Source organism: Gossypium hirsutum, chromosome D12 (genome assembly GCF_007990345.1).
Source record: "Gossypium hirsutum isolate 1008001.06 chromosome D12, Gossypium_hirsutum_v2.1, whole genome shotgun sequence".
In the NCBI taxonomy this organism is placed as follows: Eukaryota; Viridiplantae; Streptophyta; class Magnoliopsida; order Malvales; family Malvaceae; genus Gossypium; species Gossypium hirsutum.
The window spans coordinates 8,819,140-8,891,228 of record NC_053448.1 but is presented as its reverse complement, the minus strand read 5'-3'; the positions used below and the strand labels follow the sequence as shown (position 1 = coordinate 8,891,228).

Below are 72,089 nucleotides of genomic sequence, written 5' to 3'. Positions count from 1 at the left end.
AGGTAAGGTTTACTTTGAAAACAGAAGCTGATAGCAGCAGTGGTGTGGATTGGAAAAATCACAAGAATTCGTAGGAGTGGAATTAAATAGTGAATAAATTATGTAATCGAACCTTGATGAATCTACTTTCATATGGAAGTAACGAAACAATCATAGGAACAGTACAGTAAGAGATATTCGGGTTCTTGTGGAACAGGGCCAGAACAGTTTCTGGATTCCCTGTTCCGCCTTTGGAAATTCACTATAAATTGACCAGAGATAGTTAGGGGTCATACCATATATGTATGGATTCCTATCTGAGTCTAGTTTCTATAGAAACAAACGGCATCAGTATTGAAGCTCTGTGCAGAGAGATATCCAAGTCGTAATGGGAAAAGGTCAGTGTAGTCGACCCCTGTAACATGGGAGACTTTGACTAATAAACTGTACTAATTGGCCCGACCAAAAATTCTAGAAACAAATACATAGGTGGGGACATGAGTCTAGTTTCAGGGAAAAATCACAAAACTGATTTTTGAGTTGTGAAACTCAAGATATGATTTTTGAAGCGACTAGTACTCAGACTGGGCAGTGTCTGGAAAAATTTTTCAAAGTTTGTTAACATCTCGTGTCCGACTCCGGTGTCGGTCTCGGGTTCGGGGTGTTACATATAACATGTTGGACATACACGCATTTGATATTTTTTTTTAATTTTGCATGTGCATTAGGGTGGGATTATGGTTATGGAGGAAGTGTTGGTAGTTTAATTTATCTTCCTAATTTGGTGGCTTAGCCACATATATCTGTTTCTGACGGGTTACTGCGTATTGTTCTGGCAGCTAGACTGTAAATTTTCTGAAAGTGACACACGATCACTTAGCGGTGTGTGGGGCTAGATGGGTATTTAATACCCTAATTAGTATGTAGGGATGGTCGAAGATGGTGTGTAGCGGATGGGGGTAGGATTTGAATTTGTATCTAATATGCATCTGTTTCTATATCTGTTTATGAAATATATCTGATTGGTATCTGTGTGTATATTTGCTACATTATCTGATGTATCATGTGTGTCTGATTTATTATTTGAAATAAGTTACACACTAAGCTCATAAACTCACTTTCTGTTTGTTTGTTCTTAGGTAATCCACAGACATAGAACGGATCGGTGAAACGGGAGCTTGGCTATTTATATTTATATTACTTTTCTGTTAACTTTGTTCAGATTAAAATCATTTTGTTCGTTTGACTGTTTTTAGACTTTTGGGACTGTTTTTAATTCTGAATTTCATTTTTCGTTTTAAACTGTTTTACGTTTTTAAATTATATGAACACAATCTACAAAATGTTCCTGGTTTCCAAAACTTTGTTTAACTAAGAAATTCCGCTACAAAAGTAAGTGTTTTTTTATAAATATTTATTCGCAAAATTTAATGAATTAGTTAAGAGAAAGTATTTTCCAAATAAACTGGAATTTTATTTATTAAAAGTTGATGCTATTTATTTTACAAGTCTCAAAATGGTTTCAGGATTTTCAAATGAAAGTGATAACAGCTCCAGATTTGGTCATAACATTTAGGCCGAGTTTGGAATATTACATTTGATAGCTTAGTCTTTTATCTCGAAGAGAGCGAAACTTAAAAGGAACAAGCAAATCGTCTAGAGCTGAAAATTGGATTGGGGAAGGCAACTACCAAAATAATTTCAAAAGTAACTTCCTCGAGGTTAGGGCCTCTCACCTTGTGTAGCTTGCAGACCAGCCAGCAAGATGAATCTAGAGATGCTCCCACATCTCCTTCAAGCACGATTGCAGACGATTCAGTATCAGTGAGACTAAGCCGATGACACTCATCTACTATATACGCCGCCATAAACTTCAAGGAAATCTGAAAACACAACGGAAGAGCTACCAAAAATTTGAAGAAAAAACCGACCCTAAATGACTAAGAACTGACAGAAACTAATGGAAACTGACAAAAACTAGAAAACAAGACTCAAAAGGAAAACTTAAACCATCACAGACAGACGAAAGAAAAGAAAGAGAGAAAAACAGGGGTGGACTCGAAAGATGATTGAAGCTTTGAACAAGGATGCTTATGCAAATAAAAAAGCGTATAATTGAGCTAGAAAGGCTGTTGATATTAGATGTCTTGTAGTTCACCTTCACTGACTTGTTTTCTTTTCATGCTTTGTAAAAAACAAAAAAAAAAAAAAGAAAAGAAAGTTCTGCATCTCCCAATCCCGAGTTGCCCGTATAATTGTGAACATCTAGTAAAATGTTTCAAGATTTTTGTTTTTGCCATTTTTATTCAAGTGGAACATCAAAATAAGGATACACACAGGTCATAGATTAAATTCAACTTCATTTATTATCACCATCATCTTACAAGTTCCAATAAAATAACATTATTCATCGTATATATTAAAAATTTTAACATAAAAGCTAAAAATAACTTCAAATAATCAAATTGGGCTAATACATTATTTGTAGCTTGAATGTGGTAATTGTTCTCGCATTAAGGTTTGAATTTCTTTTGTTTTTGTGTAAATTTGTTCTTTAACTTGGTAACTATTCCCACTTTAGGCATAAACCCTTTTTTTATTCAAGTTAATCATTAAACTTATAAATTATTCATATATTGAAACTTGATTATTTTTTATCCAAATTAATACGAATCATTGTCAAGTTCAAGCCAAAAATTATTAACCAACCAAATTCATTAGTAACAATTAAATTATGACACAATCATAATGTAAGTGAAAAAAACTATGTACAAAATTATATTTAGTTAAAAGTTTATATAATAATAAAATAAATATTTGATTAAAATGGTAAGGTTAATAGTTTTAAAGCTGTAGTGTCAAGTAGACTTATTCATGGGCCGGGTTCGGTTCGGGCTCAACTAAAAATTTAAGCCCATTTATTAGGCCCGACCCGAAAAATGGACTTAAAATTTTGCCCAAGCCTGATCCGGCCCGTCCGTATTAATTTTTTATATAATTTTTAAATATTTCCCAACAAATTGAAAATAAATTTTAAAAAATATGTAAACTTAAATAACACTGAGATAAATGCAACTTAACAAGCAAATGCCTCTAAAATAATAACAAAATTAACAAATGCCTTTAAAATAATAACAAAATTAATAGTAAAATAAGTTTTATACAATATCTAAACAATAACAACAAAATAGTAACAACATAATAATAAAATGATAGCAAAATAGAGAGAAAACAACAAGAAAATAACATTCAAAAGAAAAAAGAAAAAAAAAGAGCAAATTTTTTTGTCCTTTAGTGAATTCGGGCCGGGTGGCCCGACCTATGATCAAGTCTAGTGTCAAGTAGACTTATTCATGAGTTGAGTTATCTATCTAGGCCCACCGAAATTTGGGAGGGTTTGGGTACAAATATAAGGCTCGAGAAATGGGTTTGAGCAAAAAAAAAAAAAATAGGTCCATTTAAAATATGGGCTGAATTCGGACTTGAACACTCAATACTCGAGCCTAACCCAGCCTGGCCCGATTTTGAATTTGTAATATTTTATATTATGTTATTTTTATATATATTATGTAATTTATAAAACATAAAAATTAAATCTATAGTAATATATAATACTACTTTAATGTAAACAATAAAGAATGTTAAGAAAATTATACATAAAAATTTAATAAATAAAAAATAAAAAAATTAAATTAAAATAATATAAATATGGTCGGGTCTAAAATGAGCTTGGGATAGCCTAGACTTGTCTATGGGTGGGGTTAGTTGACCTGCTCGAAAAGTGGGAAGGTTTGGATAAAAATATAGACTCGAAAAATGAGTTTAGACAAAAATAAAGCCCGTTTTCTAAATGGGCTGAGCCTCGAGTAAGCTTTTTTGGCCGGTGCTTAGTTCGACCTGAATTTGCAAAAAAAAAAAACAATTGCTGTTTTTTTACTATTTTACCATTGCTTTTCATTGTTTTGCTATCATTTCGCTATTATATTATTATTTTTTATTGTTTGGATATTGTATAACTCTTGTTTTTTTATTAATTTTGCTACTATTTTAGAGGTGTTTTGCCTATTAAGTTGCACTTATCTTAGTGCTAATTAATTTTTTTTTTTAAAAATTTCATTGTTGGTAAACATTTATTTTAATATTTTTAGTGTATTTGATATATTATATTTTTTAAACTTATTTTTTATAATAAATAATAAAAATGATTTTAATACGAGCAAGTCGGGTTAAACTTGGGTTTTTAGCATTTTTATTTAGGTCAGGCTAAGACAAAATTTTAAACTCATTTTTTGGGCTAGACCTGAGCCTAAAAAACAGGCCTAAACTTTTCACTTGAACTAGCCCAATCAATGGACAACTCTAGGATAACCATTTATAAATATAGACAAATTTAGATAATTTTAAGCCCATATTTCAGACATGATATTAATTCCCAAAGAACCTCTCGTATCAAGTTTTATTGATTTTATATAAAAACATAAAAAAAGAAAAAATTCTTTGAAAAAGTTGATTTAGCTATTTTTAAATAAATTAAAACTCAATTTAAAATCAACCATTCCAAGAATAATATAGATATTAAAATATATTCTGTACCATCATCAAGGATTGTAAAACGAATCCGCGCAACAGATTTGGATTACAAAATCTGTAATCCATGAAATTAATTCATCTTTGAATAATAAATATCCGAATCCATACCTCACTTAAAAATCAATGATAATCAAGAAATATATCATTAAACCATAGGTAATTTACAGAGCAATTTAAACTATGCAAAAAAAAAAATCAAATCACCAGCCGCAGGATCTATACAGATTTCTCCCATGGTGATCTCCCCAAAACAAATATATCAATCCATATTGACCCAAATCTTACATATATTTATATTACTAAACAAGCATTGCTGGATCCCTGCATGATCCCATGCTGTTAGACCCCAAACATATCCATATATACATTACTAAACAGAAATTCTCTCTTTCTTCCCCCCAAAATATATCCAAAACTTCCTTCTTAATCCTGGCTCTCTTTTTCCTTTTTCTGAAATGGTGCTGGCACTTAACTTCCTTCTATGTACACTTGGATTCTTAATTTAAGTTCTAAGGCGTAGCAGGGATGGAATTTTGGCGATCCCTGTTAAGACAATCAAATCCTTCCACTCTAACTGCGGCCGGTTTAAGGCCAAATTTCATCCTAACACACCCTCCTTTACGTGCCAATGACGACGGCGAAGATGGAGATGGAATCTCCAAAGTCGAAAGGGCTTGTGCAAGCCTTTCATCTCCGAACCGAGCATCTTGCACAAGTGGATTCGCAGCCCTACTTGGAGGCGACCCACAAAAAAACGGAGGTGATGATGCTATAGATTGTTCTTCTTCTGTCCCTAAATCCTCCTATAAAAACGACCAAAACATATATTAACAACCAACAGAGTAAAAACAATTCCATCTTTGAAAATAAACCATTAATATATGTGTTTGATACGAGTATGTAAAGAAAAATTAATTTAATCAGCAAGCAAGAAGAATCTTAAGATTGAATGATATTGATACCTTATTGAGGATGATATCAAGAAGGTCTGCACCAGCTTTCGAATCGCTTACCTCGGCTTGATGACTGCAATTGAAAGGACAAATCAATTAAACGAGAGTCCCTAAAAGCAGGTCAAATCAACCAGAGAACAAAATTAGACCTCATATGCAATCTCAATGGCTTGGTAGGGTTATTGGCGAGGACCTGAATTCGCCGAGGCTTGGTGCAAACAACGGCACCGCCCTTTTGATGATCAGTGATTGAGATAAACCCTCTCAACTCTTCGTAAGCCGAAACGGTGGCGTTCTGCTGAAGATTGCAATGATTCATCTTGAAAACCCAAAGCTTAAGAAAGAAGGCCTATTCAAACACACCCCCCACAGCAAATCAACACCAAGATTTCAGTTAAATCTTTAAAAAGAAAAGGAAACCCAAACTCAATAAGATTACAAATAAAGATCTTCAAAACTTGGGGTTAATTGCATTTTCAAAATAAATAAAAGAATGCCGGATTAATAAGAAATTGAAGGGATTAAATAAGAGATAAAAACTAAGAATGAGAAACCGATACTGGAAATCCAAACTGTTAGGGATTAAAACTTTTCAGATCTGTTATAGAAACGCTTTGAACTTTGACTAAGAAACAGAATAGTTTTTAACAGAATAAAACTAGGAAAGAAAAACAGAAACCCAGATCTGCACACCAAAAAATTGTGAACATATAAAAAATTAAGGATGGATATTTGAATTTTTTCACGTTACCTGATGGAACCCTTGGAAGAATAAAAGCACAGAAAGGGGGGGTGCCACGAGGAAGAAGAGAGCATGCTAAGGCGAGGATGAATTATATATTATTAAAGGTGGGAAGGGTACAAAAATTGTGATTTCATATTCGTTCTTTGAATTAGTAATTTCATTATTTGACTGCTTCAAACTTTTAAAAGCACAACTATGTGGCGAAAAGAAATAAAAACTAATATAAAAATATTTAAGCAATTTTTTTAAAAAATTTCTTATTGGGCTATGAATAATTTTATTAATTGGATTAACATCTTACACCCAAGTTTAAATCTCTAGGAGAGTATGCTTTAAAAATAAATTAAATTACATATATGATCCTTCTCATATTCCAATTCAATTCAAAATTTAAATAATAGTATTGTTGCATTTAGATATTTGTGTAGTGCTCATTTATGAATGAAGTTTGGATATTCCTCGAGCCAAATCGCTATTTTATATATTAAATAGTTTATGCAATTCAATTCTAGAAAAAAAATATGTTTTTTATACCATCTATTTAAGCTTATGTAAAAATTTTGACTAAGTTTAAAAAACCATAAAAACCATTTTTTTAAAAATAACAAATATTATTCTAAGAATATTTTTATATTAGGTAAACTATAAACTTAGCCACTTATGTATGGTTCAAATTATGTTTTGGTCACCAAATACTAAAAAAGTTACAATATGATCACTAATGTTATCGAAAGTTGTGATATGATCACTAACGTTATCAATTTGTTACATTTTGGTCATTAGCAGTCTAATAGTAAACTAATGTGGCACATTATATCAACATTTTCGATGAAAATTTTAGGTCAAATTGCACAAGTAGTTCTTTTTCTTTTTCTTTTTCAGCAATTTAATTTTTTTGTTTATTTTTTTAACTTTTCTTTTTCTTTTCCTTTTCCTTTTTTGTCCTTTTCGATCATTGTCCTACACCACCATTTTTTTTATTCCAATTGTCAAATGAAAGCTTCTATTACTTTTTTATTTTAGCCACACTAGACCGGTATATCCTTTTCCCGTTATCAACTATTGGAAATTGTAGATTGCAAATTTACTTATTGATGAGCACTTATTCAAATTTAGAAAGTGATGATTTATCATTCAATGGATACATTTCCATGGGACATATTTCTTCTAAGAATTATGTCCAACATGAAAGGCTATGACTCTTCAAAATAGGATCCATTGAGTGCGTATGAATAGAGGGTCTATAGTGCCCACAAAAATTATTACAATCAATCCTATTTTCAGAAATTAGAGTAAGAGTTAGGGAATTCCTCGATTTCGCTAATAAAAGGAAATTCAAAAGCTTCGTTGTATCCCGTGAGGACTTTTGTCTTAACTATCTAGCAACTTTGTGTGGGGGTAAATAGTTCTCTCTGGAAAGCGTCACCTGCGCCTCGAAGTCTATTGTTTAGTTCAATATCGCCTCTGGATCTATCTTCTCCGCTCAATATATTCAACATTCAAAGAGAACTAATTTGGAGATGGCGACGGAGACTACCACCGCATTCAAAGTGATGAACCAAGAGTTTGTGAAACTTGATCGATTTGATGGTTTAAACTTCAATCGCTGGAAGGACAAGATGTTGTTCCTTGTTACTGTCTTAAATGTGGCGTACATTCTGGATCCAAACCTACAACCCTTGGAGGATCCCACCCCTAATGCAAACCCCAAGAAAATTGTGAAAGTGGCCAAACTCAAAAAGAAACATGAAGAAGACAATTTCACATGTTGAGGACACATCCTCAACACCTTGTCTGATCGATTGTATGATCTCTACATGTCGATGCAATCCTCAGTGGAAATATGTAAAGCTCTTGAAGAGAAATAAAACATCAAGTGACAAGGTACTGATAAATTTTTAATGATGAAGTATTTTGAATTCAAAATGCTTGATAGTATCCCGATCATGGATCAAGTCCATGAATTACCAGTCCTTATAAGTAGGCTCCGTGACTTGAGAGTTGTTATTCCGAAATTGTTACAAGTCGGGGCTATCATCTCAAAGTTACTCTCGTCTTGGAACAATTATCGGAAGAAACTTCTACATACGGCATAGGACTTCACTATGGAGAAAATACTTAGTCATTTGCGTATTTAAGAGGAAACTCGAAAGCGTGATGCAGTGTATCTTCCTCAAAGTTCTAAAGTGAACCATGTGAACGAGTCTAAGAACTCTCGAAATGGTAAACGAAAGGCTATATCCAAGACCAAGGACGTGCAAGACAAGAAGAAAAAATCTCACAATTGTTATAATTGCAATAAGAAAAGACACTATATTAAAAATTGCAAACTTCTAAAAAAAAAGCAAGATGCCAAAACTTCTAAAGCCAATATGGTGGAGGACATGGACTTAGTGACCATGGTTACTGAAGGGATCGAGAGTTTGGAAATTGGTATGATTACTGAACTCAACATAGCCAGGACCGATAAGTCTTGTAACTGGTGGCTCGACTCTAGAGCTACTGTCCATGTGTGTAAAGACCAACAATAATTCAAGAGTTATGATCTAGTGGCAAACCGTAAAGTGCTTATGGGTAACTATCAATCGGTTAAGGCACTCGATTAAGGGACGGTGGAACTCAACTTCACATTTGGAAAGATATTAACTTTGACTAATGTGTTGCATGTTCCTGATGTGAGAAAGAATTTAGTTTCCGCGAGTATTCTGTGTAACAAAGGGTTCAAGATTATCTTGAAATTGGATAAGTTTGTCTTGTTAAGGGTGATATATATGTAGGAAAAAGATATTGTAACTAGAGTATGTTTAAGTTAAGCACTGATATGAATAAAGTAAATTCTCCTACTTATATTGTTGAGTCTTATACAGTGTGGCATGCGCGTTTAGCACATTTTAATTTTAAAACTTTACAATATATGCAAAAGAATGATTATATAAATCTAAGTAAAGATGAGTTTGTGGATAAATGTGAAAATTGTATTCAATAAAAAATCACCAAAAAGCCATCTCCTAATAAATGTGAAAGGAATTCGCAAGTGTTAGATTTAATTCATTCGGATGTTTATGAATTAAATGGAACTCTAACAAAAGGTGGAAATTGATATTTTATCACTTTTATAGACAACTTCTCTAGATTTACTTATGTGTATCTCATGAAAAGTAAAGACGAGGCTTTTGATATGTTTAAATGTTTTAAAAATGAGGCTGAGAATTTGTTTAGTAAGAAAATCAAAGTGTTTCATAGTGATAGAGGTGGTGAATATTTTTCAAATGAATTTAATATATTTTGTGAGGAATAAGGTGTGGTACATGAGTGTTTCGCGCCTTATACTCCGTAAAAAAATGGTTTGGCAAAAATAAAGAACCGTACTTTAGTGGATATGGTTAACTCAATGTTGTTAAATTCTAACTTCCATATAATCTATGGAGTGAAGCATTATTGACTACGTGTTATATCCTTAGCAGAATACCATCGAAAAAATTCAAAGTATCTTCATATGAGTTATGGAAGGGTCGGATGCCAAACTTAGATTATTTCAAAGTGTAGGGGTGTTTGGCTTACTATAGTGTTCTTGACCAACGGAGAACATAGTTAGGGACAAGATCCGTCAAAGGTGCATTCATCAGATATGCCTAACACTCTAAGGCTTATAGTGTTCTTAACTTAGTGTCAAATACGATAATTGAAACAAGAGATGTTGTATTCATTGAAAATAAGGTTTTCGATGATTCAACAGATTTAGAAAAAGAATATAAACCAATGATCTCAAGTGATCGAATGAAAAAGAAGTCTTTGTGACAATAAGGATATGGAGCCCGGAAAAAGTCAAAGAGTGAGAAAAGTAAATGACTTTGGTCCCGATTTCATTTCCTCGTAATCTCTAGCATTCATTGTTGAGGGAAATAAAGAATCCATAATTAGAAAGATCCCCATAATGTTTAATGTGGATGGTGATCCACAATCCTATGGTGAAGCCATGACTTCTAGGGATGCGACATTTTGGAAAGAGGCGATCAATGATTAAATGGATTCGATATTGTCCAACAATACTTGGATTCTAGTTGATCTTCCTCAAGGATCGAAGCCTATCGAGTGTAAATGGGTGTTTAAAAGGAAGAATACTCCAACAGGGGGTTCTCCAACCTTTAAAGCTAGGTTGGTGAGTGAAGGATTTAGGCAAAAAGAAGGCCTAGATTATTTTGACACCTATGCACCAATGGCTAGAATGACCTCCATTCAAATTCTTATAGCAGTTGCATCTATCCATAAGTTACATGTACATTAAATAGATGTTAAGATGACTTTTTTGAATGGTGATCTCGAAGCAGAAGTCTACATGGAGCAACTAGAAGGTTTTATGCTCCATGGGAATAAACATAAAGTGTGTAAGTTGATCAAGTCATTATATGGTTTCAAACAAGTGCCTAAATAGTGGCATGAGAAATTTGACTCGGTTATCTTGTCATATGGTTTTTTACAGAATGGTGCGGATAAATATATTTACAATAAATTCACCAATAGGTATGGTGTAATTATTTGTCTCTATGTAGACGATTTGTTAATTTTTGGGACGAACATGAAAGGTGTTCGTGAGACCAAAGAGTATCTAGCCTCAAATTTTAATATGAAGGATCTCAATTAGGTATATACAATTCTAGGTATAAAGGTGAAAAAGTATGAAAGGGACTTTGCACTAAGCCAATATCACTACATCGAGAAAGTAATGGAAAATTTTAAACACTTGAATATCAAGGATTCGAACACTCCATACGATTCAAACTTCAAGTTAAGTGAGAATAATGGCAGGGCTATAGCGCAACTTGAGTATGCCAGCACAATCGGAAGTCTAATGTATGCAATGCATTGCACTAGACCCGATATCGCATTTACTATATACAAATTGGCAAGATTTACAAATTGTCCTAGTATCGATCATTGCAAAGGAATTTGTAGGATTTTTGGCTATCTTAAGAAAACAAAAATTTTGGGATTATTCTATAATTATTATCTCGCGGTACTAGAAGGTTACTTGGATGCAAGTTGAATTACAAGTCTAAGTGACAATAAGTCCACATTGGGATGTATTCTTACGATCAGAGGTGGAGCCATTAGTTGGGCTTCTAAGAAACAAACTTACATTTCACATTCAACTATGGAGGTTAAATTTATAGCTTTAGCGGCTATTGGCAAGAAAATAGAACGGCTAAGAGATGTCTTAATAGATATAAAGTTGTGGCCACAACGAAGGTTCGCCATTTCCGTATATTGTGATAGTGAATCCACCATATCTCGAGCGTACAATAAGGTGTACAATGGAAAGTCTAGACATATAAGTTTGAGACATGAGTATATGAGACAATTGATTAGGGACGGTGTGATAATTGTTATCTATGTTAAGTCAATTGACAATTTAACGGATCTATTGACAAAAAGGTTTGTCAAGGGATTTGGTTAAGAGTACCACCACTAAGATGGGATTAAAACCATTCCAATTGCATTATTGATAATGCAAACCCTACCTTATTCTAGCAAAAAGTTAGTTTTGAGATTTAAAGGGTAATAACAAGTTATTGAATGACAATATGCGCTAAGGATCAAGGTTTAGTGTTTATATTTTAGGAGGATGAGTTTTACTCTTAATGGATGGACATTAATTGTCATGAAATCCACCTATATAGACATGAAGCAATGCCACTTCAACGAGATTTTCTTTATGGTTTTCTCTTGTACATGTTCATGAAATGGGATGAGCACATGACCATAATGGTGCCAAAGCAAATTAAACTCTTACTCTAATACTTTAAGGTTTTGTGTGAAATTTTTTCGATATTGACTTTAAGAGTGATTGTTCAAGCGACTAGCCACCATTCACTTTGTTGATACTTTGAGAGTTTGCACTAAAGGAAGGTTCAATTTGTGGACACCCTTCTTTATGCATAATTGCCATGTACTTATTTTCTGGAATTAGCAATCTAGTAGGGATTGTTGGAAATTGTAGATTGCATATTTAATTATTAATGAGCACTTATTCAAATTTAGAAAGTGATGATTTATCATTTAATGGATACATTTCTATGAAATATATTTCTTCTAAGAAATATGTCCAACATGAAGCGTTGTGACTCTTCAAAATAGGATCCATTGAATGCATATAAATAGAGGGTCTACGGTGCTTACAAAATTATTACAATCAATCCTATTTTTAGAAATTAGAGTAAGAGTTAGATAATTCCTCGATTTTTCTAATCAAAGGAAATTCAAAAGCTTCATTGTACCCCGGAAGGACCTTTGTCTTAACTATCTAGCAACTTTGTGTGGGGGCAAATAGTTATCTTTGGAAAGCGTCACCCATGCCTTGAAGTCTATTGTTTAATTCAATATCGTCTCCAAATCTATCTTCTCCTCTTAATATATTCAACATCAACAAGGTACCACCACGTCTCCTCCGTGGTGAAAATCAATTGATTGTTATCTCTAGTGGCCAAAAGCATGGAATTGAAAATACCACCAATACTAGAACTAGCAGCAACCTTGACATAATAAGCGGTTTAAGTGTTCGGATTTACTGACTTGGATTTCAAGGCTTTTTGACAATAAGCCAATGCTTTCCCAAAAAGAATTTCTTCACATCACCACTATCAATACAAAAAATATGATTTTACCTCTTTGGTTCTTTATAGCTAACAAGGAATGATTGTCACCTGATTAATCTATCAGCTCAACCATTGGTTTGAAAGACAACAAAAGATCAGTTTGGGAATCCATGGCTTTAGATTGTCACCATGACATAAAAAACTCCAATATCAAAAAGATTTTGTAACTCAACTTGTTTATATTGATGCTCAATTATTGCATCTCTAATAAAGTATTCAACAACACTATCAAACACTAACTGTAACACCCCCATTTGTTTTGATATATGGCACGAATATGAGATGCTACTAAAAAATATACGAAATGGAAATCTTAGAGTTATTTAAAAATTTTAAGCTTTAAAATTTTTATAAAATCATAAAAAAATTATTTAAAACACTTTGAGGGATTTAGAAACAATTCAAAATCATATTGTCATTTTGTGGGTAATTGGAAGTGTTCAAGGTAAAAAAATGAGCCTGGAAGCCAAGCCGGATCAAAAAGGTGTAGTGGGGGACAATGTTGTGCACAATGATAGGACGTTATAGCATTGCCACATTGTACATTTGATGTCGCGATGTCACTTTTTTCTTGGGCAATATCATGACGTTGCGAAGGAAGACGTCGCAATTAGAAAAGACAATGTCGAGACTTCACCCGCTAAGTTTCAATGTCGTTATGTTGCGAAAGGCAATGGTATAATTTTGTAGCAAAGTAGCCCAAAAACACTTTAAATCAACTCCAAACATCCCCAAAACATACTAACAAGTTTCAATACATCTTAAAACAATGTCAAATCATATTTGAGCTCAAAATCAACTTGAAAACATAATCAAAACAACATCACACTCAAGATTACTTTGATAGAGTTAAAAACATTAATACACTTCATAAAACTTACAAATTTAGTATACAATACACTTAGTCTAAGTGCAAGAAACGCTAATAGGGGGTGGAGGAAGAAGATCGTATTCAAGTTGTTTGACTTGAAAATAAAGGTTCGGATCTAACCAATGGATATGATGGATAGATGGATAAGTGCCCAATTAAACCTTTTGAGACATAAACCCCAAAAAATTCAATTAATAACTTTAATCAAATCTCCAAAAAATAATCCTTGACAAGTTGAAGGATGAAGAATTGAAGAAAACGAAAATAAGATGGATGATGGAAAGATTGTCCCTCTTGAAGAACAAAGCTTCAATAAAAACAATCAATGCTGATGAAAAGTCAATGTCCTATGAAACCCTTTGAAGAATGATCTTCAACAAGCTCCATTAATGGCTCTAACCAACCCTTTAAGGCTAAACCCTAATAAATTAGAAGGTGAAGAGTTCTGCTACGACTTCAAAGAGAAAACCAAGAAGAAAACCTACTACTAAAATAAACAAAAAAGAAATCTCACAAAGAGAAATAACTCAAAATGTTGAAATTTCTTAATCAAGGTATGCCAATAATGACTAATGAAGAGGCCTTTATATAGGCTTAGCTAATTACATCCAAATAAAACTCTCAATTATAATAAAACTCTAATTAATCTAAACAAGATGTAGTTTCAGTATAACTAAACTTTCTAGTTGATTAAGAAACATAAAACTCCTAAACAACTTTAAATACTTAAAAATTTCCTAAATTTTAGAATAAATAACAAAATAATAAAACCTAACATATACGATATTAAGCTCATATATAATAAAAATTAAGCTTGAAAATCAAACCCGATATGATTTAAACTTGAATTAAAGCCTGAAACTCGTAATTTTCCGTAATAATCTCGTCCAAAAATTATGTTTGTCAGTCTTCACTAAAATAGTCATAACTTGAGTTGTTGAACTTGAAATCGAGTGATTCAAAGACCATTTCAGATCTAAGAGATAACTATTTAAACGTTGTGCAGACATCTCAGCCCATAAATGCCCAGATCCCATCTAAAAATTCATTGCAAGTTGACTAATCTTTTAAGCTTGAAAATTGACAGCTTGGTTGAATTGACTTTAATAAATTTCACTCCATCCATGGGTGTATCACATGCAAAAATCTTCTAATACAATTGAAAACATATATATATGCATAATACGACCTCAATTTAAAGTGTGATGCGAAGCTCCCAAGCCGAAACCTCAAACTTCTCAATGAATCCAACACCTATGCATTTAAACAACTAACAAGTGATATCGATAAGCTCAATAAGTAACAAGGACAAGCCTACTTATCCTATCTAGTTATTAATGTTGATCCTTATGAATATTTTGTTCTCGAACTAACTTTTCCACACCAAATGTTTCAATTGAGTCAATTTCTCTAATTCAAATTATGAGGCTCAGCTTATCATTAATGATTTGTTAATCATTCACATTATGAAATTCATAATTAGACACTTATCAAGTACTCAAGTGCTTAATCAATGTATATCCTTTTGGCCATAAGTCATTAGTAGTTTCACTCACATGTTCCATTTATGATCATTTGATTCATAAATGTCAAACATTTCCTTTTCATTTCTCTTATTAGAGTATAAGATTATCAATTATCTTATTATACCAAATAACATCCAATTATGAACCAATTATCCAAAAACATAATATCATGACATATTCTTTATTCACCTATTCATTTATTAAAATTACCTTTTAACTTGTTTACCTTATAGCTTTAGTACATACCAATTTAGTACACTCATACCATTTTTATTCATAGGCAAATCTCATTATAAAGTTTAATTTGTTTCGCCTTTAGTAAACTCTAGTAAAATGACTCGGATGCATGGGACCCATCCATAACACATAAGAGAGCACACAAGTACTTCGCGCTATGGTATCATAACACATCCCTCCTAAACACACTAGAGAGCATCGAAATGCTAAGCCTCTAAAACAAACCAAAGAGAGTTGGAAAAATCTGATTTAAAAATGATTTTCTTACATAGTGGAAAATTAAAATTTTTAAAACCAAGTCGGTTTGTGATATTTATAGAACTAAACCTTTTTCGAATTGCATCTGTGTTTTCGACTAGACGAATCCTTATCGTTCCTGGCTTTCAATAGAATAACCTTACCTACTATTCTCGTACCACGAACTGCTCCGAGTGTGGGCTCAGACGAATTCAAATCAAACACAGAACCATCAATTATTTACTTTATTTTTAGTGGGAAAGTAAGATTCTCTCTTTAATAGAAACTAATAAAATTGTAATTCCTAAATAATAGAATTTATGCTAGAAAATAAATTTCCACTACTTTCTCGTAGAATAACAATATCTCAAAACTTGTGTATTTAGCCCTACCTGTGCCATATATTTATAGGGAGAAGAAGTGAAACCCTTATTGAATTAGTAGAAGTCTATTTCAATAGAAAAACAAAATCCTAGTCTAACTAGGAGAGAGAGGGGCGACAACCCTAGTTAAATATACTAGGGTTTGCCATCCCATTTATTAGCATGAGGGGCTTTTTGGCCTTTCCTATATTAGGTCCAATAGTAAGTACTTCCTAGAGTTTTAATCCAATACTTCATAATTGAATCTAATCCAATACATTTTTTCTATTTTCCAAAATAAACATCATTAATTAATTTCCCAATTAAATAAAATTTTCAACTCGATTCTAATTCTGTTAAAATCATGACAAGTTTATCATAAAAGAATCTATGAGAAAATATATTTAATATTTCTACATTCAACGAATTCACAACAACCAATTAATTTCATTTCATTTTTGAACTTCGTTTAATTAATTAATTAGTGATTCAAAAAACCATAAATTAATTTTTTAGGTCATTTCCATTTAGTGAGAAAACTACATTCATTTCTGAATATTTCCCATTTCTCCAACTTTACCATTTCTATCCATTTCTATTCATTTGATTCAACATGCAATTCTTTTCCAGTTTCAACAAGCTAGAGAAGGAACCAATTGGACATATGTAATTAGGGCTTAAATGATTTATAATTAAATTCTAGCTTTTCACCTATTAATTATAAACTCATTTAGTCATGAAGTCATTCCAATATAGTATCGTGACTGAGCTCTCCCTAATGACATACCATTACGAAATCAATTCGATGAATACTCGTCCAACTACCTTGTCATTAGTGTGTTGCCCTTATAAGATATCTTTAATCTCTTTGCGTTAAATCCACTCTCCCAATATGATCCTATTTTATCTCATGGTAACCATTACATCTTCCTTCATGAAAAGTCAATTACTATGAATAGTAATCAAGTCATTTATCACAAAGACAAACAACCCGTGACCACATTTATTTTTCATCTATCATATAATGCCAATAGAGGATATCATTTATCCATATCTTTGGCTATGAATCCCATTATTATGAACGACGCTACATATTGTAGAAGTTGTATACCCAATACACCAGCTTTCGAATCCTTACCTATTTGAACTCAAACTTTTACTTACATTAAAGTATACGAGTCACGCATATATAGTCTGTTATCCACTCAGGATTAAGGTATGTCACACTATGAAGGTCACAAGTGAATAAATCCATGAACAAATTTAGGATCTATTCCCCTTGGGTCTATTATGATCTACAGTTAGTTTAGTTAGTCACATCTATGTCTCTATCTTCTGAGAGCCATCCACTTCAATGCCCAAGACAAGACATCTTCCCAATTAGACTTGAAAGATAACATATTAGTTTTTCAATCGATTTTTTCATTTCTGATTAGACTAAGAACCTGTTTAAGTTTGTTTACCAATATAAAATGTCTTTCCATATTACGATCCAACCATGTAATACTGTTTAGTATTATTTTAAACATTAGACAACGAGCGAGCCAATATTTGATTCTATTTTTCTTTCCAAGCAAAAGCCACATGAAGACATTATAAAAAATATATATTAATGTAATTCATGAATTATTTTATTAATAAATTACAAGTTTACAAATGAATATACTACACTTTGGGCACCAATTCCAACAAAAGGCACCAAAATGCTAAGCCTTAAGGCATCATAGTATGCATGTTAATGCATTTCCCAAAGGCAATAGAGAGTGCACGTAATATGTGCAAGGCCAAAAGGCAATAGAATTCCATATAGAACTCCAAATACACATCAAATCCCTATTGGCATGCCGATCCTTTCCTAACTAATTCACTAAGTTTACTAGGGCACATTATAGTCATAAATAATATATATCAATTAAGGTTATTAGTATTGTTAGTCCCGAAAATACCAAGAGGGGGTGAATTGAAATTTAAAAATCTCTACAAACTTTTCTAAAGTAAAAGAGAGTAAGGAGAAAAGCTTGCACAAATGATTTATAGTGGTTTGGCCACAATCATTTACCTTTACTACCTTAGCTTTCCACCACTAAAGATTTCCTAATTCACTTTATTGAATTTATACCTTTTGAGGATAAGGTATAACCTTTACAACTTTATCTTTTCAAAGGCTTAGATAGAACCTTCCCCCTAGTTTCCTTTAGTTTTGTGGCTTTACTAGTAACCCTCCAATAAAAATGGTACAAAGATAAAGTAAACAAATATAACCTCTAGGAAGGTATGTGTTTACAAAGTTTGGCTCACAAAATAATAATAACATAAGAGTAGGTAAATATTCTACAATAAGTATAAAGACTATGTATAAGAGAGAGAAAAAAATGAGAAATAAAGACTTTGAAGGTTTTCTCTTGACTTTGATGCTTGGATATGTCTCTTTTGTATCTTGAAATGTTCTTAAGGTCCATTTATACCAAGGAATAAGTTTATGACCGTGTTTAGCCATTGGAGATGAAAAATGGCCAATGGAAGCATTAAATTCGCAAGTTTTTCTACCTTGCAAGTGAGGGGATCGATCCCTCAATTTAAAAATAATATAGCCGTTAGACTAGAGGGACCTATTCCTTCAAAAGGGGGATCGATCCTTCTATACCAAAATGCCTAAAAACGAGTCGAAATTAGTTTAAAGCATGTTCAAAGGCATTTGGTTAACTCAAGAACATAATATATAAGTAAAATCAATTTAAACAAGTGCTCTTGAATTTGTTTTGGACTTGAAAATATTTTTTATGATATTTCTTTTATTTTCACCAAATAAATTAGGAGATATAATATATAAAATTTATCTTAAATATTGTTATATTAAAATCTTAAGACATCAAAGCTAATAAGTACATTTACTAATTGAATAGAAGCATTCTCAGAGTTTCATGATTCAGAGATTTATTAGACAACTTGTTTAATTACACATGTGGGCGCATTAAATGCTTTGCATATACTCGTGATTTTTTTCCAAATTAATAACTTATTCCATACAAACATATTATTTACTTTTATTATGGATTCTTACCAATGAAAGGTTACCATTTCTCATAATTATCATCTTACATATAGTTAAATTCATGAGTTATTATAACCTCACCAATAGTAAAGCCTTTAACTAAGGCCAAACATTTTACCAAATTTCAGAACTTATAACCACATACACATATTTCCACATTTTGAAAATTGCATTATAGTTTTGTACCTATTCCATCGAAAACTTGAAAATTTAACAATTTAGCTCCCAAATTTACCATAACAACATATTTACAAAATTTTCACATTAATACAATATTTCACAATTTTCACATAATCCAAAATCAAATTTACTAACCATTCCACGGCATCAAATTTTTCATAACACATTTTAGTTAATAAGACACATATGACCAAGGAATTTTGTAACATCCCGGATTTTAGCTTTATGGGAATGTAGAATTATATCAAAAATAAGAAATTGGCTCAATGGTTAGTTGTTAAATGTGAAAGCATGAAAATTAAATAAGGTCCTAAGTTTGAATCCTTTCCCTTGCAAAATAATTAAAATTTGCAAAATCCCTTTTTTTAATGTGTGTGCTGTCCATACCCTTATTAACCTAGGTATAAATATTATTTTTACACAAAATGATCAGCCTTTAATTCTTTTTTCGCTTACCCTAGTCATCCCTCTCATCCTTTCATCCCTCTTATTTTCAATTTTTCTTTCTTTCTCCATTTTTGCCGCCGCCCATAGCTCTTGATTTATCATGTTTTTCTTTTCTTTTTGCCACTAGATTTTACATCATCTCCTCTACCATCTTATTGTTATTTTTTCTTGGAAAATATAGACATCACGTATATAATAAGGGCAATTACATGTTATTGTTCACTACATAATAAGTTAGCCCAAATTAAAAGTGATCTAATTTGGTTATGGTTTATTATGCTTTAATTATTAAATAAAGTATGGGTCAAATATGTGTAGATACTCTAGTAACTAATTTCTAATTGATGATGGGCTGATTAGAAATTAGGGCTAATGTGCCAAAGTTATATATATTGGGGTTATGGTCCCCATATAATACACAAGATAACTTTTCTAATATACTATCCTTAGGAAAAAGAGAGCCCCCTTCTCTGGATTACTTGTGTGCTAATTTGGAATATCAAAACCACAAGATTTGTAGATTTCAAGAAATCAATGAATTCAGGTACGCTTCCGCATCTAGTTTTGTTCTTGATTTATTCTTGATGATTTGACATGATAGATCCTGGTTTATTAAGTTTTATTTTAGATTTATTTTACAATCCTAACAAGTGATATTAGAGCCTTGTCATGTCAAACCATCAAGAACAAAACTAAATGCGGAAGCGTACCTAAATTCATCGATTTATTAAAATCTACAGATCTTGGGGTTTTGATCTTCCAAATTAGCACACAAGTAATCCAGAGAAGGTGGCTCTCTCTTTCCTAAGGATGGGATATTAGAAAAGTTATCTTGTGTATAATTTGGGGTCCATAACCCTAATATATATAACTTTGGCACATTAGTCTTAATTTCTAATCAGCCCATCATCAATTAGAAATTAGTTACTAGAGTATCTACACATATTTGACCCATAATTTATTTAATAATTACAGCCCAATAAAACATAACCAAATTAGATCACTTTTAATTTGGGCTAACCTATTAAGATAGTAAATAATAACATGTGATTTCCCTTATTATATGTGATGTCCATATTTCCAACAATCTCCCACTTGGACCACATTTATATACTAGTTACTCTATAATTACATGTCATTATATAACCTTATGAGCTCATAATTTTACTATCATATCCAAAAGGTATTCTGAACAATCTCGTCCATTAATTATGTTAACATAGAACCAAGGCGACTTTCGTTACATATATCGTAATTAAATCTATCACTGATCACCTATATTAACACAACAAAATGACATGGATCAAGAATAGATGTGTAATATGGAAATTACATGCAATATGATCTAAACATGTCTATTTCCAACTGGTCCTCCTTAAACCTTAGTGAGATCAAACCTTACCAAAACTAGAGTGTGAATAAACCAAATAAACTTTATTTCTACAGAAAATAAACTTAATATCTGTAAACTGAAATAACTGAAAATGTGTCTATAACATAAAAGCATTTAAAAGTAAAACTCCCACTAAAAATAAATATCCTAAAATGAAATTACACCCATATGAGCAGTGTGCTCTTATAAAACCTTAGGTGTAGTCCCTTAGTAAGCGAATCCGCAATCATGGAGTTTGTCCTAATATACTTTATAGGCACCTAACCACTTTGAACTTTTACTTTAACAACCAGGAACTTAAAGTCTATGTGTTTTGACTTTGATGTGCTCCTGTTGCTATTGGAATAAAAGACTGCAATTTTTTTCACAATTTGTGCCTTAGTGACAAAATCTTGTATCCATATTCCATCAAAATTAGAGTCTGTATACCTGATGATCTCCAACTGATTAAACCTCCGATATGTGAACATGTAATATTTTGTTCTCGCAAAATACCTTATAACCCTTTTGGATGCTATCCAATGGTCCAAACCAGGGTTGCTTAAAATATCTGCCTAACATCCCAACAGATATTCCAATGTATACAAACCTAAACATACATTAGACTTCCTACTGCTAAAATGTAAAAAATCTTATGCATTTTTTTAATATCAAAATCATTCTTAGGGCATTAATTGAGACTATACTTATTATTGACAAGCGGTATATCATTAACATATAAAACCAAATATAGAACCTTATATTAATATTAGTCAATGAATTTCAATTATCTATGCTGCCAAGATATAAACATATATATTTTTTTAGTTTTAAGTTTGGTCGAATAATATTTAGGTTTGACATATTATTATTTCTAATCTTCAGTTAAATTATATTGATATAGTCTACGGTATGAATTATGGTGTATGTCAATAATTATGATTTTATTTCTGAGATATATTGACTTGAAATTTTTATTTCAAGTATTCATTCGAATCTCTGTTTAATCATAAATACAACTTTGGATTTACATGGTATATTCAAGGTAAGTTTTTCTATTTGATTATGAATACATGTATATGCATGAATTGCTTTGGTGTTTTTATCTATGCCAAAATCATGAATCCATGTGCTTGTTAATTATTTGGCTTTGAACCACTACATTATTTCTTTTTGGTTTTGATAAATATGGTTTTGGAACAAAAAGAAAGTTTTTTATTGCATTATTAAGACAACCTTATTTTGAGTTATTTTAGAATCTACGAAGCAATAAAAAATAATTTTGACCTTTGACTATTGGGTAAATTTTAAATTTTAATATTGGTATGTTTATATACTTTTTAAAATAACTTAATTGAAATAATGAGTTTCCAAAGTGATATATGTTATTGAAATTATTTGTTTTAAAATATAAAAGGTTGTGTGCATGTAACTTAAACTACATTAATATTGATCAGCCCAAAGGAAGGTTAATAATATTACATGTGCAATTGTGGTAATAAACATGTGACGATTATTCAATTTTACATGTGAGTAATAAATCGACCCAAAGGAAGATTTATTATTCTACATGTTATTATTGTCAGTGTTTGATTACTATACCAAGGTATCACTTACAAGTTAATATTTTGTCCAAAGATGAAATATGTGAGGTTATTTTGATTTATTCAACTATTATTATATTTGCCAACATTATTGTATGTTGTTTTGGGATAAATATATATATACATATATATACTATTATCTTTTAATTTGATTGAAAGATGAAATTAAGAGAAATATTTTGAAACAAATAAATTTAGATTTTGGCTTTATGTTTTAATTAAGGATATCTAATATTTTAAATAGATTAGTTGAAACAAAATACACCCAAAGTGACATCTTTTGTGTAGATTAGTTTATCTGAAATATCAAGATGATTATATGTTTTTTTGATTCATGCGTTTATTAATTGACCCAAAGGTAAGTTAATATTTGGCAGAATTTCAACAACATCTATGGTGATAAATGTGTGACAATTATAAGGTATTTTATGTGAGCAATAAGTTAGTCCAAAGATTAATTAATTGTTTGACATAGTTTATTGTCAATGTTTGATTACTACAATAAGAGTATCGCTTATTGTTAATATTACTGTCCAAAGACTTGATATTAATGTTGTGTCTGGTATCTTGAGATGGGATTAGCCATTATTTTGAATTTATTGTTTACTTATGAATTTTGACGTGAGGTTGTTTTTATCCATTTTGTTCTGGATTCAACTAGTTTATCTTTTGCTACCCCAATATCTATTAATTCTATACCCATGTTTAGTGAGTCTAATTTTAAGGAATGGAAAATGCATTTATAATGTTTGGTTGTATGGACATAGACCTTGTACTAAGGGAAGAACAACCCGTACCTCTCACTACGGAAAACACCCCTTATGTTAAAAAGGATTTTAAGAGGTGGGATCGTTCAAATTGCATGAGTCTAATTATCATGAAGCACAACATTCCAAAAGCCTTTAGGGGCACAGGATCTAAAGAGATTACTCAGGCTAAGGTTTCCTTGATGCAATTAAGAAACGTTTTGCTAAAAACGATAAAGTTAAGATGACACCACTTCTCATTTCTTTGATGTCTATAAAGTATAAGGGTTAAGGAAATTCTGAGTAATCTAAGGGCTATGAGTTTTATGATCCCACAATTAGGAATATTTTTTAGATAAGAACTGCAACATTTTGAAGATGTTGAGTTTGGAGGGAGAAATAAGGTTAGAGACATTGCTTTTGAGGAGGAATTAGATTCAAACTCAACTCCTACAATCACTTTTGACGATGTTTAGGTTCTCATACCTATCATTAATCAAGAAGTAAATCCAGAACCTCAATAAGACAATGCTGAACAACTCCCTATTCAAGATGAGGTAATTGTCCAGAAAAACAAACTCAACAACCTCAAGAACAAATGCCATTAAAAAGGTCCAGTAGAGAAAGGATTATAATGGCTTTAGTGGAATATTTTGACCTTAAGCTACATCAGATGAATATTAAGTTAATAGTTTCTCAATGGTGACATTGATCATACATTTATATGGTGTAACTAGAAAAATTTGTATCTGATGATGCAAAGTTAATGATTTGCAAATTAAAGAACTTCATCTATGGGCTTAAGCAGACTTTTAGTCAATAGTAATACAAATTTTACCAAATGATTATCTTATTCGGTTTAAAGATGAATTTTGTCGATAATTGTATATACTATAAGTTTAGTAGGAGTAAGGTTCTATATTTGGTTTTATATGTTAATGACATACTACTTGTCAATAATTAGTCTCAATTAATTCCCTAAGAATGATTTTGATATTACAAAAATGCATAAGATTTTTTATATTTTAGCAGTGGGAAGTCTTATGTATGTTCAGGTTTGTATACATTGGAATATTGTGTACATTGTTAGGATGTTAGGTAGATATTTTAAGCAACCTTGGTTTGGACCATTGGATAGCATCTAAGAGGGTTATAAGGTATTTTCAGAGAACAAAATATTACATGTTCACATATCGGAGGTCTAATCAGTTGGAGATCATTAGGAATATAGACTCCAATTTTGATGGAATATGGATACAAGATTTTGTCACTAAGGCACAAATTGTGAAAACAAATTGTAGTCTTTTATCTGCTTACTAAGGGACTACACCTAAGGTTTTATAAGAGCACACTGCTCATATGGGTGTAATGCCATTTAAGGATATTTAGTTTTAGTGGAAGTTTTTACTTTTAAATTCTTTTATAATATAGACACATTTTCAGTTATTTCAGTTTATAGATATTAAGTTTACTTTCTGCAGAAATAAAGTTTATTTGGTTTATTCACACTCTAGTTTTGGTAAGGTTTGATCTCACTAAGGTTTAAGGAGGACCACTTGAAAATAGACATATTTAGATCATATTGCATGTAATTTTCATGCTACACATCCATTCTTGATCTATGTCATTTAGTTGTGTTAATTTATGTGATCAGTGATGAATTTAATTACGATATATGTAACGAAAGTCGCCTTGGTTCTATGTTAACATAATTAATGGACGAAATTGTTCGGAATGCCTTTTGGATATGATAGTAAAATTTTGAGCTCATAATTTTATATAATGACATGTAATTATAGAGTAATTAGTATATATATGTGGTCCAAGTGGGTGATTGTTGGAAAATTTGGACATCACATATATAATAAGGGCGATTACATGTTATTATTTACTATCATAATAGGTTAGCCCTAATTAAAAGTGATCTAATTTGGTTATGGTTTATTGGGCTTTAATTATTAAATAAATTATGGGTCAAATATGTGTAAATACTCTAGTAACTAATTTCTAATTGATGATGGGCTAATTAGAAATTAGGGCTAATGTGTCAAAGTTATATATATTAGGGTTATGGTCCCCAAATTATACACAAGATTAATTTTTCTAATATTCCATCCTTAGGAAAGGGAGAGGCACCTTCTCTGGATTATTTGTGTGCTAATTTGGAAGATCAAAACCCTAAGATATGTAGATTTCAAGAAATCAATGAATTCAGGTACGCTTCAGCATCTAGTTTTGTTATTGATTTATTCTTGATGATTTGACATGATAGATCTTGGTTTATTAAGTTTTATTTTAGATTTATTTTTCAATCCTAACATTTTTCCCAAAAATATTCAGCCCCAAGTCTGAAATCTTGGACCTCTAAGATCGATTCCTATCTTTGTCAAGAAGTGCCATTGTCACCCCTAGCATCTCGCCTGTGTAAGATCTCATTTTCTTTCAATTTCTTGATAAATCTTGTCAAATAAAAATATAAATTTCCAAATCTGAAATTTGGGGGATTTTTTAAATTTTAATGGGTATTTTTCCAGCTTTTTAATTAATCTCAAAAGTGATTTTAAATCAGCCCCAATTTAGCCACCACAGGTAGTGGTGTGCGTGCCTATGAGTAAAAAAAGGGGGATGTTTTATTTATTTCTTTGTCATCTTTTTCCATCATATTCTTGAGTTCTTGAAACCCTACTTATCAGCCTTTAAAGATGTGTTAATTAGGGAGAATCAATCTTGATCAATCGGCAATTCAAATATAACAAATTGGGAAGCGTAAGTGTGGTTAATTTTCGATTTGTTATACATACAACCAATCATTCATCAATCATTCATTGTTATGCATAAGCGTAAGTGTGGTTAATTCTTAATGTTAATTAAGTGTGGTTAATTTAAAAACATGTGTTAATTATAAACTAGTTTGGATTCAGAAAATTGATGTATTTGTGGTGAATGGATTGAAACCATAAATGGGTGTTTAGGGTTTGTTTAAGAGGTATATTAATTTAGTTTTATACTAATTTTTAATTTAGGTTCGTTTTAAAATTTATTAGAGAAACTGCAAGATTTTCTAGTGTGCTGCAAAAGAGCATAAAATAAAGTATGGGTCCTAAACTTAATAACTTGATTGGTAATAATAATTATTATGATATAATTGATGATTTAGTTTGCTGATTGGGCTTGGCTTAATAGTTAAGTAATTAAATTTGTTAGTGGTCGAATCGGGTACGTTTCGAGCCCTAACTGTTTGGCATGATAGCTATGTTGCTAGTTTGACTAAATGATTGAGTGATTGACATTATCATGGATGTTTGGTTAATTTGATGAATGATTGGTTGTATGTATAGCATGTTTTTAAATGAAAATAAGGCTTATGCATGATGTATTCATACAAGTGATTTGCTCTGAAATTTTTGTAAGACTGCTATGCATGCACACAGAAAAGTTGTGAATGTACATGAAATTGTGATTTGTGAATGATACCATCTTAATGGTAATTTGAAAGTTGGATTATTGATTCCATATTATTGATTCCATATTCTGAAAGTATTCGATAATTAAGGGCGTGCCAACCATGCCAATTTAATGTGAAAGAATTGAATTATGGCTATGTATGAGATTGTGTGACATATTGCATATGCATTGGGGCAGGTAATTTTTGTGGTTAACGAAGGAGTTCCGTGGAGTACTATCGGCATATTAAGTCCATATTTATATGTAGTCAATGCATTGCACTAGAAGTACCGAGGGGATTGACGATTTTATCGTATTATATGTTATTCGACAAATTTTCTGCATTAATGATATATGGTGGTTTTTACCACATCGAGTTTTGCTCACATTCGTTGGAGTTTGGCATACGGGTTCTGGGGAACTCGTGGTATGTAGCGGATGGTTTGGGTTGGAACTCACATGTGCATTATGTCATGATCATGTTACATAAAAATGTTACTATTAATGTTTGATTGTGTTATTTGGTTCCATGAGAAAATGCTTGAGGATTGTATAGACTCACACTGAACTTGTTAAGTTCACCCCATTACATCAACTTCTCAGGTAATGAACAGAATTAGGATCGGATTTGGTATGCAGACGTATGGAGGACTCCAAACTTGTTTTTCACACTATTATTTTTATTTTATTTCTATTTAAAATTTCCTAGCATTATTTGAGTTTTGGATTGTAAAATTATCTAAACTGTGGTTTGAGACTGTTGTCGTTTTAGGATTTTCATGCATGCATGGTTTTCATATTTGGGATTGAATATTAATTATATGTTGAAATTGGACTGAGCATGTTACTCGGCTAAATTAATAATTTGGGATTTTATTCATTTTTCCGTTGTAAACAAGATAAATAAATTTTTTTCTTCGAAGGCATTGTCGTGTAATGAGTTGTTTTCTAAAAAAACACGCCAGCTTTGCTAACTTGACTTAATAAAAATTGGTTTAATTAAATGAACATTTTCCCAAGATTAACAAAGGTAACCGCATTTTTTATTAAAAGAGAGTATTTTAGAGGTTTTTGTAACAGCCCGATTTTGATCCTAATCGGAACGGTGGTTTCGGGACCACGAATCTGAGTTAAGAAAAATAAAAATAATATTTTAAAATTATTTTTGGTGTTTATAATGTGTGAATTAGTATGTGCTAAAATTTCGTTTAAAAATTTTATCATTTAGATGTCCGATTTAATAAAATGGCTTAATCGCGTAAAATGAAAATTTGGTGGTTTAATGTGCAAGGGCCGAATTGCATTTGTCTTTTTAACATGGAGTGTTTAAGTTGAAAATTGGCCATAATTTAAGTTAGTGGACGATTTTGACTTATTTATATAAAGGTTTTATATTTATTATTAAAGGTTAATTAAGTAAATGATTTAATATATTCTATGTTATAATATAATAAAATGAAAGTGGTCATTCATTTTGTCCATTAACTAGCCGAAAATACTAAGAAAAAAAATAAGAAGAAGAGGTTCATACATTCGGCCATTGTTGGAGCCAATTCAAGGTTAGTTTTGTTTCTGTTTTTGATCATTTTTACGTTTTTGAGATCGTTGCTTCGAATACTACCCGACCCATGCTTCAATTTCTGATTTTGATGAATATTTTGAGTTATGCCATTGATGAATAATTGTGTTTTGTGATGTTTGATGATGAATTATTGAAGATATGTTTTGGGTTAGTATGTTTTGTATTGGAAATTTTGATGAATTTGAGTAATTAGGGCTAAATTACAAAAATAATAAATTGAGAGACTAAAATGTGAAATAAATGAATTTTGTGGGCTTGTATGGGCATAATGAATATTCGGCCAAAGCTTGGTATGTGTAAATTTTGTATGTTTTGTGTTTTATGCAAATTGGACTAAATTGTAAAAAGTATAAAATGTCAGGGGTAAAATAGTAATTTGATCATTTATGTGTTTTTGGATTAAATTGAATGAAATTGTGTTTAAATGAGCTTAATTTGAAATTGTATAGATCAAGAACAAAAGAAATCAGACTTGGATCGGGGAAAAAAATAGTAGTTGAATAGTCATTCTATATACCGTCGATATCCGAGGTAAGTCTATAAGCAAATATATATTGTTTATTTTAATTAAATATGAATTTTATATGCTGAAAGGAAATATGTGAAATTATACATGTGTTAACCAAATGAAAATAAGCTTGGAAGCTATGTTTATGAATTCGTTTCTACTGAGTTACGACATCCGAAAGCCCCGTACGAACCTTAGGAATAGCTAGGATACATATGTCATGACATAGGATTTTCAATATGTGTTCTCGTGTAAGACCACGTCTGGGACGATGGCATCGATATATGTGATTACGTGTAAGACCATGTCTAGGACATTGGCATCGTATTTGATTCGTGTAAGACCCTGTCCGGGACAGTGGCATCGATATGAGATAGCATGTAAGACCACGTCTGGGACGTTGGCATTGTTCGATATATGTGATTATCCGAGTATCCTATTAAATTCCGAATGGTTCAACGGGCAATGATAAGTTGTGATCGAAGGTGTAGAACGAGCTAGAACGATCAGGTATGAGTTACTTGACTACCTATTTTAAAAATAAGGTAAGTTGGCCAGTTGGTTTGTGATACAAATTATATAAGTTACTAATGTGAACATATGTACATTGGTTAAGCATATTCGGCCATGTGTTTTGTATATGCATATGATGTTATATTTTGATTCAAAATTATATGTATATGTGTGTAAATATATATTCGGATATATAATGATATTATGTCTTTGAATTGAATGACACTTTGAATATATATATATATATACATTCGGTTAAGATAAGATTTACTTAAGAAAACACATGTTTTATATGAAACGTTAAGCTTGAGGTTAAATGTGATTATGCTAGTATAATTTAATTTGGTTAAAAATGAGTTGATAATGTAGTTTATATTCGATCAAAATTGATATGTAATAATGAGGTTAAAAATGAGAACTGCACATGTGAATGACATTATATATATTCGGCCAAATGTTAAACTTATGTGTATTCGGTTAAATATGGATTTGATGTATAGTATGTGTTTGATAAATGTATTTTTCGATTATGGAAATGGATATGAATATTGAAAACATTATTTGATTTTGTTGTAACTAATTAAATGTTGTTAAGTTATTTAATTGCTCATGACTTACTAAGCTGTCATAGCTTACTCTGTGTGTTTTTCCTATATTTTTAGAGCTCCAAATACTTGCTCGGGTTGGAAGTCGTTGGAGTCGTCATCACACTATCCGGTTATCGCTTCGGTAAATTATAACTTTGATTTTTTGGTTATGTGGCATGTATAGGCTAGTTTTAATTTAGTTGTTGTATATATATTCAGCCATGCGAAAATGGCTTGATCTAATGCTAATGATCCAAGGTTTAAGTAATTTTGGTATAGTAAAGGCATGGGGTATGCTTGGTATATGAATTTGGTAAGACGTAATGATATATATATGGTTTATAATTATTTTATTTTGGTAAGCTTGATATGATGAGGGATGTGTTATGGTTGTGGTTTGTTAATGATGCTAATGATAGTGATTTTCATCATGTATTAGCTTAATTTGTAAGTATGAATTATGGTCTAATTTGTGTGATGGAATGGTATTGAGATTTGACTTGATTAAATAGGTAAAATACGATATATATATATATATATATTGAAGATGAAATAATGGTTATTTATATTTATGTGATGTAAATATAGGTGATGGTCATAATCTAGTTTGTGATTCGGCATTAGTGATCAAATCATGTAGTTAAGTACTTAGTTATATGAAAATTTTGAATTTGGTTGTATTCATTATGTGTGGACTATGTTATTCTATGAATATCTAGTAAATTGAAATGGTTAATTTGAGTAAATTTGTAATGGCATGAGTACATTGGTGAAATGGATTGAAAATGGAAATTGATATATTATATATATTTAGTTGATGAAATGTAAACAAATGCATATATGTCTTTGATAAGTTATTTGATAATTCGGTATGTAAAGGATTAATAGTTTTAATGTTTGAATTAAAAAAAAAGTGCTATATGTATACATAGTGGTATGATCGATTATGGTAATTGACTTATTATTGTAAGTATAAAATATTTGCATTGTATGTGTTCTTTTAAGTTTATGAAATGTTTATGTCATTATTATGATTTGACTATTTAGGCTTAATATAGGATGGACAAGGTTGTATGTGATTTAAATGTTATATAGAAGTTAATTTGCATGACCGAATATATATATAATAAATTGATTTGGGTGTGTATATGAAATTTTGACATGATTTATACTGTATGGAATTGGCACGTTTTGAATCGGCTAAAGCACTTGGAAAATGGCTAATGTTAGTCAAGTGAGTAAAGTATGAATTGGTTTTATATGTATTTTAGGCTTAATAATTAACATGCGAATTGGGTGTAAATTGTATGGTTAGTTTGCTAGCCGAATAGAAGGTAAGATGAATGGCAAAGCATACACATGTTTTGTACTAAGATGAATGGGAAAGCATACTCATGTTTTGTACTTAAATGGGAAGTTAGGCATGTATGTCTTATTAGTTGAGTTTAAAAAAAAAAACAAATGTGCTTATTTTATAAGGTTAAATGCCTTTGTGGCTAAGATGTTTATATGCTAAACTTGACTATTTGATGAAATTGATTATGCTGCATTTTCTAATGGACAATAAGCCGAGCGATATAGATTGTTTGGTTTTATGCACATGAATAGAAGTATGAATTAATATGTTTGATATTTAGCTTAAGAAGTAAAAAAAATGCTTGGATGTCTTAATGTATGCACATGGAATTTGTAATGTGATGAGTCATCTTATAATTTGATTTTTGAATTATAGGAGTAAGAAGTATATATGTTTCGAATGGTGGGATTTTAAAGCATGTGTAATATGACTATTTCGAGCCGTGTTTTATATGGTAATGCCTTGTAACCTTATTTCGGTAACGGATACGGGTTATGAGTGTTACAGTTTTCAACTATCAATAGAGTAGGTTCGGCAATTATGTGTCCAATGTGACTTTCACGATCTAACCATAATATCTAGGCCGAGTTTGGGAGGTTACAAATTCCAACACATACATTAACATACTTATATTCATATTAACATTAACTTTTCACTAATCCCTTAATCAAGTTAGAATAAGAGGAGTAAGGACAAGGGTACTTACCTCTTGGATGCACATTTTCTCAAAATCAAGCCTTAATCCACTTAAAATCATCCTTACTCAAGCTTGGAAGTCCCATTTCCCATCATTTTCTCATTTATTCATACACCAAAAATTCAACTAATATTAACATATAAGCTTCCAAAGCTTTCTTATACAATAAAACTCAAAACACTAAGCTAGGAGGAGCGGAAAACACCATTTCTTACCTCAATGAAACTCTCTCTCTAGCTTCTATTTTCTCTCTCACACTCATGAGAACCCTTTCTAAATTAGTGGTTTCGAAGGTAGAAATGAGTTTAGTAGATAATTTTACAAGTGATTTTAGTAAAATCTCAAAGTTTGGGTATTGGGTTTAAGAAAAATTTCAAGAAAAAGCATGAAAAATGAAAAAGAATGAGAGAACCCCTGTGGGAGAGGGCTCATCCACTGGAGCAAGAAGAATAGTTGTTCCACTCATCCTTTTTCCAATTTAAAATTACAAAATGTGGGTCATATGCCCAAATCTAAAGTCCAAGTTCATGGTTTTACAGATAGTTGCCCACTTTTAATATTCATGATCCAAAAGTCTCAAGGTTTATATCATATATCAAATATACTATCCAATTAATATTTTATTATAAAGTTCTCGAGAAATTATCAAAATGCCCCTTCATGGTAAAATTATCATTTTGTCCTGATGAGTTTTTACACAATTTCTTCACTATAATAAACACTTATCAAATTCAAGTCTCATACTTTACATTTATCTCATAATATTGGTCTATAGGTAAAGAAAATTACATATTCGCCCTTTTCTCGACAAAATTTGGAAAATTACAATTTAATTCTATACTTTTAAATCTTTTCAATTTAGTCTCAAATGTGATTCTCATTATACCAATACATATTCCAACTTATTATTATGTCAATTAATCAATAGTAACTCACATTTTATATTTTGGTCAAATTTCACTTTAGTCAACTTTTTCAAAATTTGCAATTTAGTCTTTTTGCTACATTTTCACTTCTAGAATTTATTTCATCATTTCCATATCAAATATTAACTTTTCTTTTGCAAGAATTCTTTATCTAACTCATGTTCTAAAATTTCTTACAAATTCATTAAATTCAACTTTGGAATAATGCCATGTGTCCAATCGAAAATTTAGCAAATGAAAGTTCTTTTTTAAATATAGGCCACAAAGGGGAATTCCATTCATCAAATCAAATAATATCTACAAGTACAAGATCATGAAGCCTTTGGTGGTAATCCACCCCAAACTAGACCTCATCTTCAGAATCTAATCCCATATGACCAAGCGTATCAGTGAACTTATTAGTAGGGGTGTGTATAATTCAGGTAAAACCGAAAAAATTCGATTAACCGACTAAATTCGGTTAACCGGTCGGTTAACCGAATTTTTTTGGTCGGAGGTCAATTAAATTTTTTTTTATTTTTTCGGTTAACTGTTAATTCAGCTTGAAACCGGTCGGTTAACCGAATTTTTTCGATTTAACCTAAAAAATTAATAAATAAAATTATTCAACCCAACCCAATTATCCAACCCAATAAAACTAAAACTAAAGCCTACCCAATTACGCAACCCAATAAAACTAAAACTAAAACTAAAAGACTACCCAATTACAAACCTAATTTACTAAAGTCTAAAACTAAAGTCTAAGTATCTAACACTAACAGAAATTACTAAAACCCTAAAACTAAAATAGAACGAATAGCCTGTCTGCCATAACCATTTGGCTGCCATTCTTTTTCCCTAATTTTTCTCCTCTTTTTCTCTAATTTTTCTTGTTCTTCTCTGCAACTTTGTCAACCCTCAAGCCTCAACTCCTTGCAACTTTCCAAAAAGATGATAAATCTCCATTTTTGAATTCTCTTCTTTTATTTATTTGTTAAATAAATAACAACTGATTTGTAGATTGGAAAAAAATGGAAAATCCTAAGAAAAATATAGTCTTTCATGGTTATAAACAATCCCCCCAAAGAGGTTTACCTCTGCAAATTTGTTAGCTTATAGTTGGCCAATCCGGCAATCCCATTCATTTCCAATATACCCCCATAAATTAATTAATTTTTTTTAAAAAAAAAGGAAATTGAAGAGAAGTTAAAAAGTGGGGGAGACATCAAGGGCGTTGCTTGCATTTGCATAGTTTATGATATACAAGAGAAGTCCCTTTGGTTCAAACACAAGCTTCCATGCTTCTCTAAAATCAGTCGTGGAAGTGAATAGCGGTTCTTCATCTCCGATGGAGAAATCAACCACCTTCCTCATTAGAAGATCTATCTACACTTTCCGTCAATACTATCACTACTTCACTGCAAGTGCTGCAATCCTTTGCAAATTCAATGTTTGCAATTTCTTATCCACTTTCATATGCAATTTCTTCGTGCTTTTATCTGCAAATTCAACAGCTTTCTGTCTTTTGTTTTTTGGGTTCCATTTGTTTAATGGGTTTGGATTCTCATCATCTCCCAATTGGCTCATCTTCATGTCAGCTGCTAGTGCTGTTCTTTATTCCGTAATTCTTGCCAATGCACTTATAATTTGTAACTTAGCATTGGTTTCTTCAGGGATGGAGAAATCAGGTGGGTATTCAGTAATTTTAAGAGCTTGTAACTTAAATTTGCTCTGTTTGTTAAATAACTCAAAATAGTAGAAAAAGAATAATGTTTGCTAACTTTGGTGACTATTATACACATGAATTATCACTTAGATGCCACGTTTATAATTTATGAATTTTTTAAATTTTAAAAATAAAAAAAATAAAAAATTACAAAAAAAATTCGGATAATTCGGGTAATTTTCGGTACTTCGGGTAATTTGGGTAATTTTTAACCAAAAATAAAAAACATATAATTTTCGGTTAATTCGGTTAACCGACCCTATTAACCAAAAAAATTACGGTTCGATTAATTTTTTTTTAAAAAATTGGTTCAGTTAACGGTTAAATTTTTAGAAAGTCGATTAATTCGGTTATAATAATTTCGGGTCGGTTAACCGAATGACCACAGCTACTTATTAGACGCTGGACAAGTAAAAGAGTAATCGAAAGCATCAAAGTCTAAAAATATTGTACGAGCCTTCAAAACAAATTTGCCCAATAAAGACAAATCATGCGACACACTAGGAAAACTTATATGATCCAATAAAAATATTCATAAAGCCCATATCATGAGCGAAAGTAAGACCCATCATCACCGCACGAGCTTCCACCAAATTCTAATCAAAACAGTTAGGGGCTCTCATCGCCATTCTACCCATAACCAAAGCATCCTCGTCTTGCACTATACATCCAAACCCAACTTTATTTGTGGTAGCATCCCACGAAGCATCAACATTAATTTTTACACCACTTAGGATAGAGGCACACCATCGTTCAGTCTGAAGTTGCCTCAATAAAATAGGCCTATAAATCATATTATGAACACGAAAGTCCTCAAGTGGAAACCACGCAAAATTTAGTGCAATGTTGGGGAGGGGGAGTAAGATGCTCGTTCAAAGCCTCATCATTCCACACAATCAAAAGCTCCCACAAAAACATGCAAAAATTAGCCATGGCAGTCCTGTCCAATTTACGCATAGCAAAATCTAACCAATCAGTACAATAATAAGCATCAAAAGTGAGAATTATGTCATCATACATGCCAACCAAAGAGTTCTCCCTATCAACTCCACACCGACAACAAATAGAATTAAGAGGAGACTTAAAAGTTGATGTCTTAGCATGAGTAGGCAGGATTTCATGCCCAACATGCCAAATGAAAAGCTTTACCTTAGGAAGCATAGATAACTTTGAATGGAACACCTTTCACCCATTTGAACTTATGGTGTGAAGGAAAGTGCCATCAAAGCACTACTTATCGAAATCTCAAAGTTATTTAAAAATTCATAGCTTCATTTTTTTTACAAAATCATTGAATAAAATTTGATATATTTTGAGAATTTTAGAAATAATTTAAAACCATTTAAAAAAGGTTCGGAAGTAACCAGAGTTGTCTGAAACTTAAAGTGAACCCTCAGAAGCCAAATCAAGCTAAAGTAGTACAATGGCCTAGGTGTAAGGAAGTTGTATCTATACGTCTAGGGAGATGTACCGATACAACTCCAATAGCATGCTCATTTCAGCTCTTTGGCTCAATTGTTCCAAAACAACTAAGCCAAGTCCCTATACTTGGACCCATAGAATTGAAAATTAATCCGAAAACACTCTAAAACATCCCCAAACACTACTAAAATATATCAATGAGTTTTAAATCATTTTAAGTTAATTTATAAACTCATTTAAACTTAAAATACAAGATGTACATATATTCGAAATGAGTAACAGAGTAAAACTTCATTAAGAAACCAAAAGAGATTTAAGTTAAGAATAAAAATTTACAAATACAATTTCAATCTAAGCCTTTAAATGCATGCCAAGGATCTTATAAAAATGAAAATAATATAAATACATTACAACCTCAACTTGAAGGGTGATGCGGATTTCAACTTAGGCTTCAAAATTATCAAAGGTAGCAGATTACTTCTTCTTTTTTTTGTCTGAAATTAAATTAAATTAGATTTCATTTAATTTGGCTTTAATTAATTTTAAATCAATTTTTAAATAGATTCTAATTTAGTTTAATTTAATTTTTGAAATTTTGACATGAAGTGGGGTGGATATTTGAATGTTGGTTTTTGAAAAATAATAATAAGAAATTTGTTGGAAAAAAAATAAAAATTATTTTTTAGAAAATTAAAAAAATCAGTGTTAAATAAAAAATCATTTTCAGGCTTAATGTTGAAAGATTCTTTTAGAGCTCAAATTAATTATAAAAAAGACTAAATTTAGATTTAATTTTTAAGGCCCAAATTAGTTTTAATTTGTTTAATTTAACATCCAAACCTTTTGCTTTTGAAAGCCTAAATTTATTGAAAAGTCCAAAACCATTTTGTAGGCCCATTTCTTGTATTTCAACTTAGGCCCAATATATTTTTAATTTTAATTTGCACCTAATATTAATCATTTTTAATGCTATGTGTCAATTTAAGTAATGAATGATAGTTTAAATGTCAACAAAGACGAAAAATAAAAACAAAAGTAAAAGACATGTATGATTGAAAGTGGAATTAGCTTCGGATAAACTACATACATAATCATTTAATTATAACAAAATTTTATTTTAAATATTAAAAATATTTATAATTTAGATGCTCACCTTACTTGATTAGATGATTTTGGTCAAAGTGGAAACGGAAATCTGAGGTAGATATTTTACACATATATATATATATTTTATTAGATACAGTAACTTTAATTTATTTTTTATTTTATATAATAACATCCTTATAATATTTAATCTCATCAATTTTTACATTAATAACAAGCTTTAGTCGCTCTCAATTTGTGTTTTTCTTACAATAAGCTGAACGCAACATCAAAGATCTTTGCAAAAAGGTAAACTGCAACCGCAGTTTCTTGTTGAGTGTTTTCTTCTTCTTCCTTCACGATGGGAGGCTGTACTTCCAAGCCTTAAAAACCCAAAGACAACCACCCAAAATAACTATCCTACCCTGCCTCAGCCACCCAAATCTCCTCCGCCTCTCCTGCCTCCGACCACCCCTTTTCTTCCCACTTACAATCCGAGTCCGGCTCACCCAATCAAACCCAAAACTCCTTCGACGCCGCTGAGGTTTCTTAAGAAATCGTTTCCGTCTCCTTCTCCGGCGAAACACATCCGGGCGGTCTTGAGACGGTGGGAGCTTAGCGGGAATTGCGGAGACGAAGGAGGATGAGGATGGAGTTGAACCGGATAAAAGATTAGGGGTTTTGAAGGAGTTGAGGAGTAAATTGGAAATTGGGGAAGAAGTTGGGTATATTTGTTCTGCTAAGCTCAAGAAAGGAAGTTAAAAGGAGAACAGGTTGCTGTTAAAGTGATTCCCAATCCAAGCTAACAAATTTCTTTTTTCTGTATTAAATTTGGGACATTGAAATCAAAGTTATGTGCTTTAAGATAGTGAATATTAGCTGAAATTTCTTTGAAGTAGTCTTGTATGATTCTTGTTTCATTTGCCATGAATGAGGGAATTTACTGTTTTTTGTGTTCAGCTCATTGTATATCAGATTTCTGCTTCCCGCAGATATCAAAATGATCGAAATAGATACTTAAATTGTAAAAATATTTGGATGACAATTTTAATTTTAATAAACAGTGGGAAGAATATTTTAACACGTACAATGAGAGGGAGATAACGTGGGCACTTTCCTTCCTTTTATAGAACTCAATCACCTTCACCTACCGCCTTTTCCTTCTCTTTGCGAATCTTCCAAGTAATAAATTAATCAGAAAATAGAACAAATAATTTCCTCGTACGATTTTCCTTTATTAAAATCTGACTCTTCAAACAAAATTTTGAAAATTAATTAAATAAACTAAACTACTGCACTCTACAAAGAATCTCTCCATTTCAACTTTTGGACTTTTGCTTGCTGACATTTCTTACCTTATCAATTTTTTTGCCCCATTTCCTGGATTTTAGCTATATAATTTAATTTATTTGTTTTTTTTTTACTTTTTTTTTCTCAAAAGGAAAAGAAAAGGCCACATGGCTTTGAAATCTTCAAACTTGTTGCGGAGCCATCTTTTTGATGGTAACTCTAGAACCCCCTCCCCTAATTGTTTTTACTTTTTTCTATTTATGTAGAGGAATTGGCATCTGAAAAGAGATAGACTTCTGGTTATTGGCAGGGTTTTTGTTGAAGTGGAGAAGAGAAAAAAGCAGAGTAATGGCTAAGCCCCTGAAGTTTAAAGGGGTGGATGAAGAGTTGCAAAAGATTTTGGATGCTAATATGGATGAAGCACCTGCTAGAAGGAGAGCCAGGGAAGCCTTTAAGCATATTCAACTTGGACTTGATCATATTTTGTTCAAGGTCTTTGTTTTTCAACTTCATCCTCCTAATATATATACTTGCCTTCTTTTGGCTACTAAATTTATGTATTGTCTTGGAGTATTAGTTCCTTTTTTCCCCTTTTTTCTTCCAATGGCTCTGAGATGGGTTTCTTTTATCTGGGTTTTCTTTATGCTGTTTAGAGGATTTTTTTTATTTTTGGTATTCAAAAGATTTATATTTCATATATTGATTGTATACAATTCCATGCGCTGTTTAGAGGATTTGGTTGAGTTAATATATAGTTAAAGGAATGGCTAGATTAAAAGGAAATTTGGGTTGTAATTAGAATGAGCAGACAATTTCTCAGCATTTGTGTTCAAAGAAATGAATAAGCTGTAAGTAAGATCGTTTGTTGGCATTATTTTATTTTATTTTCTGATTCTTTTTAGTGATAGTTAAAAGGATTCGGTTAAGTTGATTAGTTTGAGAGAAAAAAAATTAAATTGAAGGAAAATTGGGTAATTATTAGAATGAATGAACTTATTCTCAATGCGAGAACTCAGTTTTCATATTCTCTTTCTTTTGGTTTGATAAGCCTGGTAGATAATTTTAACGTTTTGAGCGGTTGTTAAATAAATGTTACTTGGTTTTGACAGACACCTCTCGATGGGCTGAAGATGAAGGAGGTACAAGCTTTGGACTTGCACTTTTCCCTTTGATATTAGCTAGGCTTTTGTTCGCTACAGCTCTTATTCTTTTATCTCATTTTGAATGCATAAGAACTTCCGAATCCGAATGAAAAGTTTTGTGTAAAGATCTTGCTATGGTATTAGTTGTAATCTTGTGTTAATATCAATTGAAAGGCCACCAGATTAGCCTTAAGAAAGAATAACCTTCTGTGACTGGAAAGTTTTTTTCTTTCTAAAGGAAGATTCCTCCATCATAAATATGTCTACGAAGTTGCTTATTCAGATGCTTTTCTTTTCCCTCGTGAACACAATTGATGGAGTTCATACTTAAGTGGTTGTCTACTTTGCCAGCTAAATGTTTTGTTATCTCATGGATTCTTTGAGGTGGTTATAATCTACTTCTTAATCACCTAATATTTTGAAATTTTGAAGTACAGTCATATGAGATGAATTCTAGGGGACTGGAAATTTTCTCAAAAAGTTGGCTTCCACAGACCTCTTACCCCAAGGCAATGGTGTTCTTTTGTCATGGTTATGGAGACACTTGCACATTTTTTGCTGAAGGCATGTAGTTTAGAACTAGTAACTAATGGCCTTTTTGCAGTTTTGCGTATTGCTGTAATGGAACCTAATCAACTTTTGACATTGTTAGCAGGGATTGCCAGGAAATTGGCATCATGTGGATATGGAGTTTTTGCAATGGATTACCCTGGATTTGGCCTGTCTGAAGGTCTTCATGGTTATATTCACAGATTTGACTGGCTTGTGGATGATGTGATTGAGCAATACACCAAAATTAAAGGTGTGGTTTCTCTGTCCTAAGCCCTAGTGATATATATATTTTTTTTATCTTTTTCTAGAACTTCTCTGGTTGCTACCGGATTTTTCTTAGATATGGGGATTTAGTAGATAGAAAATTTCATTGATATCCATGTTGAATGAAGCAAAGTAACTTGATATGGGGATTTAGTTTAGCACATTGTGGATTTTTTTTGTTTGTGAGTGCGCATTTGCAAGTTCTTGGCACTATATGATCATTTATGATTTTTGTTCTATGTTGCCATTAATATTTGTGTCATGAATCATCTAATAATAATTAGTACTCCTAGAACTTGGAAAATTATGAAATAATGCTTTGCACATGGTTTATCAATTAAAAGTTTAAGTCCAAAAGATATGCTGACCTTTTGAATATGACAAATGTTGCTCTTCCAACCTCTTCAGTGCGTAAAGTTGGTTGAAATATGTCAGGCATTTGTCAGCATCCTCTACTGATAAAATAACCTGGAGAAAACCCTCACAAATGCTTTTCTTTTCTTTTTAAAATTTTTTGGAACTCCTGGGTTTGACACTCTATGGGATATAGTTTGATATAAGCTGAAGATGCAGAAGGCACTGGCTGTAGTTTCAGCATCCAATGGCGGTGATGTATCACGGCAGAGCACCTTAATGCTTTTCTAAATACTGAAAACAAACTTCTCAATGTGAAGAAAATAATAAAAAACTGACAAGGATGATAGATACTTGAATTGCCACCTGTGCTTTGTTAGTGGATTTGTAGGTGAATTGATTCCTAAAATATTTAAGAACTTTCATGTTGTGGAGAATTGATCTACTGGAATCAATTTTTTCATGTAAACACAGCTACTACAGTCTCCTATATATACACAAAATTTTCCTTACCAATTAGGAAACTTATCAATAACTAGCATTCTAAAAAATTAGAACTCCTATATGATATATACCCTTTATCTAACATACAATCTATTAAAACTCTTAACTCAGCACTTCACTAAACCTCAACCACTCGTACACAAGAATTCAGCAAAACTAAAGCGCACACACACTATCACATTATCCAACTCAAGCTGGTGAATGGATATCCTCCATTCCGAGCTTGTTGGCAATCAATGTCTTGAAACAATTAGTTCATAGCCCTTAGTAAGTATAAGTATATCTGCTAATTGATCCTTTGTTGAAACAAATGGGGTACAAATAAGTCCAATGTCGAGTTTCTCCTTGATAAATATCTATCTACTGCAGCATGCTTGGTTCTATCATGTTGCATTGGGTTATGTGCAATGTTGATTGCTGATTTATTGTCACAGAACAACCGTATTGAACCTTCTCATCTTATTTTCATATCAAGAATTATTTTCAACCAAAGTAATTCACATATTCCAAGTGTCATTTACCTGGATTCTGACTCCACACTTGACCTTGCCGCTACATTTTGCTTTTTACTCCTCCAAGTCACTAGATTGCCACTTTGGAATGTACAATAGCTTGAAGTTGGTCTCGTGTCAACTAATGGTCTGACGTAGTCTCCGTCAATATAAGCTTCTAGAGATATGCCTCCTCCTTTATTGAACAAGATTCCTTTTCCAGGATTACGTTTTAAATACTGCATCTTGATAGGATTGTGCATACGTTGGCTAACTACACTCATAGCAAATGCAATGCTGGGTCTTGTATGTGCCAAATAGATTAATGTTATGACAAGTTTTTGGTAAGACCTTTTACCTACAATAGAATCCTTTGAAGCATCACATAGTCTATGATTGAATTCAATTGGTGTATCATTCGGCTTACAGCCCAACATCCCTGCTTCGTTCAATAAATCAAGCATATACTAATTAAAAAAAATCCCTGCTTTGAATTTGCTTCTTCAATACCAAGGATTCAGTTTCTCAACTTCTTTGATGTCAAATTCTTTCAGTAAGCACCCTTTTAAATTTTGCATCTCCTCTGTATCATTACCAGTTATGATAATATCATCCACATATACCAACAACATTGTCACTCCCCATGTCGTCGAATGCCCCTCAAACAAAATGTGGTCTCTTTGGCTTTTTTTATATCCCAAGGTAATCATTACATTTCTAAATCTTTCAAACCAAGCCCTTGATGACTGTTTAAGTCTAAAGAGGGTGTTCTTCAACTTAAAAACCAGGCCTTTGGATTCAAAACCAGGAGGAACCTCATGTAAATTTCTTCTTTTAATCGCCTTGAAGAAATGAATTTTTTACATCAAACTGTTGTAAATTCCATCGCAGGTTCTGATTCCTTTTGTAAGGGTAATGGATAGATCATTAACATTCGGTTGCACTGGTTCGCTATCAATGGGTTGATTAATATTAGCTGGTGATATGGTGTTTTCTATAGGCATGGAAGTTGTTTTCGAGTTTTGATCAATGTTGGTGGCAATATGGTATTTTCTATGGGTGTGGGAGCTGTTTCTAGGTTTTGAACAGTTGCTCAAATAGGAGATTGTACCTACACAGGTTGAGAGATAGGTATTTCCCTTCGAGAATAAGTTTACAGTGGTCAAGTATTATCTAGTTTCCCCTTATCTTTCATCATTCCACCTAACCTTGGTGACTTAATTAGTGACGTTGACTCGAGCACAAACGAAGCACCTAAAACTGACTCAGCAGAAATTCACTCAACAAAAGTTGGGGTTTGATTGGTAGTAGGAGTTTCGACTAAGACTAGTGGTTGACTAGGAAAATCAGGAACAGATAGATCCTTTGCTTTATCTTCGAAGTCTCCCCCTGAAGATATGAATGTTTCAAAAAGGACTCATTTCATTAAAAGTCACATCAATTGAAACGAAGATTTTCATAGTAGGAGGGTGAAAACATTTGTACCATTTTTGCATGGAAAAATATCCAATAAAGACACACAGAAGAGCATGTGAATCAGGTTTTCCCCTATTGTGAGAATGAACATGAACAAAAGCGATACTCCCAAAAACTCAAGGAGTAAGATTGGTGAATGAGCTGAAATTTGGAGATATTTTTGTGAGCGTGTCTATTGGTTTTCTGAAATCAAGGATTTTTGTTGGAACTATATTAATGAGATAGGCAACAGTTAAGACTGCCCCTCCGTAGTAGTGTTTAGGGGCAGTTCACCAAAGCGATAACACTCACACACACTATCACATTATCTGACACATGTTCTCTCACATTTTGCTATTTGTAATCTGTATAAGTTGCTTGATCAAAAGTCATATTCAGGTGAAAATTGCACCCACATTTTTGTTCTTACTTCTCTAGTCTCATATCAAGTAGAAGAAACTTGCACTTTCATGTTCTGTCTTTCGATCTTTTCCATTCTGTCCTCTCATTTCACTTTAATTGTGCATGCAAGAATACAATTGATTCTTTTCTCGAAAGAAGATGCCACAGGGAGCTTGTGACTTAGCTGGTAGAAATATTAATTTCAAGCATTCTGTTGTCCTTTCTACTCTATCAAGTAGAACAACATTCCACTTTCAGCCTTCCTTGAAAGTTGAATTCGAAAATCTTTTATTATCTTTGCAAACATCATTGTTGTTATCAATATCTGCCATCATATCTGTAAAAGGTGAACTGGGATGATTTGTTTGCTTTTAGTTCTCCTGTTGTGTTACTCATAAATACAAAAGAATCATCAGTTCTTCTATGTTCTCTTGCAATTTCATTTTTCTTTGTAAGGTTTTCCATCAATGATGTTCTGTTCGTAATTTTATTTGAAGGAAGACTTGCAACCTTTGTTATACTTGATTACTGAACTGCTCTTGATTGAATTTGATTACAGAGAATCCTGAGTTTCAGACTCTTCCATGCTACCTCTTTGGTGAGTCCTTGGGTGGAGCTGTAGCTCTAAAGATGCACTTAAAACAACCTAATGCCTGGAGTGGTGCCTGTCTTGTTGCTCCCATGTGCAAAGTAAATTTCCAAGCTGAAACATTTTACGGACTTTGTTTACACTTTTTTTCTTTTATCTCTATTGATCGCAGTACTTCATTTAGATCGCAGATGACATGGTTCCACCCTGGATACTGAAGCAAATTCTGATCGGTGTAGCTAATATTCTTCCAAAACAGAAGTTAGTCCCACAGAAGGATTTGGCAGAGGCGGCATTTAGAGACATTAAAAAGAGAGAACTGGTTCGTTTCTACGGCTCATTTGAATGATTTGATGTATGGTAAATGTTTATGGTAAATATTAGCGATGTCCTCTGGGATGCTTAAGTGCAAAACTGTGGCATTTTTATGGAGTTAGTTATGCCTATGATGTAATCATTCATCTCTCTGCGTCACGAATTTGCTTGAATGAATAAACAAAACTTCTATTATAGATATTTACTTTTCATTTTTCTGCCTATGTAGACACCCTATAATGTTATTGCTTACAAGGACAAGCCACGCTTACGGACTGCGCTGGAGATGTTGAGAACGACAGCCGAAATAGAACAAAATTTGGAGAAGGTCCAGTTTCCTTATCCTTATCGCTCTAATAAATTTTGTTATTTATGTTTTCAAAATGATATTTGAACCAACTATTCTTTTTGTTGCTCTCTTTTGGCCTCTTACTCTTCTACTTTGTACTTGGAGAAATATGTATGTTTGCGTCTATTTGGTATTGTGCCTGGATTTAAATTTCTCTAGACCTATATAACGTGTAATGTTTGATTAAAACCAACCCATGCTTTACCATACTGTCTGCAACAATCCCCAAACTTGTTTTTTAAGTTGGATAAGCGAAATGTTATCAAAACCTTGCGAGAACCTTTTAGCGCAGATCTGAGGGACTGAATTTTTTTCTTTTACACCTTGGAAGAAAAGTCATGCATGTTGCTTAGGACACAAGATAGGGGCACTGTCTCACTTACCCTTCTTCTATTATCATACCACTAGCAAATATTCCAGGAGTGCCATCATAAATCATATAGTTTAGTTCTTTTTTGGTGTTATGAGATCCTATATCACGCAATTTTTATTCCTAAATGAAGTTAACAAAGCATTTGCTTTTTCTTTATAAATTTGGTATCTTATTAAGCTTGGAATATGTTATAAACCCAGTTTTGATTCTGGGTTCGAATTTATGATTTCAGGTTTCGCTTCCAATATTAATCTTGCATGGCGAGAACGATATCGTTACGGACCCAGCTGTCAGCAAAGCATTGTATGAAAAAGCAAGCAGCTCAGACAAGAACATTATTTTATACAAGGATGCTGGCCATTCTCTTCTGGAAGGTGAACCAGATGATATGATTAACAGAGTTTTTAGTGACATAATTTCTTGGCTGGATGAACATAGCAGTAATACTGCAGGCTAATCGCAATCTCTCTTATTTAATTTCATTTATAAATAATAAATGGAACTAAGATACAATGTTATGATTAAATTGGAATAAGGATCCACTGCAGTGCCATAGAATTGTGTAAATTAAGGAATTTAAATTGATTTGTGGGATATTTTATTGTTCATAAACCAATTAAATGACTACTATTTCACCATTGATGCTTGAATGGCAGCATTTTCCGTAATTTGGTAAGTACAATTCTTTGTTGCCTAATTTAATGATGGAGATTAAATTTAAAATTCATACGCAAATTTTGATTGGTTAATATGGGGTAATTATACACATACTAAAATCTGTATATTTATTCATTTTCATGTCGAATAAATATGACCGATTGTATGTGAAACATAAAAGATCAAATGGCAATGTTGATGAAGTGTGAAAATTAATTATGTTAACAATACTTTCGCCCGATGATTTTTATTATACATGAATTGATGATACATTTGATTAATGTATTTAGTAATATTGTAAATTGTTTCATGAGAAATCATATTAATGTGTTCAAATCTATGCTAAAATTTAATTTTTTTAGAGTCGTTAAATTTTAAATTTAAATCATATTATTAATTTAATAATATTCTCTTAACATAATGAACTAAGTAATTACAGTTGTTCATGGTCAATTTTTTTTAAAAAAAATCAAGCCCAAATCGAAATTTGATCGATAGCTTATTTTACTATTCATATACTAATAAAAGATTAAAAATTATATATTTATATTAATATTTACATATTTTATAATTAAATTTAATAACAAAAATTACCATTTAACTTGAATTTGAGTTGGGATTATTTGAGATAAAAAAAAAAAAGAAACTCATTGCCCAAGCCATGCTCAATCTATTGTCACGGGTCACGGATCAAAGTCTATAATGAATGTATACAGAACGTCTCATGGAGATAAATTGATGAAATGAGACTCATTTGACCCATTTGAATTGATCTGATTCGTGAAACACATGGAGAAACTCCTCTACTTGAAGCTTTGGTGACCTAGTGGAATACTCTGATAAAATTAGAGTTACCATGGTGAATATTGTAAATCCTAAGGGATGAGATTGTATAGAGTTTAAATACTTTAAGATCATCATCTTGTAGATAGTCTTTAATCTTGATGTTGATATAATTTAAACTGTACCGTTGGACTTGGGAGAGCTCAACTATAAATAGAGGCATTCTCCCTCATTTGTAATCATATAATTCATAGTGATTGAATATATTTGAGAGCATTTACTCAAACACATTGTGTGCATTACTTTCTTATGGTTTGTTCAGTTCTTTCATTGCTTCTTTGCTTTGAGTTTGTTTTCACTTTATTTCGGTGCCTTAGAGAATTTTATTTGTGAATTCTCATTTGACGCTAAGGAATCACCTAAGGCTACGCGGTTTGAGAGACTAAAGTTCTAGCCCTCTAACAGTTGGTATCTGAGCTAAGGTTTGAAGGCTTCAATCAAGATGACGAAAGGAGTAGACGATCAGATTTAGCCTAAGGAGGCCCATAGTGGGGTAGGAAAGCTAGTAGATCAACAGATATGATGTCGGCTTTGGAGAGTCGAGTAGTCAATCTCGAGGAATCCATGGGTGAAGTAAAGAGAACATTTGAAGTAGTTGAAGGATGCACTGATGAGCTGGACCCGATGAAATAACAGCTCAAGGAATATGTGGTGGAGGCCCTTAGTTCCAATATGGACATGTTGCAATTGCTCCTTAATACCATTGTGGGTAAACTAATGAAAAAGAATGAGACTCTCAAAGTTGGGATGATAGTTATGAAGGAAGAAAATGAAGTCGTTGTGACAGCTTTGAACACAAAAATTGAAGAGCTCGAGGGAGAGCTCGTTGTATGCGGAGTTGTTGTGGTTAAAGGGGTGTTGGAAACGATATAGGGCCATAAGATTGATGTCCCCAAATCAAAAAATTTTAAGGGGGAAAGGTCCGCGAGGGATGAAAATAATTTCTTGTGAGAAATGGAGCAATACTTTCATGTTGTGGGCATCAAGGATGATTATGCTAAGGTAAATATCGCTTCTATGTATTTTACTGATGTTGTTTTTTTATGGTGGTGTCGTAGGTTCTTAGATGAAAAGTGAGGTGAGACTGAAATTGAGACTTGGGAGGAGTTCCAGAAAAAAAACTCAATGAGTAGTTTTACCCACAGTATGCCGAGAAAGAGGCTCAGGTTATGTTCTTTCGGTTCTCACAACAATACATAATTAAGGATTATGTGAAGGAGTTCAGTGAACTAATGCTCCAAATCATGGATCTGAGTTAGAATGAGACATTTTTCTCTTTCATGGATGGGTTGAAGCTGTGAGTTAAACGGGAATTGGAACATTAAGGGGCCAAGTACTGTCCAAAGCCATGATCGCGACAGTGTCCTTAATCGAGCTTGTTCGAGGAAAGACAAGTTCAAGTCTTCCAAGCCCAAAGAGAAGGGAAATGGTGGGGGAGATGAAGAAGGACATGTTGAGAATAACAGTAGTAATGGTGGCAATGGGAAACCACAGAATGGGAAGCCCACTAGCAAACCGAAAGAGAAGAAGAGCGAGATACAATACTTCTTATGTTGTGGTCCACATAGGGTGTGAGACTGCCTACAGTGATCCAAGTTCACTACGACCAACAAAGAAGAGGAAGCAGAGCTCGAGAAGGATAGACTATTAAAGCTTGGGTCAACGATTCAATTATGCTAAAGCAAAGAGGGATTATAGGTAGAAAGGGTTAATGTTTGTAGACATCAACATCGCAGGCCAAAAGAGAAGTGCTCTTGTTGATAGAAGGGCATCTAATTTGTTTATGTTAGAAGAACATTTTCTTGGTAGATCAGAGTGCTACGAAGGTCACCTTGGAAATGTCAGAGGAGCAGCAAATTGATGTGAATCTTGTTGAATTACCAATGAGGCTACCTCATATGAGAGAGGTGGGTTGTGCATCAAACTTTGTGGATAAAGTGGTAAAGCAAACTGGATAGTCAAATCGAGTAAATGCGACGAGGGAGGTATATCCAAACACTTTCCTAGTGTTTTACATTATGACTTACCATTGGCTTGGCAAAGATATAAGGTCCCTTTTAGAGTTCTGAAGTGGGTAAGCCAATGGGCTTACAAACTAGAGTTGACGATAATACTTAAGGTTAACCTATTGTTTAATGTAGGCATGCCAAACCCTATTTGTGAATATCAAGGGGATCCAATCAAGACAATTCACAATGGGGGCAAGTAAGAGTGGTGGGCTCTTGTGAAAGAGATACACAAAGGAGAGAAACAATTCGAGTTAGATGACGACAAAGACATAAGTCGAGGAAAATGTTTCGAGGGGTAGAACTACCCAATAGAGAGAATGGTTGGGAATTAGTCGAGGCGTCATGATAGTTCCGAGATGAGTTAGAACAATGTCATTCTGTGGATCGAAGCCCGTGACGGATGCATATAGAATGTCCTATGGAGGTCAACTGATGAAATAGTGATCATTTGACCTACTTGAATTAGCCCGATTCGTGGAACACATAGAGAAGCCTATCTACTTCAAGCCTTGGTGGCCCAATGGAACGCTCTAGTAAAACTAAAGTTACCATGGTGAACATTGTAAATCCTAAGGGATAAGACTGTATAGAGTTTAAATCCCTTAGTATTCTCATATTGTAGATAGGCTTTAATCTTGGTCATCAATGTAATTTAAATTGTATCGTTGGATTTGGGGGAGCTAAACTATAAATAGAGGCCTTCCCCCTCATTTGTAATCATATCATTCATAGTGGTTGAATATATTTAAGAGCATTTACTCAAACACCTTATGTAAATTACTTTCTTGTGTCTTTTTCAATTCTTTCGTTGCTTCTTCGCTTTGAGTTTGCTTCCGCTTTATTTTGGCGCCTTGAAGAATTTCCTTTGTGAATTCTCATTTTCGAGAGTAAGGTTGATTTACGCGAATTTGATGCTAAAAGATCACCTAAGATTGTACAGTTTGGGAGACTAAAGTTTTAGCCTTACGACACTAGCTCCATCAAGCCACCCGACCCATAGGCAATATACATGATATAAAAACCAACAATTAAAGTAACAATAAATGAGTCATTCTATTATTAAGTGAATTAATTTAGCCTGTGTACTATATAATTAAAGGGATTTGTCAGATAGTTGTACTTACTTTTAAATTCTACAATTAGTAAAAATATTTATAGTCCACAAATTTTAAACCAATTGTTAGACTTAAAACTTTGTACATATCCGTCCCATTTTGATAATTTTGCTTACGTCTTATAAATTTTTTTCCCATATACACATATTTGAAAATTTAAACAACATGCATGTAAATTTCAAATTTCTGCTGAAAAAAAATCCAATCATATATATATATAAATATAATTTATGTAACCAAAATGGATTTTTTTTAAACTTAACTATTAATTGAATATTTTAATCATAATTATTCTACAACTAATTATAAAAAAATAAATTCATATGAATTCTAAGTAATCAAGAGTAAAACTATAACCATATTTTAATTAATCTGATTATTGGAGATTTAAGGTGTTGATGGGTTAAAGCCATAAGAATGCATTACGATTATAATTTGTCCATTGAATAAATAACTTTTATCTTTGTATATGTAGTTAACAAAAACAATAACTTGAACTAAAATATGAAAAGCAAAAGATAACATAATTATTTTATAAGCAATGTGTTATTTTGCATCTTTTACCCTTTTTAACTTTTTAAAACCAATCTCATACCTGCAAATCAAATACATATAAACCCTAATACCAAAATCTTCAATTGAAATAGAAAATGTAAAAGAAAATAAAGACTAACATAAAAAAAAAATACTAACAGGTCCCTACTATTAACCTAATAATTTTCAACTTTTCTATTCTAAAAACTAATTAAAATCTATCCTTTTACTACTTAACCACCTTCAATAGCGGTATTTATAGTTCAAAATATAATATCCTTGATACCAATCTCAGTTAAGGCATGCTAAACCAATATTTTCACAAATTACCTTTCAAAATCTCAACAGATTTAACTGTTATAGACTTAAGGTCACGTCACTGCTACTCAAAAAGCTCTGAATCACCCTTGAATTTTTTTTATGATATCCAATATAAATTTTATGAAATAGTTTAATTTAATTTGAAAATAAACTTTCAAGATAATTATATTTTATTATCAAATTAATTCCTCTAATTAATCGTAAATAATAATTGATTTCTCTAGAATTAATCACACATAGAGAGTAAAAAATCCTTTTAAATAAATAACTTTTTAAGGGATTTTGTCACATTTAGTACCTATACTTTAATAAAATGTCAAATGTGGTCCTTGCACTTTTATAAAACGTCTAATGTGGTACTTGTACTTTAAAAATGTCCAATGTGGTACTTATACTTTGAAAATGTTCAATATGATACCTAAGCTATCAATCTGTGTATTAATATGATACCTGGAGTTAACACCCTTAGTAAAATGTTAAATCAACCAATGAAAATTCAACATGTGGATTTCTTCCAAATAATCAATTCCTTGTGGATAATATAACATAATGCAAAAAAGATAAATAAAACAAAAAATTAAAATGGAATTAAATTAAATTTGAAAAAAAAACAAATAATTAAACCTAAACAACATAAGTTTAATTTTTTTTTTAAAAAAAGACATCAATTTTTAACTCAAAATTTCTTCAATTTTTTAAAAACCCTAATATTTCCAAAATTTATACAAGCTAAAATTTCTCAAAATTTATGTCTCTTGCTTGACTTTTTGAGCTTGAATGGGAGATTGAATAACTTAATTTTGACTACCAATTAAATTTTTTGTTTTATTTATCTTTTCACATAATATTATATTATCCATATGAAATTGATGATTTGAAAAAAAAATCCATGTGTTGAATTTTCATTGGTTGGTTTAACATTTACTATATATGTGTGTTAACTCCAAGTACCATAATAATACATAGGTTAATAGTTCATGTACCACATTGAACATTTTCAAAGTATAATTACTACATTGGACATTTTATAAAACTACATGTACCAAAAATACACAAATTGATAGTTCATGTACCACATTGGACATTTTCAAAGTATAGGCACCATATTAGACATTTTATGAAAGTACAAGTACCAAATAATACATAAATTGATAGTTCAAGTATCATTGGACATTTTATAAATGTATAGGTACCAAATGTGACATTATCCCTATTTTTAAAATATATATTTTGAAAGAAAATAAATTAAAAAAGAAAAAAATATTAATTATTTTACTTAAAAATAATTATATCTTGAATGAAAAATGAATTTAAAAACTTTAAATTAAAAAAGTTTATTTGAAGTGAATAATAATATTTAGTGGTAGTTATTTACTAAAAGTTAAAAACACACTTCTTTATGAGAAATTATATTTTGGACCCTTCCCACCACATTAATTATGATCCCTTTCCAATTATTTAATGACATTTCAATAATATTTTCTAAGTTATTGACACATAACTTTAATATTTTTTTTTACCTTGAACTCAAAATCTCGAACCTCAAACCCTAAATCATGATCATAAACCATACTCTTAAACTCTAAATCTAAACATGAACCCTAAACTCAACACCAAACCCTAAACTCAAACAATAAACCTCAAACCCGAACTTAAACCTTAAATCTCGAACCTCAAACCCTAAACCTCAAATCCCAAACTTGAACCCTAAACTTAAATTTTGGATTTAGGTTTGAGTTCGGGATTCAAGGTTTATGTATAGGGTTCAAGGTTCGAGTTCAAGGTTTAATATTGAGTTTTGGGTTCAGAGTTTAGGGTTTAAGATTTGGAGTTTAGGATTTTGGATTCGGGGTTCATAGTTTAAGGTAAAAATTACCAAAATTAAGTGTCAATAAAATGAAAAAAAAATTATTGAAATATCATTAAAAAATTGAAAAAAAAACCATAAATAATGTGGTGAGAAGAGTTTAGAAAATAATCTCTTCTTATTTAATTTATTATTGTTAATTTGGTTTTTCTGTAATCTGCTTTACAGAGCTAATATTTTTAACTCATGCCATTAAACCATGTTTGTCCTTTTGTAGTATTGCGAGAATTTGTCTCACCCATAATTTGTGTTAAAAAAATATTATATATTAATTTTACATTTTAAAAAACAATATTTCATATATAAATTTTACGTTTTCGAGAAATAATAACATTAGGAAAAAAAATAGATGATTTTTTAGGAGTTAAATAAATAATAATGAATAATGAGTAGTTTATTTTTTCTGATGTGAATGTGGTTTTTTAAGAACTCTTAACATTTTAAGAAAATTATTATTCGAGGTGATATTTCAATGTGACTTAGCTGCTTTTTTTTTAATTAATGTTATTTTGCTTTTGATTTATAAAGTATTCCTTTGTTAGTTATTTTTTTATGAAAAAAAATAGATAAAATTACATTAAATTAAGATACGAGATATCTTTTTAGAGAGTCTTCCATAATAATCAAGCCTTCTTCTCTCAAAGGTCATTTTAGCCATGCAATCGTGTCCTTGTTGCTATATCTAGGCTCATACTGTATAAGCCAATTCCTCACCTTCATCAACAGCTGTTGAATGCGCCTGATTAATGCAGAATTCGAAGATACCTTGGTGAACATTTGAATAGCCTTCACAGCTTTCATACTATCAGTTTGAATCAATACTTTATCAAACCTCCTACCCAGCAAAGCATTCAAACCATCTAAGATTCCCCAAAATTCAACATCGAATATTGAGCAATTTCTCAAGCACCTATTATAGCCTAAAATCTATTTTTCTCCCTAATCTCTTAAGACTCCGCCTTAAGCAGCAGAACCATATTCCACATTTACAACATCATCAACATTTAATTGAACCCAACTAAAGTAATAATATTTTTTTTAATTAGGGGTGTTTTTGATAATTTCTCCAATTAAATTTTAATGTTCGGTTAACTCCACGAAACCAATCAAAGATTTTATTATTAATATTGATAAATATCTATAACTTGATAAAAGACAATTCAAAATATGTACTATTATTTTATGAAAGAAACATATCATAAAAAGAAGTTGAGGTTCAAAAGCAAGTATCGAAGGTTCTTATCCAAAAGTGTTCAATGTTTCGAAAGAAAATCAAGCAACAACGTAACTACACAAGGGGTAATAGAGTTTAAATCTTATTATCATCCTCTTTTTTAACTTATAATATATATATATAATGAAAATCAAATTTAATCGTCCGATTCAATCTAAAATTGATAATATCCGTTGAATCTTAGTCCAATTGGCATAGGTATTGTTGTCAATATAGGAATATGTGAGTTTGAGTACACTGAAGCGCATTATCCTCTTATTATGGGTTGAGGATGGACTATGGGTAAATCTAAGTATTATCATAAAAAAGAATAAATATGATCAGAATCTATAATGAGATTGTTAAAAAAATCAATTGATAATAAATAGAGAGACGCAAAATGAATTTAAGATGTTAAAAAATTTGGAAGGAAACATATGTAAGGTAACACTGTATTTTAAGGTGTCCACACAAGTTAACGTGTCGCATGGAGACATAATAGCTTATCAAATGGTAAACTTGAAAAAAAAAGATAAGATTAACATGCTACAACAATAAAATTAGATTTTTAATATTAAAGGTGTGCTTGGTTGAGTGGAAAGTGGAAAGAAAATAAATTTTAGAGTTTACTTTGTAAGGAAGAAAAGTGAGAGGGTAGAAAATAGGAGAGATGATAATTTTCTATCGTAATGCATAAAAATCTATCTTTCCAAATTGGAATGATGAGAGGAGATAAAATATGTGAGGTGAGTGTGTCAGTTCAAAATTATGCATTTTTCAAATGTTTTATCTTCTATTTTTTTTTCAACTCTATCAAGTAACGGATGTAAAGAAAATAACTTTTTCTTTCAAATTGTTCATCTTTCCTATCAAGCACACCTATAGAAAAAAGTTATATTTTCGAATGATGAAATGAGAGAAAATGTGAGAGGGGTATATGATAGTTTAAAATTATACATTTTTCAAATGTTTTATTTTTTTGTCCTTTCATTCTTCAACTCTATCAAGCAATGGATGAAAAGAAAATTACTTTTTTTCTTTCCATTTTTCCTACCAAGCGCACTTATAGTAAGAAAAATCATATTTTTGGTCTTCTTATTTTTCTAACCCTTCAATTTTTCATCTTGGCAATTTTCTTTCCACTCTACCAAGCAATGCCTAAGGATGTGCTTGGTTGAGGATAAAAGTGAAAAGATGGAAGGAGGGAGTAGAAAAGGGGAAAGAAAATAAATTGTAAGTAAAATTGGTATGGAAGAAAAGTAAGAGGAAAGAAAATAAAAGAGATAATCATTTCCTATCTTAATGCATAAAAACTAATCATTTCAAATTAGAATGATTAGAGGATAGAAAATAAAGAAATGTATGTTAGTTCTAAAGTATACATTCTTCGAAAGTTTCATTTTCTTTCTTCTCATTTTTTAATTGACTTTACTAAGCAACGAATGAAAAGAAAAAAAAATTCTTTCAAATTTTCATATTTCCTACCAAACATGTGTATGAAAAGAAAAGTTATTTTCTATTTTTATTATTTCACTCCATCAATTTTTCATTTTTCTAAATTTCTCTCTACTTTACCAAGCTTACCCTAAATAAATTAAAATGGAATGAAAATGGGATGAAAATGTTCAATCTTTATGTAAAACTACTAGAATCTTTTTTGTTTGTTTGGAATTACAAGAACAGTTGTAAGATAACCGGTACAAATAATATATATCTAAATAACTATCAGCTACAAAATATGATTAGATTTGTAATAAAAATATATTTAGATTTAGACCAAAATAAATCTACATGATTTACATAAAGTGAAACTTAAATATGATCATCAAAGTGATTAGAAGAAGTGGAAATGGGTTCATTCCTCCTAGAGTCCAAACACAACTAATTGCAAACAATAAAATGAATAAAAAGACATGTAATTATTTTATTACGATTTTTTTCCTAATATGGAATTATTTATTTAATCAGTTCTAGCTCGTACAAGAGCATTTCAATTAAAACTTCACTTAGTTTTAAAATAGTTTTTTTTATAAATATTTATTTTTTGAATAATTTCATTATATGTTCTGATCGCATATGATTATTTTGACACAATGTCTAAAACTACCCATAACCCTTCCGCATCCTGTAAATAGGAGGATAATGTATTTTTCAACCACTCAAACTCACGTCCTCCTCTATTGGCAACAATACTCATACCAATCAAGTTAAGACTCGATTGTTATAAATACATTTTTTTATATTGGTTTTTTTACCCACATCATGAATGTGTATATTTTTTGCATAAACTTTTTCCACCTACGTCGCGCATATGTCATAGCTTAGTATTATATTTAAGGAACTTTTTGAGTTGATGTCACTCTTTAACCGAGTTAGAGATGAATTTTTTTTTTATTTCAAATCATGTGAAGTATAAAAACATGGGTTTAATAAGATTCCAACTCAAAGCACCATAATTTTTAATATTTTATTATTTCAATTAAAATTTTATTCCATCTTTAAATTATTTTTTATAAACGTATTTATTATAAAAAAAAATTCGATGTGAAAATGCTATAATCTAATATATATATATATAATAGATAGAAGCTACCCTCATAAGCCTTCTTTACAATAAAGTAAATTTGCCAAACCCATCAAAACATGAATAGAAATTGGCATCCACCACATGTTCATGGTGTTTTATTTTTTCTATAAAAAAGAAATTAAATGGATAGTTGAATGTGACATGAATCAGGACCCACGTGTCAAAGCACAGCTGGATAGCAAAAACAGAAGTACACCCATTATTTATCCATGCCCCCAACAAACCAACCTAAGCTGAAAGGTTGAGAAAGATGGGACCATACAAGTTTTTAAGTGAACCCACCACACCCTTTCTTCATGCGCTTGTTTCAAGTCCTAAATTTGTCAAGTGCCGCAAGTGCGAGGTTACCATAATTGTAGGCCATTATATTACAATAATAATAATTGTAAAGAATATATTTCCACCTAATATTATCAAATCGAAAAATTAATTGGATAAAAATATTACCATCCATTAATCATGTAATCAGGAATTCAATCCCCGCTCATAGGAATAAAACATAATTCATAACTAGTCATTTATCTCTTCGGAAAACACTTATGATTAGGGATTTAGTCATCATTATCGACGGTGAATACTCTAATTACGACAAAAAAATTAAATTATTATTATATTAAATTAATATAAATTTTAAATTCAAAGTAAAAATAACTAGAAATTTAAAGTATAATATCAATTAAAAATAAATATGTACTTTTTTTTCTATTTTTATTTTTCTTCCTGCATTTACACGAGAATCATTTAAAATATAAATACTATAATAAAACTATGATTTTTAATATAAACATATCTTTTCAAGTAGATGTTAGAAAGATCGTGATATTTATAAAATGTATACTTTTTTACTTAATTAATATGTTATAGAAATTGTTACATTTTTAATTATAATTATTGAGTACTTATTATCATCTACATCAATGGATTAAGAAACTTTAACCGAAATATAAAATTTCTATAATGGCAAACTAAAATATTAATTATTTTATAAATATTAGTAATTAAATTGTGAAATTTTTAGAATTAAGTGACTTAAATAAATATTTTTAAAAATTAAGTGACTAAATATATATAATATTTTTAAAAATGATTTAAAAATATTCAAAATGCTATGTATAGACATTGTCTTGTGACATGTTAAATATTATGTAACATTTGATGGATGTTGTTATATTATCATTGTTAGAATAAACGTTAATAATAATAGTAGAATAATCGCAAAGTAATAAGAAAAAAAAATAAGAACACATAGATTTTAAGTGAAAACCTTTTCAGGAAAAAGTCATAGGCAGAGGAAGAGAAATTCACTAAAGTTGAAAAACAAATGATACAAGAAGAGTTTCGACTACATCTATTTAAGGGTTGAAAAACCCTCGACCTTTCGCCCCCACAGATCCATTTATTTTGTCCTTGTATTTATTTCTTCAACAACTGTCAGGATTCGAATCACACAATCTCTAACAATCATACTATTTGATAATTAATTACTAATTACCAAGTGATCAAAATTTCCAATATTCTAAACTTTGGTGCATAAATTGATATTTTAATAGATGGATGGCCAAACTTCACAAATAAATAAGTAATTATATGTTTAATTTACTTTTTTATTATCAATTATATATTAATAATTGATCATCTCTTTACAACTAACATTATTTATTGTGCCTTATCATTTTACAATTATTAATCTATACAGTGGCTGATTTGGAATACCCTTTAATATACATACTCAAGTTATTCATTTCATTTTCCTTGTTCTTTGGGGTTGATCTTTTGACGCTTTCCCCCGCATCTATCTTCCCACTTCTTATTGCGTTTTCAATCATCTCACCGGACATTACTATATCTGAGAAGCTCAGGGTAGCGTTTCCCAACATATGGTTAATGAATAGGGCTTTCAAAGTGTTGATGAAAAGCATCGTGGTTTCTTTCTCCAGAAGAGGTGGCTGGACTTGTGTCACTACCTCTCTCCATCTTTGGGCATATTGCCCGAAGCTCTCACTTTGCTTCTTTTCCATATTCTACAGAGTAATTCTGTCAAGTGTCATGTCTGTTACATGGCTGTATTGCTTCATGAAAGCTTGTGCCAAGTCCTTCCATGAGTGGATGTTGGCACGGCTCAACTGGTTGTACCATTTGGCAGTCGACCCAATCAGACTATCTTGGAATTAATGAATTAATAATTGGTCGTTATTAACATATCCTGTCATTCTTCGGCAGAACATCGTGATGTGAGCTTCAGGACAACTAGTCCCATAATACTTTTGAAATTTTGGAGTTTTGAATTTCGGCAGGAGTACTAGATCTGGGACCAAACTCAAATCCTTGGCGTCAACCCTGCCATGGTAATCAGCATTTTCCATTGCTCTGAGTTTTTCTTCTAAACACCTGTATCGATCTTCAAGTTGTTCTGGCAGTTCCAACTTTGCTTTTTCTATTTCTGTCATTTCGTCTAGATCAGGAACTACAGGATTGGTTGGACTGTCCCCCGGATTGGAACCTGAACCTGTCGGATAGTTCTTTGGTATTGAGGTACCAGTTTGATATTGTTGGGGTCTGGTGGTAATGGGTGCCCCTTGTAAATGCGCGTCTGGTTGAGCCTGGACGCTTATTGGGGTAAAACCTGGGGGATAGATGGGGGTTTCATTATCATCCCTACTGTTGACCACTGGGCCCTTCCCTTTTTCAAGCCCTCCGGCTAATAACTGCGTTAATTGACTCATCATACTTCTTTGGGATTCTAGTATCTGATCCCTTGTCTCTTGTTGTACTTTCGCTAATTGTTCTTGCAGTTGCGCTTGCAACTGGTCATGCATATCCCTTTACATTTGCTCTAATCTTTCTAATCTTTGATCCATTTTTTTACTTTTGCGACGGGTACCGTAGCGATATTTAGTTGGTGGATTTCCGTTAGTTTCTAGGGTAACTGTAGCAATTCTAATTAATTAGGATTTTTTTATAAAATTTAATGCATGCAATGAAATGTAATGCAGATGAATGGAATGAATGCAAAAAGAGGCGTTGATTTTGATTCAGTTCTATTAGAACAACTTTATTAGAAAACAAATCTCTTTACATAAAACGGATATTTACATATATGACCTTGCCCTAATACTCAAAGTAAAGATATTGATCCTTTTCCTTATATCTGTGTGTTAAGATCGAATCTCGTGAACCTTTCAAAGAGGTGCCTCCTCTATCTCCTTTTTGATTGAGCCGAGCTGTGACCCATTATTTACTTATCCTTATGATGCTCATTAGCTTAGTTAGAACGTTGGTGGCTCTCGAATAATCTTTGTCAACTTGAATCTTCGGGTAATGAAGCAAGGTCGTGTACTCATTCATCAAGCGATCACCTTTCCCTCGTTACGTTTTCTTAGACTGTATTCAGACGATCGCATTCTTTTCCTCTTTATCAAGAAATCCATTTTCCATGACAAGCTCTCTATTTAGCAACTGAACGTGAAACAACACCTCTTTTCTATGATGAAAATGCAATGCAATCATAATCAAAACAAAAGAAAACACTTTAGTACAAAAACATAAATAACAAAAAGAGCACCTATTTGGATGACCACTAAGGGTGTGGCGTAGTTCTACCTAGGGTAGGCTCTTAGGGCTCATTATATGCGGTTCAGTTCTAAAGTAAAGGTACCTGAACCAGTAGATTCCTTAATCCTCACCCATTATAGGCTCTTATGGATCAATTTCAGTTCAGGGGAATACATTTCCCTATGACCATGCGGAGATGAAAATCTCACAAAGACATAGGTACGGATATATCCTGAAAGTGATCCACTATCCCATGCGGAGGTGAAAACCTCACGAAGGCGTACTTTCTCACTCCCACTTAAAAGGGTATAATCGAGTGATCATGTAATGCAATATGCGAAAATATATCCAAAGACTCGAAGTATTAAAGCAAATATGACAAGATGATGCAAACCATAAAAATAAGATGTAACGAAAGGATCGTAAATTTAAACCAAATTATCAATTTTCGACAAAAGACAAGAAATAATCAACTTGTGGCTTGACTCTCTTATTTTAGTGTCCCTAGTGGAGTCGCCAAGCTACCGAAACTATTTTTTTTGTAAAAGGGGGGTCGATTTTAATTTTGAAAACGAAAACGGACACAGGAGTCGCCACCAATCTTTTTTGATAAGGTGTGATCGGGTCACCTCAAAAAGTGATTATTTTTAATAAACGACTTGATTTATTAAAACAACAATTTTGGTCCACGAATTTTAGAAAAATGGGTTCGGGAGTCGGTTACGCACGAGGAAAGATTAGTACCCTCGTAACGCCCAAAATTGGTACCTAGTTGATTAATTAGTATCTTAGTGTCAAAAATTGAAAGCTTTGAAGAGATTTAAAATACGATTCTTTGTTAAAATATCAATTTTTTTTAAAAAGGGGCATGTCTCACGTTAATCAAGAAAGAGAATTATGTCCCGTAAGTTAGGTCACAATGTCTTAAACCCCAATACGAGAATGAATGCCGAAAAATTTATTTATTTGGAAGATATTCGATTATCTCGATTTTAGAAAAGGAATCATATTTCGTAAGTTAGAACACGATCTTTTATTATTTCCGAGATTGTTAAAAAAACTTATGTTTAAAAAAAAGGGGTTCGTATATTCAGATTTATCGAGAAAATTGAAACCCCGTAAGTTAGGGAACAACTTTTCGAATTCCAAAACACGAAATATTGCTTACGTTTTCAAGATTTTCCTTTTTTACAAATTTAGGTTAAAAAAGAAATGAAATATTTAAAAAGATATACGTTTAATTGATTATGTTTGAAAAGAAATTGTTTAATACGCAAAAAGAAGTCATACATGGCTAATAATGATAGTGCAACCATACATTCGAAGTAACAATGACATAATATTGCATAATAAAAAAAAATTAACACATGGCATTAGCATTAACGAATCACAATGTTAACAAGCATAAATAAAGACAAGAATAGTGATGCAAATGATAATATAGGGAACAATAATAATAATATAAGTAACATCCACAATAATAATAATAATTGAAATATGCATTGGGAGTAGTAAAAGTAAAATAATAAATACAATAAAAGGAAATAATAAATAAATAAATGTGAAAATGAAATAAGGGAAATATTAAGTAAATAAAATAAATAAATAAGGCATTTGATTAAAAAGGACTAAACAAATAAAAAATAACAAACAAAACAATTTGTAAAAAAAAATTTGAAGTTAAATGGACCCAAGACCGAATTGAAATTAAAATAAAATTAAAGGGGAGAATTTAAAAGGAAAGAAAAAAAAGATCAGGGCCTAAATGAAACGCGCGCAAAGATACGAGGGCCGAATGGGCAATAAATCCAATCCCTGGACATGCGTCCCTTCCCGAGGGGATCAGCGAACCAGGGACTTATTTGAAAAACTAAACAAATTCTATGGTTTGATTTAAAATAAAAAAGAGTACACAAAAGGACTAAATCAAAACAAATCGAAAATGCAGAAGGGCTAGGATCATAAATATCCCAAAAGTTGAAAACACGTGGATCCTCTGGAGCGGGTCGAGTTAGCGTGCGGGTCAAGGGTGAAACGACGCCGATTTGGGCTATTGGAATCAGCCCTAAAACGACGTCGTTTTACAGGGCTTGTAAAAGTTAAATTTAAAAAAATCACTTCAACCTTTTAATAAAAAAACAAAAAACAAAATCCCTTTTTCTCTTTTCTCTGCAGCAGCCCCCATTCCGGTCATCTGATTGTTAGCCGACCGTCGTGCCACCCGCCGGCCACCGATGACGGGGTCGCCGTACACGGTGGCCAAAAAACCAAAAATTACCCTTTTTAGCCCGTTTTAAGCCTAGATTTTAGATCTAGAAGGCAAATTCCTAAAAAATAGAAAAAGAATGGAAAAGATTCGACCTTTTCCCTTTTCTACCGATTTTGAAGCCGGAGAAAGTTTCTGACGACGAGTATGCGAAGTGACTCAAGTGAGTTTCTTTCTTTTTCTTTTTATTTTTCACATGTACAGTATATAAAAAAACAATAAAAGAATCACCTTTAGATATTTTTTTTCTATTTTTTGATTGATATTTGTTTTTTTTGTATTCGATTGTCTCCAAAAAAAACAATTACATTCGTTGAGGCTTTTATAGCCAATTTACATACTATCTTTTATTGTTTTGTCTTTGTTCTCTGTTTAGCCTTTGTCCTTTTCTTTCTCTTTTCTTGCAGGTGGTGAAGTCAACAATGGTGACGGAACTCGAGTCTTGCCATTTTGGTGCAAGGGGCGTGTCAGGGGAGCAGTCCTCAGGGCGGGGAGCCTCGGGACGAGCGTGTTGACATGGCTGAGGGCAGCGGCAAACATGGGAGTTGGAAACCTTAGGGTTTCTGAATTAGATTAGGTTGTGAGCCTATTAATTGGGCTTAGGATTTTTATTTTGGGTTTGTAATAATTTGGACTTGGACTCTTTTATTTTTGGTTTTATTTATTTGTTTTTGGGCTTGGGCAAATTGGGCCTACTACAAAAATAAAATAAAATAAGATAATTACCAAATCTCAAACCCCCACTAACCACATAATCCCAACTTCCTCATAATCCCAACACCACTGAAACACTAACACAAAAACCGAGCAAAAATAATATCCCCGCTCATACATGACCTCCAACACACTAACTTCTTTACCACTCGAACCAGCAACCTCATTCTGATATAGATTAATAGACAATTTTATATAAGTCCACTCAACAAGGGTAAGGCTAGGATTTAGAAAAAAAAAACAAAATTGGGAAAAGTGGGACTTGAACCCAAGACCTCATACACACACCCAAAATACTTAACCACTAAAGCAGATATACATTTGTGTCAGATATTTGCAGAAATAGAAAAAAATTATTCAGGGTGTTACAACCTAAACCAACAAAAACTTTAATGATATACTTCAATTTATAGTTAACATTGGACACATAGAACTTTAAGGGCTTATTTGGGTGTAACAAAAGTAGAAGCTCGTCTAAATAAAGTGACAAAATTCAATGGCTTATTTAGTACATTAGCCTTACAAATATTTGTCATGTTTCAATTGATTATGGTAAGCAAACATGTTTTTAAGTTTGTAAGTTTTCAAATAAAGCAAAAAACATATTTAACAAAATGTTTCCAATTGTCAAAAAATTAAAAATAAATGAAAAGGAAATATCTGAAACAGAAAACAAACCCATAGTTGCCCTATACCAACTGATTAAATGCTAAAGTTACATATTTTATGTAATTAAATTGGTTAATTTATGAGAGTGCACCACTAATTTTTCCATGTTTTTGTTGAATTTTGTGCAGGGGTGTAATTTGGGGCTAAATAGAAGAAAAAGGAAACAGTTGGGCTAGATTGAAGAAAGAAAGAAAGAAGGAGGGCCAAAGCAGAATTTTTCCAAGATTAATTAGCTGAAATTGTTGACTTTGTGGGAGATTATTTTGGGATATTTTTTATATCATGGAATATTTTTCCTTGATTTTCTATACTAGTTGGCTTTTAATTTAGCAAGGGCACTAGTATAAATAGAGGCTACATTGTTCATTTTAATGATGAAGTGAATTATCAAGCTTTTATCTTTCAATACATTCTCTCCTTTCTACTCACGTAGCATTTGTTATTTTTAGTTTCTTTTTCTTCAATTTATTAATTCCTAGTTAGCCACCAACTTAAACCATTTGCAATTCCTTTTTCAAATTCCCTTTTCATTTCCAGTAGCTAACCATTCTTTCCACCCATTTTACCCTATTTAATTTATGCCCAATACCAACATGCCCAAAATCTTAGCCAACTAAATTCATTTTCAGCTTTAGGTCTGAATTAGCCTCACCAAAACCCGTGAGTTACGAACTCGAGTAAATTAACTCCTAAATTCCAGTACTTATTACTTCTCCGTTAAGAGTATGATTTTGTCAGCTCATAAAGTCAGATCAATGCTAAGTCAAAAAAAGACGTCGTTTGAGTTAGTGTGGTTAGACGTACAGTTGGAATTCCGAAAAGAACGTTTCTAATCGATTTTCTGTGAACACATTGGCGTGCCAAGTGGAGATAGCTGTTTGGTTCCGTCAAGGGAAGTAGTAACCGGATTTAAATGTCCCACGCGGTTGAGGACATTGGTTCGAGCTAGGCTATTCTAGAACGCAAGGCTGCCGGAGTTCTAAATCACGAACGTTTCATGGTTGTTCGATCGATAAGGGTTAGTTATTGGACGTTCCATAACTAATTTACACAAGAAAGAGTTGGTGTCCGAGGCGTCCTTGGTAGCTATAACTAGCTTATTGGAAAAGAGGAGTTCATCTAATTTCGAGGATCGGTTCAAAGACGAGGAAAAATCTGTGCCTAAAGCTGAGCTTATTCTAATTATTTTTTTCTTCAAATTTATTTAACTGCTTTTATTATTTCATTTTCAAATTTTACTTTTTACACGTTTTATTTGTTTATTTCAGCTTCCATGTTTTCGATTTTGTCCTCCGCCCTAATATCTTGGGCACGACAACTGTCCCAACATAAATCTGGTCAAGAGAGCAACAATTTGTAGTAAACCCAGTCTCTGAGGGATCGAACCTACTCCCTATACTGCTTAAATTGCAAATTAGGCGTAGGTTTATATTGGTGGACTCGACACCCATCACCAACATCGAAGTCAAACAAAAGTATCACTAGTATACTTGATAATTTCGCTTTTGGAAATCATTACTTGATAATTCCAACTCTGATTTTACATTAGATATGGTGTTGTTTTACTGTTTGGTTTTCTATTAAATATCTCTACAGCAGTGCATCAAAGTGATATCAGAGTGAACTTATACTAATGTTGAAATAGTTGTTCTGATTATAAACATTAACTGCTTGCAGTAGAGCACGTGGAAGAGGACATCAATCCAGCAAACAAAATTAGCTAAGTCAAGGAATATGAACAAAGCAAACTTTATAGTGACAGGAATCAATGAGACTGGTAAAAAAAATCCAAAATGCAATCATGATCTTTGGAATAACCAAAAAATAGTCTTTTAATGATGATACCAAATATGGATTGGAAGCAAATAAATCTTTTCAAGATGCTAGACCAGCAAATCTTGCTGTCCATGTGAACTAGAATAGAGTTATTTATTTTAGGTAATAATTTCTAGGAAAAGATGCATGCAAGGGAATGTAACAACTTTCCAAGAAAACAATCCACAATTTCCTTATAACATTGCACTAAACATGTAATACTACAGGTATGCTTATGCCAATGAACTAATGTTCAAAAATTTTGTACTAAGCCATAGAAGCTAATATGTGTTTTATTGTAAGTACATAATAAACTTCCATTCAACAATCCAATTAATTACTTTCATCATGCCACAGTTCAAGCAAACCTTAAAACTTCATGAGCAAAAATAAGAAAGAAAGGTTTATTGGATTAATGACAACTAGGAAAATTTTCAATTAAGCTTTATCACTCTAGAAGTGGTGTAACAGTGTCGACATTGCCACTGCTAAAGCCATCAATTGTGACATGAATAATTTAACAACCGATTATGGCTACAAATAATAGTATAACACAAAATAGCAACGATACCAATCTACTATTTTCACTAAACCAATACCTTTTATGATATGAAACACAGTAACAAGCAGCAAGACGAAAAATAGAAAATCAAAACAACAGAGTGATGCAAAGGTAGAAAGTGGACAACTTAAATCGAACCATAACTCAAAAATCTCATTACTTAATACTTAAGTAGAAACTTAAAAATTTAAGACCAAAAATAAGAAATAAAAATACATCATGTTAATGACAACTAGGAAAATTTTCAATCACTATATAACCCAAACTGAAAACCCAGTCAATGTGAAAGAAACCTTTGTCATCTGCTTAAATATCAAGATCAGACCTTTTTGACCAAAAAAAGTAAACAGATTGGTTTCTACGATTTTTCTAAAATTCAGTAAATTCACTTAAAAATTAAACAGACCCATTTCAAATGAAGCAACCTTGATAAAAGAATATAGTGATATACCTTGATAGGATTGGAAAGCCAAATTTTTAGGGTTTCTTCAAAATGTAGACTTGGTAAGGACGGTGGTCAACCGACAAAAATGACAAGACAGAGATGAGGAGGTGAGGCCAACAAATAGAGATAAGGAGGAGAGGCGGAGGCTGATGAACAGAGAAGAAGGGAGAATGACAGTGATGAGAGTGAAGAGAATGGAAAATGTCTTACAGGAATAAAATCGGTAAAACGTTTACCATAAGAAAGCATTTGTTTTTGTGACAGCCTGATTTTGACTCTAATCGAAACAGTGATTTCGGGACCACAAATTTGAGTCTAAAAAATATTTTAATATTATTTTCTATGTTAATTATGTGTGAATTTACATATGTGAAAGTTTCGTGAATTTATTTTATTGTTTGCGTGCTAAATTTGAGAAAAGGGCTTAATTGCGTAAAATAAAAATTTAATGGTTAAATATGAAAGTGCCTAATTGTTGTTGTCTTTATAATTTGGAGGTTCTATGATGCAATTAGCCCACTATATAAGTTAGTGGAAGAAAATGGTCAAGAATGACCTTATATTATATGTTATATATATTAACTTATAAAGGTTAAATTAGTAAATAAAATATTATAATGTATTTATAGTAAAACAAAACATAAATTAAAAGCATTATCATGTTCATCTTGCCAAAAGTTGCTAAAGAAAAAGAAAATAAAAGAGCTTTGAAGCTTTCGGCCATTACTAAGCTCAGTCAAGGTATGTTTCGGTTTCGGTTTTTGATGATTTTTAAGTTTTTGAGATCGTTGCTTCGAGTACTACAAAGCCCATGCTTGAATTTCTGAATTGTTTGTGTATTTTGTGATATGCTATTGAAGAGATCTTATTGTTTTTGTTGTTAGATGATGGAAAATAAATATATGTTGTTAGATTTTCATGTTTTAATTAGTAATTTTTGATAAAAATGTGTATTAAGGACTAAATTAAGAAAAGTGTAAATCGAGGGGTCAAAATGTGAAATAAATGAAATGTGTGGACTTAGATAGACTATAGGAATATTCAGCCCTAGCATGATACATGCAAATTTTGTGTATTTTGTGTTTTATGCAATAGGGACTAAATTCTAAAAAGTGTAAAATGTTAGGGGCAAAATGGTAATTTGCCCATTTATGTGTTTTTGGATTAAATTGAATGGAATTATGCTTAAATAAGTTTAATTTGAATATGTTTAGATCATGAACCAAAGAAAACGAATTTGGATCGGGGAAAAACAAAAATAATCGAATAGTCGTCTATTCCGTCCGTCGATATCCGAGGTAAGTTTATAAGCAAATAGATGTTATAATTTTTAATTAAATGTGAATTATATGTGTTGAAATGAATATGTGAATAAATATATGTATTAGCCGAATGTGTACAAGCTTGGCAGCTATGTTTATGAATTTGTTTCGACTGAGTTATGACATCCAAAAGCCCCGTATGAGTCTTAGGAATAGTTAGAATACATATGTCATGACATAGGATTTCGATATGTATTTTCGTGTAAGACCACGTCTAGGACGTTGGCATCGACTTGTGTATACGTGTAAGACCATGTCTGGGACATTGGCATCGTATTTGATTTGTGTAAGACCCTGTTTGGGACAGTGGCATTGATATGTGATTACATGTAAGACCACGTCTGGGACGTTGACATTGTACGAGCCTTCTGACTATTCGAGTATCCTTTTTAATTCCGAATTGTTCAACGGGTAAAGATAAGTTGCGTACGAATGTTTAAATCAGGCTAAGTGACCAGGTATGAGATAATTGATTATCTATTTGAAAATAAGTTAAGTTGTATACTTGAATTGATGATATGAAGTTATGTGAAATATGAATTATGTGATTGCATATTTGAATATATATGTATTCGGCCTTTGATGTATATGTGTATTGAGGAAAGTGATGATTAGTTATATTAATGTTCAATTGATTATTTGGTAAAGAGGGAAGTTATTACAAATTATATAAGTTTTGATATATAAGTTGATAAATTGAATTATATATGAAATTATAATGGTTTATTACTAATTGTCTAGCTAATTTACATAAATGATTAAAAGTTTATTTGCTTATGACTTACTAAGCTTTGATAGCTTACGGTGTGTAATCGCTTTCTGTTTTATAGATTTGGAAGTTGGTTCTGAGCTCGGCGATCGTCAGAGAAGTCTATCACACTATCGAGTGTTGTTTTCAGTATTTTACTAAGTTTGAAATTGAACTTATGGCATGTATAGTCTAGTTAATATGTTTGATTTCGGGTATGTTAATATGAGCCATGCGAAAATGGCTTATTTATTTTATTAAGCATGGTTTTTATGCTTTTGATCAAGTGTTAGATATGTTGATTTTGGTATCTCGACTATGGAATATTTATTTATGTGAATTATGTTTGATATGTTTTGTTAAGAATGTGGTAAATAATTCGGCATAGGTGAGCTTAGTTGAAGCATATAAGTGAAGTGAGTTTGGTATATATATGTTATGGTGTTTTAGTCATGTGCTTCAGCAATGAGGTAAATGATATTCAAGCTTAATTAATCTTGGCTATGTGTTATATATATATATGATATGTGTGATATGTTTGGTTTTGGTATTGGTGTTTCGGCTATGGTTTATTTATAAGTAAATATATGTGAATCTTGTTTGATATGCTTTGTTAAGGTATTGTTATGTAATTTAGTAATTAAGTGAACTCGGTTATGGCATATAGGTGAAATGCTAAGTAAATCATAGATAAAATGATAGTTAAATTTGGTTTGTAAGAGTATATTTACATTAATAAATTGATTTGACAGAAACTAGTAATGTGCATGTGTATGTACGGTTATAAAGTATGGAAGAAAATGTGTATATTTGGTCAAGATCTAGACCTATTTTGGAAGTGTGTTTTATGCTATAAATTGGTGTATGGATATAGGTTTGGAAAATGTGAAGTGATATGTATGATTTTATTATTTGAATCGATATGGTTTGATTAGGAAATGGCATATTTTGACTTATGATTTAATGGCTAAATCTTGTACAATTTATGAGGTTATTTATGGATGCCAATTTGTTATGAAATAAATTAGGAACGTGGAGTATTTAATAAAGGTACGATTTGCTCATGCAAGTGGACTTAATATTCGATTTTGAATTTGTAAAATGATATGAATTGTATGGATTTTTGGATATGGTTAAAATGGTGTATTCATATGCGCAAACTTGTAATAGATAAATATGCATGTTTTTGGTCTTTTAAATTATATATATTATTTTTTTAAAGTAGGCTTAAAATTTATGAATAAGATACATACAAATTCGGGTAATGATAGTTAAGTGAGTAATACAAGTTTGAATTTAACTTTTATAAATTTATTGGATTAGTCGATTAAAGGATTAGTTGATTTGTATTGAGCGTGTATAGTTTATGATTGAATTATTTCATTGAAATGGTCATATGTGTATAATATAATGACATTAGAGGTATGTAAGGCCACAATATAATGTTACTAATGTTGCATTTGTGATTGGACATTAAGTTGTATACATATTGGTTTCATTATATACATATGCAGAAGTTATGAAATGCAAAGTTTGATATTTAGATAATGAAATTATGTACGTACATATTCTCTGTATATGAAAAGTGAGGATATATGCTTGAATATGATTTAATTATGAAAATGTCATTAATACGATGGATTTAGGGAAATCGAATATTGAAAGTATTATATGCTTGAACATGACTCTGGTGTACACAAGTTTGGTTCGAATTTGTTAATTATAGAATATGTTCGATTGAGCTTTGATGTATGTTTAAATTGAATTAGTTTGAATTTTGTAATGTGTTTATTTGTGATACATTCTTAGTAAGGTATGATTGATTTGAATTGTAATTATCATTTATATATTTGAATTTAAAATAATTGAATTAAGGATATTCAAGTTTGATAATGTTATAAATGTATCGTTATTCTTTGGTGTATGAAAGGTGATAAATGACTGTGCTGAACTGTGTCTTGTTCGGTAATGCCTTGGAACCCTAATCCGGTGACGGGTACGGGTTAGTCAAAACAAGGAAAATATTTTACGGAAATGTTTTACTAGCAAACAAATGGAGCATAAGGTGCAATTACATAGAAATAGGAAAAGAAAAGAATAACTCAAAGGATGTAATCATTTTGGACATTTCCAATGAATTCATACACCAAATTGTATAGACTAAAAGCATGATGCATATGAATCATAGAAGATCATAAAATATGAAAAAATTGAACATTTACATCAAATAAAGTCTAATTGAGCACATTCAAAAGCATTCAAAAATTCATATACTAGACAATATTGGTCAAGATAAATTAATCATGCAATCATTAACTCCCCCTAACTTATTGCATATAAGAGCCATATAATTCATGCATAAATGCTTTTTCAATTAATTTTAAGTCATAAAACATTTTGAAAACAACAAAGTGTAAAAATTCATTTGAACACAAAACCAAGGAAATGTAGTAATACCTAGTTCTCTCCTAATTGTCCAAAATATTTCATTGTCTAAAAGTTTTATAAAAATATCAGCTAATTGATGCAAAGTGTCTATATACTCTAAAACAATACCACCTCTTTGGACATGGTCTCTAATAAAATGATGTCTTATTTCAATATGCTTAGTTCTAGAATCTTGGATGGGATTTTTAGTGAGACAAATAGCACTGGTATTGTCACACAGGATAGCAATGATATCTATATCAATTCCATACTCCTTAAGTTGTTGTTTCATCCATAAACCTTGAGCACAACAACTACCGGTAGAAATGTATTCCGCTCGGTAGTGGACAATGCAACACTATTTTGTTTATTTGAAAACCATGAAATTGGCATGTTGCATAAGAATTGATAAGTACTGGAGGTGTTTTTCCTATCTAATTTGCTTCCTTCAAAATCTGCATCCAAGAATGCATATAAGCTAAAGGATGAGTCTCTAGGATACTAAATACCTAAATTAGGTGTCTCTAAGGTACCTAAGGATTCTCTTAATGACTTATAAATGAGATTCCTTAGGACAAGATTGATATCTAGCACACAAACAAACACTAAACGTAATATCGGGTCTGCTTGTGACAAGATAAAGCAAAAAACCAATCATTGACCTATATAATTTTATATCTACACATTTACCTTCTTCATCTTTGTCAAGCTTTGTAGAAGAGCTCATGGGTGTAGCTTGTGGTTTGAGATTGTCCATCCCAAATTTCTTGAGCATTTCCCTTGTGTACTTAGCTTGATTGATGAAGATGTCATCCTTTGCTTGATTTGGAGTCCCAAAAAGAAATTAGTTCTCCTATCATGCTTATCTCAAATTCACCTTGCATTAGCTTGGAAAATTCTTGACAAAAACAAATAAGATCATTAGTGGCTCCAAAAATAATAACATCAACATATATTCAAACTAT

At 31.6% G+C, this 72,089-nt stretch overlaps 2 protein-coding genes across 4 annotated transcripts; one reads left to right on the top strand and one right to left on the bottom strand.

Annotated features, from left to right (window-relative positions):
• Window positions 1–4,696: 4,696 nt before the first annotated feature.
• On the bottom strand, window positions 4,697–6,460 carry LOC107942923 (uncharacterized). The gene is made up of 4 exons (XM_016876651.2): window positions 6,274–6,460; window positions 5,672–5,871; window positions 5,532–5,595; window positions 4,697–5,372 (listed from the first exon to the last, which is right to left on the bottom strand). Exons 2-4 carry the CDS (start codon window positions 5,839–5,841, stop codon window positions 5,079–5,081), a joined length of 528 nt encoding a protein of 175 aa, XP_016732140.1. The 5' UTR covers window positions 5,842–5,871; window positions 6,274–6,460; the 3' UTR covers window positions 4,697–5,078.
• Window positions 6,461–37,545: 31,085 nt separating this feature from the next.
• Window positions 37,546–46,096, top strand: LOC107942924 (caffeoylshikimate esterase). Of its 3 annotated transcripts, none has more exons than XM_041108403.1 (10): window positions 37,546–38,151; window positions 38,820–38,881; window positions 38,979–39,160; window positions 39,778–39,807; window positions 40,248–40,374; window positions 40,466–40,612; window positions 44,392–44,522; window positions 44,606–44,743; window positions 44,966–45,064; window positions 45,691–46,096. In XM_041108403.1, exons 2-10 carry the CDS (start codon window positions 38,836–38,838, stop codon window positions 45,913–45,915), a joined length of 1,125 nt encoding a protein of 374 aa, XP_040964337.1. In that variant the 5' UTR covers window positions 37,546–38,151; window positions 38,820–38,835; the 3' UTR covers window positions 45,916–46,096. The 3 variants fall into 3 exon arrangements, with proteins under 3 accessions (XP_040964337.1, XP_040964338.1, XP_040964339.1); XM_041108404.1 differs by having other exon boundaries at window positions 37,655–38,163; XM_041108405.1 differs by lacking the exon at window positions 38,820–38,881 and having other exon boundaries at window positions 37,656–38,151; window positions 38,935–39,160.
• Window positions 46,097–72,089: the final 25,993 nt, after the last annotated feature.

What these genes read in the sequence shown, in the direction of transcription:
- LOC107942923 (XM_016876651.2), bottom strand. Translation starts at nt 5,841, where the DNA reads ATGAATCATTGCAATCTTCAGCAGAACGCCACCGTTTCGGCTTACGAA. An exon ending in CCATTGAGATTGCATATGAG is followed by an intron (nt 5,596 to 5,671) that starts GTCTAATTTTGT and finishes TTTCAATTGCAG; the next exon opens with TCATCAAGCCGAGGTAAGCG. An exon ending in TTGATATCATCCTCAATAAG is followed by an intron (nt 5,373 to 5,531) that starts GTATCAATATCA and finishes TCGTTTTTATAG; the next exon opens with GAGGATTTAGGGACAGAAGA.
- LOC107942924 (XM_041108403.1), top strand. Translation starts at nt 38,836, where the DNA reads ATGGCTTTGAAATCTTCAAACTTGTTGCGGAGCCATCTTTTTGATG. An exon ending in TTGCACATTTTTTGCTGAAG is followed by an intron (nt 40,375 to 40,465) that starts GCATGTAGTTTA and finishes CATTGTTAGCAG; the next exon opens with GGATTGCCAGGAAATTGGCA. An exon ending in TAGAACAAAATTTGGAGAAG is followed by an intron (nt 45,065 to 45,690) that starts GTCCAGTTTCCT and finishes TTATGATTTCAG; the next exon opens with GTTTCGCTTCCAATATTAAT.